The 65,820-nt window shown below is 40.9% G+C and overlaps 1 protein-coding gene and 1 long non-coding RNA gene across 2 annotated transcripts; one reads left to right on the top strand and one right to left on the bottom strand.

Annotated features, from left to right (window-relative positions):
• The first annotated feature begins 22,665 nt into the window (after positions 1-22,665).
• On the top strand, positions 22,666-27,344 carry glulb (glutamate-ammonia ligase (glutamine synthase) b). Its single transcript, XM_042111857.1, has 8 exons — positions 22,666-22,769; positions 23,871-24,052; positions 24,764-24,948; positions 25,100-25,261; positions 25,418-25,564; positions 25,667-25,794; positions 25,970-26,169; positions 26,296-27,344. The coding sequence occupies exons 3-8, from the start codon at positions 24,783-24,785 to the stop codon at positions 26,609-26,611; spliced, it is 1,119 nt and encodes a 372-aa protein (XP_041967791.1). The 5' UTR covers positions 22,666-22,769; positions 23,871-24,052; positions 24,764-24,782; the 3' UTR covers positions 26,612-27,344.
• Positions 27,345-32,341: 4,997 nt separating this feature from the next.
• LOC121724933 lies at positions 32,342-38,835 on the bottom strand. The gene is made up of 3 exons (XR_006035337.1): positions 38,779-38,835; positions 38,188-38,386; positions 32,342-32,604 (listed from the first exon to the last, which is right to left on the bottom strand). It is a non-coding gene; the product is annotated as an uncharacterized LOC121724933 (long non-coding RNA).
• Between the last annotated feature and the right edge of the window lie 26,985 nt (positions 38,836-65,820).

The raw sequence follows: 65,820 nt of genomic DNA, 5'->3' as shown, positions 1-65,820 counted from the left end.
TAAGAAATTAGACTAGTGTAGTTGCCACGATACCAAAATTATTGTTTCGATACCGATACCACATCAAGAATTGAGATTTCGATACTTCTTCGATAATTCTTAAAAAATGTATTTGATTTGGGGGCCCAGACCACCTTGACATCATCAGTAATATTGAATATGGTGTTATCATTCACACCAGTGGGCATCCTAGATTCTGCTTGACTCTTTCCACACACACAGAAAATTATGGCTTATTTCATATGTTTCTATTTCATATACCTTCGAATTCATATAAAGTGTACAGTTAATGTATCCTATAGTATTTTTAATCTGCATAATTACTATTAACCTGCTTAATTGCTAAACATATTTAGTCATTTGAATACTTAATATTTATTTTTAAACTATTACACCTAGGCAAATTTTAATGTGGTGTGTAGGCCTAGGTGTAATTGAGTGTTTGTCACTTTAAGAAATACGTGAGTAATTACTGTAGCCTTCAGTCTCATGGTTTTAGGCTAGTGAATAATAGTTGCACATAATGCATAAGGATATGTGGATGCAATTCATTGTTGTCTGTCATTAGATAAAATAAATGTAAATAAAAAACTATCAAGTTCATAGAAGGGATCATGTTCAATAATGATTTTAGCACTAATTACGAATGACATACATGACCTGAGCTAGCAGAATTAGTTAGCAAGGAGCTCTCTCCAGATGTAAAAGTTTGCAAAGGTTGCGCTGCCTATTTCTAAATGACATTTAAACCCAATAGTAGACCTACGTACATCTCATAGCCTAGGTAGGTTAGCAACACAAAGTTGAGAGGTGCAAGTGAGCAAATCAACTTGATATTAGCCTATTATTATGTGTTACCACAGAATCACTTAAGCTAAACTAGCAGCCATGTCTCGCTGTTTATGGCACGACAGCTGCGCATATGTGTGTGAGGAGAAAAGACGCACAGCCACAGGCTTGGGGAGGAGGCACTAGAAGCATGCCTTATGCACACAAACAAGAACACGGTCATTCTTTTGATACTAATAAAATTAGGTATTGTGACAACTGCTAATAGCTATTGCGACACTTTTGTAGTATCGGTGCACCGTGCAACACTAAATTCTCCGGATTATCCGGATTCTCTGGGGATAGGTCAACAACAACAACAAAAACTCTAATCGTGAATGAAATAAATAGCCCCGTAGAAGAGACTTTTGTGTTTTGTGTCCATTGTGTGCATTAACAGCAGCGCAAGAAAATCTGACGTGATCTGGGCATTTTGAAAAAACGCATGACCCTAGGCCTATATCGCGAGCCTATTATGAGGCGTTATGTCCTGGGATTCGGACGTGCTCAAAAAGAAAGAAAGAAAACTTCGGGATAGATTTTTATAGATGGTTATGAGGAGCAATGTGAGAAAGAAATTTGATGATCATTGATCGTTCTTTTGGGACGTTAAGCCTTCCATTTGTGTCAGTGAAGGAAATTGAAGAAACATGCAGGTGCAGGTAACCTAAAGATTCTAGTGATTATGAGGAACAATATGAGAGAAATTTGGTTATCACTGATTGTTGTTTTAGGACATTAAGCCACGTTAAGCTTTTTGCTAACAAGTCGCAAGTTGCTCTGGGGTAGCAAAAATCAAATTGTGCCGCCTTCACGTACCATTGATTATAATATCTACTCGAAGGTTGAAGACAAAAGTGCGTTCAGGAAAACGTCTGCGTCTCCTATTTCGTCGTCTCCCTGCGCCAGAATTTAACAGGTGATCTCCTTATATGGGCATAGATGGTAGCTTTTTTGTAGGCGAACTTCAGAGGTCTGTCAGAGCATCGTCATGTGTGGTGGTCACATCACATGGTTAGGCCTACTGTTTGCAAATGCGAACTTGAAAATATGTGCAATTAAAACAAATAAGCCAATGAAAATCATTTGAGAATTGTTGTACAACAGCTAGAGCTCTTACAGATCAGAGTAATTTATAAAACAAATAGGTCTGGATGAGCATTACATTAGTTCACTTAGAGAGCTCTCTGATGGATAAGCCTGAGTAAAATATGAGATATATAAATTGAACAAGTCTGAGTATTGTATAAGCCTTTGCTGAGATCTCTTTTGTAAATCAAAAAAGGACTAAACTGAGATGACTAGAATGAGAACGGTTCAAGCTTGTGAAGAGATCTCTTTTACAGAACTGATGGAGCCTAATCTGAGATTTACCAAAAAGATCTGAAATGAGAATTGCATGAGTTTACAGAGAGAGGTCTCTGGTGGATCAGCCTGAGTAAAATATGAGATGTATAAATTAGACAACACTGAGCATTATTTAAAATATTGATGAGATCTCATTTGTATATTAAAGGGAGTCTACACTGAGATAACTTAACTCTTTTGCTCCAGAGACAAACCTGAGAAGCGGGAGACAAAAGCAATAATCTCATTTTTATATCACTGTAGTCTCATTATTGTCTAGGAGAAACAATTGAGAAAGAGAGGAGCTCTCATTTTAACATTTTCTTTCCTCTGGGTTTGGCCCAATATCCATTGTATTGTGGCACGAAAGAAAGCCCTCTATTTTTTTTCCCCCGGCAAGGATTGACGTCTGTCAGGCTATCTGGAGAAATATTCTCCGCTAATTACCGATTTACGGCTCCCATTGACTTCCATTCAACACGTCATAACAATACTGATAATGAGCTCAATTCAGCTCAAACTAACGTTGCTGACTTATGCCAGAAACCATTTCACTTTGATAATAAACTACATTTTGGTACAAGATATATTGCCTATACAGCAAGAATAACATAATTTGGCTGATACAATGTGAAGAAATCTTATGCAAAGTGTTAGCTCCTAAGACTGTGCCCATTGTCGAATGTCAGAGTATATCAAAAACGTACCTTAGTGATACACCCCAATTTATAAATTGTTTAAAGTTTAAAAAGAAAAACACAATATATCAGATGGACTAGAAGAATAATTGGTAAGGAAGTACAAGATTATTCTTTCCTAATAAACATAATGGGCTACAATAAATATTTCATGGCCACCAGATGGCGGCATGGCACTGCACTTCAGGCCTTATCTGGATGTAAAGCAAGTAGCGAAATGGCGTCATCTGGTGACCATTCAGTGCAATAGCGCCATGAAATATTTAATTTAAATTACGGTATAAATGTTGTTTTTCTTTACTTATTATCCGTGTAATCCATCTGATATATTGTGTTTCCTTTTTAAACTTTGTTCCTTTATAAATTGTGATGTAATATGAAGGTTTAAAAAAAAAAAAAAAAAAAACATAGTCCAGTATTTCTTTTGAAATGAAGTTGTATGGACTGGACTATGTTTTTTTTTTTTTTTAAACGGCGACGAAATTGTGAATTTCCAGAGCACACTTGGCAATCGACTCCTACGGGCTTTCCCCTAAAGATGGCAGCAAAGATGGCAACATATTTCCGGAAAGGTACTGGCTTGATGAAATTCATTCTGGACTCTCTATCCGACCACATAAAGACCTCGGGATACTCCGGTTTGGCTTTAGGGACCCTCTACTCACTACCACGTAAGTGTAATGTTGTTTGGAACTGTAGAAGAGGTATAAAAATAGCGTTTTGTAGCCGAAATAATATGCTCTTCTCACTTCCACGCTAACAAGTTTTGACTAAAAACGGTAAAATCGAACTTTCTCAAAACATATCCGAATGACATGATTTTGATGTCAACTCAACGTATGTACTCCCAATCATCCGTAAATTGATCTAAAGTGCATTTTACTCCAGATAATTTCTTTAAGTTGGCAAAAGTTTGAACTAGCCAACTAGCTCTGCTGGTGGGAAAACGCATGGGACTTATGAGTTGTAGCGCTATCCTATTGCGTGCAGAGGGAATTTGAAAGACAACCGATTATCCTGCCCCTTGGACTGAGCACTGTGAATGGTGAGTCCCCAGACCCTACATTTTAATGTGGGTCTGGCTCGTCAGGCTAGTATATATCTTGTACCAAAATGTATTTTGAACTTTGCCCTCTATTTTTTCCCGGTTTTTCCAGCCGTGGTGAAGTTAGTGATATTAGTTTGATATTCAACAGATATTCGAATATTAAGTTTGGTTCATCAGCAGTTTCTGCTGTGCTTTCATTCAGACAACCACGGCACACCCCCTTGCTCCTAACTGCTTAGTTTTCAGCAAGGGACCATCAATAAATTACTTTCTGATTTACATTTTATTTTCAATACCTCGATAGCCATGTGATCTAATGACTCCAAACCAATGCAAAATATATGGGACTAATCAGTCAATCAATATCAATAATTATAATCAATAGTCATTGTATACACTCTATTTTATATTAATAAAAAAGGTGTACTCGCTTCCTGTCATTCTCCACTTAGGCATAAAAAGCCCCAAAAGCGAGTGGGAGAGAGAGTCAGGTGGGATCCGGAAGGGACCACTGGGCGGGAATCGAACCTGGGTCGCCGGCGTACGGTGCAAGTACCCCAGGTAGTCGCGCCACAGCCGGGCCTTCTATTAATATATTAAGGAAAACACATCAAACACAACAGTCCCAAGCCACAAACCTTGCAGAATAGTTATCCTATATGGGACATATATCAGGTACACCTTTTTTATACCAATTGTATGCACTCTATTTTATATTAATATTTGAAGGAAAATACATTATAAGGAACAGTCTCCTTTTTTCAATAACGCCTAAGCCATGTGACCTATTGACTCGAAACCAAAGCATGGTTGTTACTTACATCTTGTGATGCACTTTTGGACACATCATCAGTGATAGTACCTGGGGTCATAGGGGGTTTCGGGTCTTTCAACTTCAGATTCCCTTACCCAGTCGACCCGACCGGGAGTGATAAGTTACCTGCTTGTGTCCAAGAAGCGTTAGCCCATTGCTTGCCTGTCCTGATCCAGAGCCATCGAGAGGCTTTCTCTGCAGCCTCTGAAGCTGTACTGATCGCTCTTCTCTTGCGTGCCCCTGTGATTCCCAGGAGGCTGTCGGCCTTGCAGAGTGACTTTCCTGCAAACCCCTTACCCCAACCTCAATGGGCAAGCACTGTGCACGCCACCCCCGTCTCCAGCACACCTCCACCAGCTCCCCATATTTCTCCCTCTTTCTTTTTACTGGTTTCCTCCATCCTCTCCTCCCAGGGCACTGTTAGCTCCAACAAGATAACCTGCTTGGATGTTACTGAGAACAGAACCATGTCGGGTCTAAGGCTGGTCTCCACGATGTCTCAGGGGAATCTGAGTTGCTTCCCCAGGTCCACCCTTAGCTGTCATTCGCTGTTCCCAGCAGGCCTGTCTGAACTTTTGGTCGGGAAGGCGGGTGTTCCCCTACTCTTAATAATGAAATGTTGTGCCTTGATGGTTGTCGACCCCAGCCCTCACTTGAAACGCATCCTAGCCCAGGGGATTAACCTCTCTAAGCCCTGGAGGATCCATCTGCATCCTAGGACTGACAATGTTGTTACTGTCGTCCATGAATTGTCCAATATTGTTACATTGTCCATGAATGCCCTAATGGGGGACTGACAGATTCCGGACTTGGTTTTGGGGCCTCTGCATTCCAGCTCAGTGGATTTGACCAGCATGTTCATGACCAGGGAAAAGAGAATCACAGAAATGGTGCATCTAGTGATGATCCCATTTTCCAGACGATGCCGCTCAGATGTAACTTTGCCGGAAGTGAACCTCAGATTAAAGTTATAATAATAATCCATGATGAGGATCTTGATGCTGCCTGGGACATGATGTCTCCCCAATGCCACCTCCACTAGCGTGAGGGGTATGGAGCCATAAGTCCAGCCATAGTACAGCCAGGTTTCCTTTCCCTTTACAAGCCTCTCTGACCAGTTGTGTCACCACTCCACTGTGTTCAAGGCACCTGGGAACACCTGGTTCTTTAGGAGGTAGTCTGACAGCTAATGGGATAGGATATTGAAGAATATCTTCCCCTCGACGTTTAGCAGTGAGATGGTCCTAAACTATTCGATGGTGGTTAACTTTTCTTCCTTCGGAACCCACAACCCTTCTGCAGATCTCCATTGTTGGGAAACTTTCCCCCTCCTCTGGATGACCCTAAGGATCTTCCACGGACGGCACAAGAGCTTGGGGCACCTCTTGTACACCAGATATGGCACACCATTGGGTCCAGGTGCTGAGCTGTTTCTGGCAGCCTTGGCAATAGTTTGGATTCCTATCCAACTGGGTACTTTGGTGTTGAAGTCAGTGGTTAGTGTAGGTGGATTAATGAGGTGTCTGCATTCGCCAAGATCCTCTTCCCAGGCTGCATCGCTATAGATGTCATGCAGATAGGAGTCTATCTCCTCTTTTGAGCAAGTGAGGTGGCCACTGTGTCATCGCACACAGGTGTCAATCTGGATGATGCAAGGAAAATATACAACTACCGCCACTCAAGGGCCCGCAGGGTCTTTGGAAACAGCTTTGACATCTTGCCTGCACACTGGAACGCTGGAGGATTTTCCAGAAACCCATGGAGCCCCCCCCCCCCCAACAAAGTTGTTGCTCATGTGTTGCTCTTCACAACATGCTTACACATACAGATGCTGCGCAGACTCCAACTTGCAGATACATCCCGCCAAACTTCATAGATACACAAACACCATCAGGTGAACTTCAGCCACGTGAATGGACGAGGGTTGTTGCAGATGACACTAACCAGAATGTGGTAGCCAGAATGTCTACAGCATGTGCATCCCGTGCGGGAGGGAGGGAGGACCTCAAGACATTCTTTCAGACACAGCAAGGACTGTTCCCTGGCAGGAAACAGACATTCGCAGAGGTTGCCTGAACTGATCCGATCTTGTGTTGTGTGTAATACTGTAATACAGCTGCAATAAAATTGATTTCTACTAATACTGGTATCCTTGTGTCTTTAATTTCTTACACATCATTAGACAATCGTTAAGATTTAGTTCTTGACCCTACATAATCGTAGTAGGCTCAACTCACTTATAATACTGAGGTAATCTGTTTCAATACTTTGGCCTACATTTTTCAGTAATCATATGAATAGTATCCTCCAGTGCACCAGGATGTCTCACATTATACATGTTAGTACCTGTTCCTGCCATCAACATTCCAGAGTGTATGGCAGCAGTTATCATATGAATATTGTCCTCATGTGCACTTGGCTGTCTATTATTCTACACCACTGGCACACATTAGCACCTGTTCCTGGGTCAGCCATCAACATTCCAGAGTGTACGGCAACAGTTATCATATGAATAGTATCTGTATCTGGCAAATTTCACAGTTTCTAAGAAAGTCTATCGTCTTCGTGTAAACCGAGTTTTGAACAGAGAAAAAAGTTAGGCTACATGCTGGTTCTCCTATAACGTTACAGATCAATGCACCAAATCAGAGCAATTTTAGTGAAATAACGTTCCTGTGACAGACTATAAAATATTGAACAATAGGATAACGTTTCATCATCACCTTTATTGATGCCTGAAATGTTGACATTGCTGAAATACAGGGATGTAGCCTACCGAGAGGCAGCTGCAGACAACGACTGGGTTCAACTTGTCCCTTGCCTACCAGGTGGATGTAAACAAAGCTATAGAACCTAGAATACATCACATGAAAAACGTTAATAGAGACTATGCCTACATTTTGCGTGGGTCAGCTAGCATCCCAGAGTGTATGTCTGTAAGTATCTAGCTTAATATGTTATATGTTCTATTTTATGTTTTTATAACTTTAATGCCGTTTATGCCATTTATGCATTGTCACGCTAGTTTTTCAGCCACGTAATTTCACTCGTCTTTGACCACAAAAACAGCAGACAGCACTTACGTAAAACCACGATTTATTAACCCTTTAACTGCCTGCTCAACCGTTTGGTAGAGCACACTTTAAGACTTACCAACAAAATCCAACTGTTTTGAGTTTGAACATATGGAGCCATATCTACCACTTGAGTACTACATGTTAAGCACAAAATATTTGCTCAGTACCTCTGTAATATCGAAGGCCACACCTTCTCATCATACTTGATTTAAGAAATTAATTTTCGCGATTTCGGCCATATTTTGTGGAGTCATCTACCAAGTTTTCAAAAGTAAGACTTTTTTTCTTCATTATTATGTTAAAATGAAGTGGAATAACACATGTATTAACTTACATTAAAATATATATACATATTTTCATGGTCAAATAATTGTTTGAAAACATGCTCAACCAAACGGTTGATAAGTCTATGGTAAAAGTCAGGTCCGTATAGATAATACTAGAAAACATGACAAAGTTTATGAATTATAATCATATTAACCATTATATACTGTTTTCAAATGTATACTACCACTGTAAACACAGCATATATATGTTTAAAAAGCATGCATACGCATGAAATATATCAAATTTTAGTCAACATTTTAGTCCGTACCATGAAAGGGAAACTGATACATGACATGAGACATGTCCCACCCTCCTCATTAGTATGCAGCCAATGCATTATACATTGGATATTGGTAAATAGTGTATATGGCTAATACCGTTTTGGGCTATCATGTCATGAGGAGGGTGACAAATGTCAAAACCCATGTCACTTCACATCTTGAGGGTATATGCTTTCAGACAATGTATGGTTTAGGTGATTTAATTAGTTTTTCCTCCATGATACAGCCCAAAATGTATCAGCCATACGCTTAATTTACCAATACCCAATGTGTTATGCATAGCAGCATACTAATGAGGAGGGTGGGACATGTTTCATGTCATGTTAGATCACATCCTGAGAGTGTAAGCTTTCAGAAAATGTATGGTTTATATGGTTGAACCAGTTTTTCCTAAATGGCACAGACCTAAAGGTATCAGCCATATACCCGATTTACCAATACCCAATGTGTAATGGAATGGCAGCATACTAATGAGGAGGGTGGAACATGTCTCATGTCCTAAATGGCACAGACCCAAAGGTATCAGCCATATACCGATTTACCAATACCCAATGTGTTATGCATGGGCTACATACTAATGAGGAGGGTGGGACATGTCTCATGTCATGTTAGAGCACATCCTGAGGGTCTAAGCTTTCAGAAAATATATGATTTATATATAGTTATAAGGTGCATTAAAATGTGCATTCAAAGTTCATGGCGGGTGGCGGGTGCTGCTGGGTTTGCTCTAACATCGTCTGTAACAGGTAACACTCTCCATCAAGTCTGCAAGGACTTTGACATCTCTGTGCTCCTTCATGGAAGGATCATACAGATGCCTGTAGAGGTGCACTTGCTCAGAAAGCTGGCCCTCGAACTAGTCCATGCTTCCTGTTTCCGCTTTGTCGCACGCTGCTGGAAAAAAAAGTGTGGTGCACAACAGCTGGTCGCACACTTTAAATCCTGGCGCGCCAGCGAGATCTACGTCATTTTGACGTCACAATGTCACGCGACAGGTCCAGTAGGGGTTAAGTCATTTAGAGACCTCAGACCAGCCTCAGACGAGTCCAGGAAGTGACGTCAAACGCGTCAAAATGCCGGAAGTATGTACATAATTTACAACTGTACTTCACTTTATGGAGAATACAGCGGGAAAAAGTTGTTTATAACATGACAGCCGTTTTATCAACTAATTTTAGCTTCATGGCATGAACTTAGCTTGGCTTGCGAGTGCTAGCATTGTCCAAATGGGCATAAATAAAACCTGCTAGGCTAGCGAGTGCATTAAACCTGTATAACATATCACTTCCTTGAGTTGACAATAACATTGTACTTACAGACCGGGCACTGGTCGCAGACTGCCTCAATGGTAGCCTACTGCTCCAGGCTTCAACAGCAATGTTTTTGCAAAGCCTGTGGCATTGTTCCAAAAAATAAACTGAAGCCATTTGATCCTCAAGTCTGGGTTCTTGAGCAAAATGCATTGTTGAAGTTCTATTTGTGCATAGCGCACAATGTTGACATTCATCCATCCTTGCATATGAAAAGTGTCACAGAGCTAAACTAATTTTGTGGGCACGGTCTCAACTGGGCGAGCTCATGAATAGTAATGAGCTCAATCAATTCCACGTCAAACTGAAGAGCTTTTTCAATTGCCTGATTTCTTTGCGTATTTCTTTTCAGTGGCTAGAGCTGACAGAGGATTTTTCACATTCACAACAGAGCACAAACACATATGGACCTAACATATTTTAAAAAATACAAGTAAAAACAGTTTTGTGTGGCAGGGCACCTTTAAATAATTGATTGTGCCTGACTGTCCACATGATCTGCCAGCGTCAGCTGGGAGGATCTCGAAAAGACGACCCTGGACAGCTGAAGTGACTCACGGCAGATATAGCGGAATTTTGTCTGCATTGGCTATGGTTTACATTTCCTTCCTATTCATTAAAATGAACATGATGAGTGACGAAATAAATTACTATGATGTTTAATAAACCACTGTAGACATACATACAAGTCATCATTATATCACACAAATTAAGGGCCCTATCATGACAGTCAAAAGCGCATCGTCACTCGTCAAAAGTTTATTCAAATTTAGTAGGATGTCCAGTCCACATTGGGAGGGTTTTCGTTATCAATCGTTGAGCGCATGGCGCAACAAAGTGTTCCTAGGTTTTTTAATCAGTAATAATAATAATAATAATAATAAAGCTTTATTTGTATAGCACCTTTCATACACAGAATGCAGCTCAAAGTGCTTTACATTTGAAGCATGTAACACAATAATAGTCAGTCAGTCATTATCAATCACTTTTCTTTGCTGTTTATGATATACTCAGAAACATATCAAAAATATAGAAAATGACGTCATAAGACTGGCAGCCTTAACCCTCTTACCCCCCACAAGCACGCCATATGGCAACTGTGGCAAGGAAAAACTCCCATATTCCAGGAAGAAACCTTGAGCAGAACCTGACTTAATAGGGGGAGCCCATCTGCTTCTGGCTGGCTGCGCCCTCCAATAGTAGCAGATGTAGAATAATCTGAAAATGTAGTCTACAGGATAAGATGAGTTAACTAAAAGCTTTCCTGTACAGGTATGTTTTCAGATCTTTTTTAAAAATATTTACTGAACTCGCCTGCTTGATGTACAGAGGCAGGGTGTTCCATAGTTTGGGGGCATAATGGATAAACGCAGCTTCTCCACTTTGTTTGTGGAGCACTTTGGGTACAATTAAAAGATTAGAATTGGATGATCTAAGTTTCCTTTGTGGTTGATAAGATATTAAAAGCTCAGAGATATATGAAGGTGCTATGCCATTCAGAGCTTTGTAAGTAATTAACATAACCTTAAAATCAATTCTATAGGAAATAGGGAGCCAGTGCAGTTCAGCCAACACAGGGGTGATGTGCTCTCTCTTCTTAGTCTTAGTTAAAAGTCTAGCCGCAGAGTTCTGTATGAGTGCCAATTTCTTTAGATGTTTTTTGGGAAGACCAGTGAAAAGTGCATTGCAGTAGTCTAACCTGCTAGTGATAAAGGCGTGAATTAGTTTTTCTGCATCTTGTTGAGTTAAAAAGGGCCGCACTTTGGCAATGTTTCTCAAGTGGAAATAGGCTGTCTGAGTAACTTTACTGATATGGGGCTTAAAACTTAACTCTGCATCTAAGATGACACCGAGGCTTGTTACTTTTGGTTTGACCTGGTGTGCCAAGTTCCCCAGATTACTAAGAATAATATCTCGCTTTAGTTTTGGTCCAACCAGAAGTACCTCTGTTTTGTCATCATTTAGTTTCAAAAAGTTTTTGCTCATCCACTGATTAATGGAGGTTAGGCATGCAGTGAGGGAGCAAAGGCCATCTGGGTTAGTTGGCTCCACAGAAAGATACAATTGGGTATCATCTGCGTAGCTGTAGAAGTTTACATTATGCTGACTTATGACGTTTCCCAATGGAAGTATATATAGAGAAAATAGCAGGGGACCAAGGCAGCTCCCCTGGGCCACACCAAAAGGCAAGTCATGTTTTTCAGATACATGATCTCCTAGACTGATATAAAAATCTCTGCCAGTAATGTAGGTTTGAAACCAGTTTAGAGCATTATCAGAGAGACCCACCCACTTCGCAAGGCGGTGAATTAGGATGCTATGATCAATGGTGTCAAATGCCGCACTCAAATCCAGAAGAATAAGGATTGAGACTTTGTTTGAGTCGGTAGCTAGTCTGAGATCATTGACTATTTTTACTAGAGCCGTTTCTGTGCTGTGATTTGATCTAAAACCTGATTGGAATTTTTCAAGGATACTGTTTTCGTTGAGGAAGGTATTTAACTGATTACAAACAACTTTTTCAAGTACTTTGCTCAAAAATGATAGATTTGATATAGGCCTGTAGTTGCTCAGATTGGTATGGTCAAGATTTGACTTTTTAAGTAAAGGTTTCACAACAGCGGTTTTAAAAGCAGTTGGAAATATACCTGTTTCTAATGAGGTATTTATTACCTTGAGAAAAAAGGGAGCTACTGTAAGCCATCATATACTTTTTTGAGGAATGTAGTAGGGATTGGATCTAAAACACATGTTGAGGAGCCGGTTTGAGTTATAATTTTACCAAGCTCAGATTGAGTAATAGTGCTAAAGGACCTTAATTTTGGGGGGCTGTTTTTGGGTGTACTATCAAACATATTACTTGTGTTACCAATAGCCTCCCTTATAGAAATGACTTTGTTTTTGAAGAAGTCTGCAAATTCTTCGCATCTTAGAGAGGATGCCTGACTGAGTGTATCAAAAGGTGTTTGATGCAATAGCCTATCAATGGTAGAGAACAACACCCTAGAGTTTCCACTGTTTTCAGCAATTACCTTAGAGAAGTGGTTCCTCCTCTCATTCCGAATAGCTCTATTATAATTTGCAATTTTTTCTTTTAGAATGGCACGGTGAACCTGTAACTTAGTTTTTCTCCATGTTCTCTCAGCTTTCCTACATGATCTTTTTAGATCATGGATATTTTCGTTCATCCAAGGTGTCAGTTTGCTACAGGGCCTTTTTTTTTTTTTTTTTTTTTCAGTCACTCAAATAAGAAGGTATCCTTTTGATTTTTTGTACATTTTTGCACATTCCAATATAAGGAAGTAGCATGGGAAACTTTTTGTTTTTCTGTCTTATTTTCTAACTTTTTCCAAGCCTGATGTACATGTACAGCTGTTGCAAGAGGGTCTGGTGTCCCGTGTTATGATGCACTTCCTGCGACGGTCACTCGTCTCTAAATCACTCGTCTCTAAATGAAACTCCCTTTCAACAGGTCGGGAATGTTGAGTGTAAATGGGCCTTAAGGGTGTAAACCCTGACAGAAAATCCGGAGATGGAGTCCCTAAGGCAGCTTGACACCATAACGTCATTCTGGCAAATCCTGCCACACCCTGGTGCCAAGCTGTATCGGCTCTCGTTGTTCCCTTGGGTCCACCAACTAGGTGGAGAGGGGGGGTCTGCCTGGGGAATAGCTGATCTTCCATATCACCCTGCCCAGGCCTCGTAGTTCCACTGGAGAGGACACTCCGGCAACCTTGCAAGGGGCCGGATGCTATGCCACCGTCTCCTGAAGACGAATGGATACCAATAATACAATTGGTATAAAAAAAATGTGCCTGATTAGTCCCATATAGGAGAAATATTCTGCATTATTTTGGAGTTACTAGGTCTGTATTGAAAAAAGGAGACCATTCCTAATAGGAAATAATGTATTTTCCTTAAAATATTAATATAAAATAGAGTGTGCATGCAATTGGTAGAAAATTAGGTGTACCTGATTAGCCCTAGGAGAACTATTCTGCATTGGTTTGGAGTCACTAGGTCACATGGCTTGGGAGGTATGGAAAAAGTTAGGAGCAGGGGGATGTCCCATTGTCTGCCAAGACTGAGTGAAAGCACAGCCGACACTGCTGATGAACCGAAATTAATAATAATTATCTGTTGAATTTCCAACATCACACTAACTTCACCACGGTTTAGTACCCATATTTTAATTTTACTGAACGAGCTTTAAAGCTACTCTCAGATTATTAGATTATTCCATTCAGATTGCACTATTATGGAATACTATAATACTTACTGTGCCCCTGAGAGATCAATGCTTTCCCTCAGTTTAGAACATTAGCGTACTTCAGAACAAACTGCAATACAACTGGTTCAGAGCAAGTTATACTGTGGAGAAACATCAAGGGCTGGTTGCTCATAATGGATTCATCAGATTGTTGGTCCTGAATGCTGTCTGATTACTGTTTTAGCCAAAATTGTGCAAAGTAAAGAGGCATCATACAGGCCCCTCTGATTGGACAGACAGTCTCTCAGTCAACCCCCGGGCAAGAGGTCAATTACTAAAAGTCTATAAGTCTTGGAAAATGATGGACTGATACTTTCGTGTGATATAGGCCTATCAAAGTCAAAGTCAAATTCTGCTTTATTGTCAATTTCTTCACATGCCAAGACATACAAAGAGATCGAAATTACGTTTCCCACTATCCCATGGTGGGGACAAGACATATTTCAAAGTCAAAGTCAAAGTCAAAGTCAGCTTTATTGTCAATTTCTTCACATGTTCCAGACATACAAAGAGATCGAAATTACGTTTCTCACTATCCCACGGTGAAGACAAGACATATTTTACCAATTTAAGTCCACAGACAACATAACATTCAAGTAAACAAAAAAGTAAGTAAATAAGTAAATAAGAGGGCACATATAATAATGAAAAAATAAGAGCAGCAAAATTTGGTTGAAATTATGCATAGACAGTCAATAAAATACTAGTGCAAAGTCAGGCCAATAAAAGGCTTGGGTAGTTCTGTTTGGGTAGTTCTGTAAGTAAGAAAGAAAGTGGCATAGTGGTGCAAGTTATGTAAGAGCAGCAGAAGTGTTGTGTTTTCAGGACAACAACAACAAGTTGTAAAGTGTACAAGTGTGCAAGTGTGCAAGTGGAGTAGTGCAGGCGGCCATTGTGGGTCCAATGTCCAGGATGTTATGTAGCTGAGGGTGGAGGGGGGAGAGGGGGGAGAGGAGGGAGAGAGTTCAGCATCCTTACAGCTTGGTGTATGAAGCTGTTGGTGAGTCTGGTAGTGCGGGAGCGCAGGCTTCTGTACCTCTTCCCAGAGGGCAGTAGATCAAACAGATTGTGAGCGGGGTGACTTGCATCACTCACAATTTTGGTCGCCTTGCGGGTGAGGTGGGTGGTGTAAATGTCCTTCAGAGAGGGGAGTGAAGCACCAATAATCCTTCCAGCTGTGTTCACTATGCGCTGCAGGGCTTTCCTGTTGTATTCAGTGCAGCTTCCGCCCCACACAGCGGTACAGCTGGAAGCTGCACTGAATACTGCACTATTTTACCAATTAGGTCCACAGACAAACATAACATTCAGTAAACAATAAAAAGTAAATAAGAAAGCACATACAATGAAGAAATAAGAGCAGCAAAATTAGGTTGAAATTGTGCAATTGTGCATAGACAGTCAATATAATAGTGCAAAAGTCAGGCCAATAAATGGCTGAGGTAGTTCTGTTTGACCTAAGTAAGCAAGTGGCATAGTGGTGCAAGTTATGTAAGTGCAGCAGAAGTGTGTTGTGTTTTCAGGACAACAGGACAACAACAACAAATTGCAAAGTGTGCAGTGTACAAGTGGAGTAGTGCAAGACAGCCATTGTAGGTCCAAAGTCCAGGATGTTATGTAGCTGAGGGTGAAGGGGGGAGAGGGGGGAGAGAGTTCAGCATCCTAACAGCCTGGTGTACGAAGCTGTTGGTGAGTCTGGTGGTGCGGGAGCGCAGGCTTCTGTACCTCTTCCCAGAGGGCAGTAGATCAAATAAATTGTGAGCGGGGTGACTTGCATCACTCACAATTGTGGTCGCCTTGCGGGTGAGATGGGTGGTGTAAATGTCTTTCAGGGAGGGGAGTGAAGCACCATTAATCCTTCCAGCTGTGTTCACTATGCGCTGCAGGGCTTTCCTGTATTCAGTAGTATTACTATACTATACTGTCTATACTGTATATGATTCAGTGACCTCTAAATCAGACCACCAAAAACACTTTCCTAGGCTAAATAATGCTTAACTATGTGTTTGTACAACTTTAACATTGTGGAACACTTACATGCAAAAACACACTGGCTCTATTTAAAGACTCAACAACCATTTCCATTGATTCAAAGGGCCAAAATGTAAAAATAGACACCAATTAGCAACAAATCAGTCTGAAATAAGCCTGAGAAATGTATTAAATGACACATTAACCATCAGCACTGGTGCTCCCCAAGGCTGTGTTTTGAGTCCGCTGCTGTACAACATCTACACACATGACTGCAAAGCCAACAGTAGTCAACAGTTTGCAGATGACTTAACATGTCTGCAGATGACTAATCTTGGGCCTGATTAGTAACAACAATGAACAGCTCTACTTGGATCAGGTTGATGGTGGCACAGTGGTGTCAATCTAACAGCTTGACACTGAATGTCAATAAAACCAAGGAAATGGTAGTGGATTACACAAGGCAGCAGCAGAACTACAGTTACACCCCACTAATGATCAGCGGGCAACCTGTAGAGAGAGTCACAAGTTTTAAATACCTTGGTGTCCACATTACTGAAGACTTAACATGGACTGTTAACACTCAATATGTTCTAAAGAAGTCCAGACAACGACTCTACTCCCTTCGTCAGCTAAGAAAATTCAAAGTTTCTACATCCATCATGAAGGCCTTCTACACTTCAGCAGTTGAGAGTGTTCTAACTGTTAGCATCATCACCTGGTATGGGAACTCCACAGTTAGAGATTGTAGTACTCTGCAGAGAGTAGTGCGCTCAACTGAACGTACTATAAGAACTCAACTCCCTGCTCTACAAGATATCTATTCCAGAAGAGTACTCCTAAGAGCCCAAAAGATTCTGAAGGACTCTTCTCATCCTAACAATGGATTATTCCTACCGCTGAAATCAAGAAGACGCCTATGTAGTCACAAAGCCAGAACTGAGAGACTCAGGAGAAGTTTTTATCCCCAGGCCATCCGAACTCTGAACTCACATTATACTGGCTTTGCACACATTCACTACTCAGCACTCTCAAACATTTCCCAACCCTGAACTCAGACTATACTGACTTTGCACTCATTCACTCCTCAGCACTCATGACCCCCCCTGCCCCCCCCTCCCACACACACACCTACATAACTTTTAGCACTTTTACATCCCTCTCCCTATGCTACAGACCTTTTATTTATTTTCTAATTTCATCACACGTCAAAACACACACACACACACATATCTGACTTTCTCCAACTTTATTTATTATTTTTGATTTCTCCTCCACAAAAAACACACACACTTACATCATCACTGTCATCACCTCACATACATACCAGTGTTTCCCATACATTGACTTATTTGTGGCGGCCCACCACAATATCAACACTGACCACCACACAATGATTTTCCAGATTGTACTAAATTGTGCTTAAATCTTGTTCATCATAACCACGCTATGCTAATTTGTTAAAAACTGTTGAATTTAAGTTAATTCTGCAAACCTACCCCCACAAATAGAATTCAGTTCTGTGGGAAACACTGCATACAGCACACGGCTTGCTACAGAAAGTCTCCTCTACATACTTGCTGTACACTGCCCCCCCCCATCCCAATCCTCCCCCATCTTTTTTATGCAGCCCTTGCCACTTAATCTACTAAACCCCTCTTCTACTGCACTTTTTACCCCCCCCCCCCCCCCATAAATGCACAAATAGGCTGACACCAGACATAATTTCACTGCACTTCTTACATCCAGTAACTATATGCATGTGACAATAAACTTCCTTGTATCCTTGTAACTCTTTTGTAAAAGAATGTTCCTCAACAATGCAATATTCCTTCCCTATTGCTATCCCTGTAATGTTTTTATTTTGTCTTATGGCTATTGCAAGAACTTCAATGTAGATAGTAAAGAGGAGTGGAGAGAGAGGGTCTCCTTGTCTTGTACCTCTTTGAATTGGGAACCGTCTTGATAGTGTACCATTTGTTTTTACTAAAGAAACAGGGCTGGTGTACATTGCTTTTATCCATCGACAGAACTCATCATCTAATCCAAAGCTCCTCATTGTAGCAAACATAAAAGGCCAACTAACTAAATCAAAAGCTTTTTCAGCATCTAAAGTCATCAGAAGGAGTTCTTCATTCTCTTTTTGATTCGCATAATCAATTATGTTCAGTGTTCGTCTTACATTATCTGTCAGGAGGCGTCCTGGAATAAAACCGCACTGATCAGTATTTATTATGTCTGCAATAGTATGTTTTAACCTATTAGCTAAAATTGATGTAATTATTTTATGGTCTGTATTTAATAATGATATCGGCCTATAGGATGCACGTTTTGTGAGGTCTTTCCCTTCCTTAGGTATCAAGGTGATGATGGATGATGTCCACGTTTGTGCCCATTTTCCAGTAGCTAATGCATAATTGTAAGCTCTTACAAGTAGAGGGCTGACTTGGTATTGAAATGCTTTATAAAATTCGTTTGTAAAACCATCATCTCCTGGAGACTTTCCTTGTTTTAAACTTTGTATTTGCTCATTTATCTCTTCAATTGTAATTGTCTTTATTAATTCAAGATTATTTATTTGTGTTACTTTTGGTATTTCAAGATTCTTTAAATAAGTCTGCATAAATTCTTTATCTCCATTTGTCTCTGATTTATAAAGTTTTTCATAATACTTAGCAAATTCTTCCGCGATCCCATCCTTATCAGTTACCATTCCAGTTTGATCTGTATTTAGTTGTGTTATATGTGCCCTCTTCTGTTGTTTCTTCAGTTTATAAGCTAAGATTTTCAGAGACTTTGGCCCACCATCTTTCTTGTTGTGTAAACTGCATTAACTTCTCCATCTCAAACATACGTAATTTGTCTAATTTTACTCGCTTCTCTTTCAATTCCAACCTGTCCTTCTTACTATCTGTTATACTGTGTCTATTCTCTAATATTTTAATTTCTTCTGTTTCTCCAGTTTCTCCAGTGCAACTCTTGCCTTTTTTCTTGATGAGGAGTAAGAAATGATAATACCTCTTATTACTGCCTTTGCTCCTTCCCATAATATGATCGGGTCTATATCCTTTGTGTCATTTAATTCCACATATTGTTTTAGTTCCTTTTTAATTTTTTCTATGAATATTGGTTCTTGTAAAAGTGAGTTGTTTAATTTCCACAAAGACTTACCTTTATTAGCGTGTAGTTTCAATATCAGGGAAATGGCAGCATGATCTGACATGTTTATGGAGCTAATTTGACATGATTTAACTAAAGTTACATTGTTTTTATACATAAAAAAATAATCTAATCTATTGTAAACTGAGTGTCTTCCCGAGTAGCAGGTGTATTCTTTTTTGTTCAGATGGAGCTCTCTCCAAACATCTACAAGCCCCAACTCTGAACATGCTTTCCTCAATAAACTAGCATTCTTTTCTGCTTTATGTTGCCTGTTGCTTGTTGAGTCTAGTTTAGAATTCATAACTAAGTTTAAGTCCCCTGCCAAAATTACAATTCCCTTAGTCTTTGTAACTAGTAAATCTATTAATGTGATCATGAATTCAAGACCCATGTCTGGGGGATAGTATACATTTAGAAAAGAGAACTCTATCCCTTCTATTTTCCCCACTACTAAAACATAACGTCCCTCTTTGTCCGTAAAGCAGTCTTCCATTTCAAAGGCTATGTGACCTTTAATTATTATTGCTACCCCCCTTTGCTTTGTGTTGTAAGTACTAAAATATACTTTACTATTTGTTATTTTCTTTAGTTTCTCATGTTCCTCTTCTTCCAAATGAGTTTCCTGCAAGTAGATTGTGTCTGCATTCTCCTTTTGCATTTCTAACAAAATCTTCTTCCTCTTAATGACACTGTGTAGTCCGTTCACATTTAGTGACACTATTTTCAGATCATACATGATATAGCTTAGATGTTGAAATACAATTTCCAGTTTTCTCTACAGTATACTTTTTACCACTGTCTTCTATTTTTTTACTCAATGAAAAGCTAGAATTGGAACACAAAGTACTTTGTTTAACACTATTAGTATATAACAGACAGGGCCCTAAAATGTGGTGTTGATATACGTGTCTGTGTGTATGTGTGCAAGTGTGTGTGTAAGGATGTGAAGGATGAGCAAGTGCCAGTGTGCATGTAAATGTGAGTAAGCCATTAATAATCGAGCAAAAAAGGAAAAGGAAGATTGTGACAAAACAAATAAACAAATAAAATTAGCACTTTACGCAGATGACATAATACTTTACTTGACCTTGCCAGAAAATTCAATACAACATTTGATGGGAGTGATTGAAGAATAGTAAAACCTCAGGATATAGAATAAATAAAAGTAAATGTGAAGCTTTAACTATTGGAATGCAAATGAATCAATGGTTAAAAGATAGCTATAACATTAAATGGGAAACAAAAAACATAAAATATTTAGGTATTTATATAAGTAATGATTTGAATGATTTATATAAAAACAACTATGCTTCTTTGGAATTAAAGATAAGACAAGACCTAAATAGGTGGAAATTAATTCCTGATGGAATATACAGTAGAGTTGAGACAATTAAGATGATGGTACTCCCACAATTACTTTTTTTATTTCAAGCACTACCAATCACACTCCCACCAACATTCTTCACTACATGGACTAAGATGATTGCAAATTTCATTTGGAATGATAAAAAACATAGAATCAACTTTAAGCTATTAACACAGCCAAAAGAGAAAGGAGGTTTAGGGATTCCACATATACAAAACTATTTTTTTGCGACACAAATGTTAACAATAATGAAATGGATGAGCAGTAGTACTGAAACCAGATGGATTCATATCGAGAAAGAGCTGACAAATGGAGTAATTGGAACTCTGCCTTTTCTAGGAAAAGAGGCACAAAAACAATACATACAGTCATTCTGCATTGGAAATACCATAAGGAATTGGAAACAAATGAGCAAACGTTTAAAATTTCAGACTGAAAGTATACAACTTAGACAAATGACACAAGATCCAGACTTCATAGCGCATAAAACAGATAACATTTTAGAATCATGGGCCAATAAAGGACTAATATTATTTGCACAGCTTTTTGAAAAAAATACAGTTGACACATTTGAAGCTCTATCGGCAAGATTTAGCTTACAGCAAAAACATTTCTTTAAATATTTACAAGTTAGAAGTTATATTAAACAAAATGCAGAAAAGGAAATCAGAAATGAGGTATTAACTTTTTTATTAGAAACCAGAAACAAAAGTAGTTATGGACTCGCAAGTGCTTATAAGATATTGCAAAAAATGACAAACGTAGAATATAAAGCAAAAGAAAAATGGGGAAAAGAGCTATCTGTAAACATATCAGATGAGGCCTGGAGCGACTCTTTAAAAGAAAACTTTAAAACAACTCAGTCAAAACACTGGAAAGAGTTTGCATGGAAAATAAGCCAGAGGTACTTCACTACACCTGACCAATGTGGAAAACAAATTTTAGGAACAGCATGTTGGAGAGGATGTGGTGAAGGTAAGGCAAATCACACTCACATTTTTTTCTCATGTCCGGTAATAAGGTCCTTTTGGGAAGAGGTAGGAAGAGCTATTTCACACATCTTTGATTTAAAAGAACCCCTCACATTAGAAAACTTTTTAGGCATTGGCATAAAATCTAAGATTAAAACAAAGTACTGCAAACTTTTTAATATCCTGAGACTAACGGCACTTAAGCAACTCACAAGGCTATGGAAACAACCAAAACAACCTGTAATACTTACATGGTACAATACAATAGAAAAAGTTTTGGAAATGGAGAAAATGATATTAAAAACTAGAAACTGTTCAGAAATATCGAATAAAACGTATCCAGAACTTATACTTAACAAAATAAATAACTACTTTGAAAATATATGTGTATAACAGACCTGCCTCTACAATGACACTCATACAGGCGCACACTCATGCACACATTCATACACTTATATACATACATACATACATGAACACAGGTAAGCCAGTTCACTTATGTTTATTATTTAATTACTTATGTCTTGTATTTATGTCTTTGTCATTTGTTGGGGATGTTTGTTTTTGTTGTTGTGATGTTCCTCCTTTTTCTTTTTTTCTTTTTTTTTTTTCTGTCAATGTAATGTCTGTCAATGATTGTCCGTCAATGTTATGTTTTTTGTGTTTTGTTTCTGTTGGTGATTGTTTATTTTTTGAAGGACAAAATATAAAAATGTTAAATAGTAGTGCAGTAGAAGACCTGACATAATGATTTGATTGTACATGAAAGCACTACATTTAAATAAAGTAATAAAAAAAAACAAAAAAAACAATGCAATATTCTAAAATTCCATGTTAAGTTAGATGGGGTCAGATATTCTTTAGAATGCTTATTCTATAACATTGTAATTACAGTTGTGTCAGTATTTGCTGAAGGATAATAAAACATACACACATACACAAAACAACATATTTCCACCAAATGGACTTTTACTATGGTGTTTAGATCACCAATTGAAATATAAAAATGTGAAAATAAATTCTGTTGCAATTAGTTTTGGGTCAGACCTTACTTTGCCTGGACTATATGGCTATGGAAGGCTATCGTTGGTTATCTAAGAGTTCTAAACGAACGCACAATCAGTTGTCTGTGACGCTACTGTTTACTCTATGATTGCACATTGTTTTGCACATTATGAAGTTCTTTCAAACTGTTGAAGCAGACCAAGTCAAATCTCTTGATGATGTGAGTCAGAAGTCAGAAATCTGCCATAGGCTATATTTGTTACTCATTCGATACGGATATGCGTTATTTGTCCAGTGAGTATGAGTATTTTTGAGTTGTTTTTTTCCACAGGCCATGCAGCCAGCCTACAACAACGGTAACTCAAGAGGCAAGACAATGATATTATGCATTATCTTCCTATTTCTCTTATGTAGTGTAATTTCCATAGGCTAGTTAAAACCCCTAAGGCCTATTATTATTTCCATGAGAGCATGTGGAAATTTGGCGTGCCTCCTATTAAGATGTTTAGTCTGTTTATGTTTCTAATCACTTGTGTTGTAGCTACACTTTTGGGAGCCCAAGATACAAATGGAAATGTGCTTTCACAGATGCTAATACGGAACGACAAATCACTAGGCTACTACATCAACTCCATTAGAATGAGAGGCTTATCCCTTTCTTGACCATAACTTAATCCGCACGCAAGGAAAGAATCCCTATCGTCTGTCTGCACTTCTTAATGTCAACGCGGGGTGGCGTAGCGTACAATGATCTTATTCTGTAGTCAACAACCAAATGTATTGTACTGTGTTTCCCACAGAATTGAATTCTATTTGTGGTGATAGGTTTGCAGAATTAACTTGAATGCAACTTGAATGTTTTTAACAGATTAGTGCAGCGTGGTTATGATGCAGATTTAAGCACAATTTAGCCACTAGACTTTTATGTCAACAATTTCAGGATTGTTAATGTTTTCTTTAAACGTGCATGTAAGTTTGTTGAGAGACAAGGAGAGGCTGTGCAAAGGTGTACATAGCCCTTCAATGAACGAATGATATCCAATTGAAATAGTAGAACATGGAAAATCATTGTGTAGTGGTCAGTGTTGATATTGTGGTGGACCGCCACAAATAAGTCAATGTATGGGAAACAGTGTTGCAAATAAATGGGAAATCACAGGGGTAGTTACGTTTAATCCAGGTGACGCATTATAATATATTCCCAGACGAACAACGACCGTTAGAGAAATATAGTTCAAATGTAGTTAAATCTGTTGTCATATGTCCCTTAATATTGTCCATCCTTACTTGAGCTTTATTGGAGACTAAATGCACTACACTGGTGGAACGAACGACCTCTTATTTTTTGGGTGTAGGCTATCCAATGATTTCAGCCCATGCGCTTTCCATCTCCAGACCATGAAGAGATCACGTTTCTGAGTAGCCAATCAGAAGCGGAGAGATCCGACAATGCACTTTAAAAGTTCGACTGCATGAGGCCAGCGGAGAAAGAATGAGAGAAAAACAAGCAGGGTCTACCCGAAATACCCACTGGAGACTGTACCAGTTGTATTGTCCTATTTTCATCATTTTTAAAGGTAATGTATGTATTTACATGGTTTATTTTATGTCATTGGGTTGCTGCTGTTAACAGGTGATGCCATGATTGCTGTTTCAAGTCTTGCAGTCGGTTTCTTTGATGCTTTTATCAGGGTGTATCTTGTTTTTTTACCTATTTCTAAGTAGGCCTAACTACGACGATTTTAATATTTAGAATTTACTTAATTTTATGCTAAAAAGGAGATTGGTTCTGTTGACATGGTATGGTTTATTTTAGTTTAGCCTACCAGCTGGCAATCGCTACATAGTAACCATGTCCACGCGTTCGATTCGGAAGTCTTCTGTGGTCAGCATGTAGCCATAATAAAGGTTATTGAAGTGGTTGATGTTTTTTTTTAAAGAGAAATCACGAGAAGGATCATAACGTGATATTCATCCGGGATTTTTATTTTGTGTTCGTTGTCATGAGTGAAGGCGCATCATTTCGATGTGTGTCTTGTAGAGATGGCAACGCTAGCTAACTATTGTTCTTCCTTCGGCTATTGCATAACGTGGTTCTTGGCAACCCTCCCCCCACTGCCCCCTCTTAACACTTTTTGTTAACACTCGAAATTGTGATCTCTACTCGTGTGATTTCATTCATTGTTAGAATCAGTCAGTAATGTACTCGAATGTGTATCTTTGTGGTATCTTTTTCTAAAGACAAACGCATTAACGTATTCGGGTATTTTTGTTTGTTTTCTTCTTAGGTACACTATAGCAAGCAAGATGGCCACTTCTGCGAGTGCCAAGTTAAGTAAAGCTGTTAAACAGCAATATCTGGAGCTTCCTCAGGGAGACAAGGTTCAAGCTATGTACATCTGGATTGATGGAACTGGAGAGGGCTTGCGTTGCAAAACCAGAACCCTGGATTCTGAACCTAAAAGCATTGAAGGTTGGTGTCCATTTGTACAAATAAATAGCTATCAGCTATCATAAGTCAGATGTTTGTTCTTGGCAAGATCCCCTTACTGCAGTAGCCTAGCCTTGCGTGGTGGCATATGAAGGCAGTGTCTAAGCAACGTAATTTTTTTGGTTTTCTTTAGATCTCCCTGAATGGAATTTTGATGGCTCCAGTACTTACCAGTCTGAAGGCTCCAATAGCGACATGTACCTAATCCCATCAGCCATGTTTAGAGATCCTTTCAGGAAGGACCCCAACAAACTGGTCCTTTGTGAAGTTCTGAAGTACAACCGCAAGCCTGCTGGTGAGAATTCTGGACTGGTTTATTTATTTCATCTTAATAATTTGACTAATATGATAAGCTGTTGTCTACCACTATCTCTTTCTCTATATATAGATAGATAGATAGATGTTTTATTATTATTAGTATTATTTATGTAATTTTTTTTGTCCCCAACAGAAACAAATCTGCGCCTCTCTTGTAACAAGGTCATGGAGATGGTACGTAACCAGGTCCCGTGGTTCGGCATGGAACAAGAGTATACCATCTTGGGGACGGATGGGCATCCCTTTGGCTGGCCATCCAATGGTTTCCCTGGTCCCCAAGGTGAGTGCTGCTAAAGAGTGTGGCTCGGGCTGCGACCAGAGATGAGAGTCGTTCACTGTGCTCTCTGCTGGCCCTGTAGTTCTAAGTCTGTTTTTTCATCAGGACCGTACTACTGCGGTGTCGGAGCTGACAAGGCATACGGTCGAGACATTGTGGAGGCCCACTACAGGGCATGCCTCTATGCTGGCGTAGAGATCTGTGGCACCAATGCAGAAGTGATGCCTGCTCAGGTATGTCCTCATTTTGGTGACAGCTTGACTACATTAACAAAGGAATAAATCTAACTATACAATGGATTTTAGTTCAATTGAAGGGTACTGGTTATGTGAAATAAATGGTTCTTTAGTATCGAATACAAATGGTGGTTTTCCCTTTTGTATTAATGGTTTCTCTGTTGGTTCACAGTGGGAGTTCCAGGTGGGGCCCTGCGAGGGCATAAACATGGGTGACCACCTATGGGCCGCCCGCTTCATTCTGCACAGGGTATGTGAAGACTTTGGGGTGGTGGCCTCATTTGACCCTAAGCCCATCCCCGGAAACTGGAATGGCGCTGGCTGCCACACCAACTTCAGCACCAAGGAGATGCGTGAAGAAGGTGGATTAAGGTAAATTACTGTTAAGCATAGCTTTCCTGAAATCATGCTTTCATAGAGGCAGCAAGGCTTGGCGTGAATGCCATCTTGGTTCAGTTTCTCCATTTAATTTGGGATTGCTTGTCTCTCTGCCTGCAGATTTATTGAGGAGTCTATTGAGAAGCTCGGTAGAAGGCACAACTACCACATCCGCGCCTACGACCCCAAGGGGGGCCTGGACAACGCCAGGCGCCTGACCGGCTACCACGAGACTTCCAACATCCACGAGTTCTCTGCCGGCGTGGCCAACCGAGGCGCTAGCATCCGCATCCCGCGCACGGTCGGCCAGGAGAAGAAGGGCTACTTTGAAGACCGCCGCCCTTCGGCCAACTGCGACCCCTATGCTGTCACCGAGGCACTGATCCGCACATGTTTACTCAGCGAAGAGGGAGACGAGCCGACCGAGTACAAGTGAACTGTTGGGTCCGACCTTCTAATCCACCCTCACCCTCCTGTTTCTCTTGGCAGCTCCGAGCAGCTGTAGTGGTCTGGAGGAGTTTTTAGTACTGTACTGTCTGTGGTCTTATTGAGAAAAAAACCCTTGTATTCATGTTGACTGGTCAATCCAATACAAGGTATAACCTAGATGGATTTTTGTTTTTGTCAGAAGAGGTGTGTGAATTTCATTCAAATGTGCACATTGGGTCATATTCACCCATATTTTTTTTTAGCCTGTTCACTGCCATTACTGTCCTGTTTTAAAATTGTTGCTATGGACCTAACTTCTCTACACTTGGTTGGATTCCCCTTGTGTAGATCGTATGAAATGTAAAAGTGTCTGACATTTCTAAACTTCTGTGAATTAGCATGTAATGTCTTTCTAACATAGTTTTAACTAAGCCAGATCTGTTGATCTGTTCCTTTTTAAAACGAGTGCTGATATCTTGTGGTTCATCTTGGATCAAAAGTCTGATTCTTGACGTGCGGTACTATTCTGTGTGGGGTCCAACATGCATTGAGTGTTTTTGTACGCATGGACGGGTCCCTGTGTCTGCCTTTCCTCTTGTTCTCTTAGATGAAGGGTTTTTATTTGTATTGTTAAAGGCCAGTTGTGGCTACAGTTTTAACTTCTCCAAATGGATGAACTTGTTTCTTATCGTGATATTAAAAAAAAAAAAAAAAAAGAACACACACTAATTTTACCTTAATACTGTCTCTGGATTGTTCTTTGGGAATATTGCCCTTAAGTTACTTGAACAACCCTACATTATCAAAATTGTCCTTGACTACTGACCATCACGCACAAGGTCTGAACAGATTTTTCCCAGATGAGCTCACCATTTAATAGAAAATATAAGTTGCAATTGGATACCAACTGATTCAAATGTCTCCAGCTTTGATATAGCCAGCCAACACTGACCACTGCTGTGGCTGGCTCATTGTTGGGTGAATGTCACGAGACTGAATTAGATTAAGGTACTTGTTGGCCGAGAACAGCGAGTTCAAACACTGGCAACATTTTCACGTGCTCAGACATAAGAATTTGGAGAACACAGAATACTTTGTTATTATATGGAAGGCCAATAGGCGGGTCACTTTAACAAGCTAGTAGTACGAGTATCCGTAATCTAAAAGGTGCAAAAAAAAAAAAAACACTGATGGAGGATTAGTGTTATCTTGCTGATAATTGGGAATATTTATCTGTGTGACTGGGCCTACAGAGATATTTTCTTCAACAGCCACAGATACATTATCTAACAGTTAGCATGTGATTCTGTGTTACGTTCTGTTATCTTAATGAGGTGATAAAAAAGGCACGATTATCGCGTTTTAGCATCTCTCATCTCATGGTCATGGTTCATAGACTAACAATCAACTTAGTGACCTTTTCGTTATCTTCATCAAGAAAACACTTTTAGCATTTTGTATATCCAATTAACCTGTTGAGGAGTACGGTCACAAATATGTGATCAGATGCAGCTCGGCCCCTGGGAGTACGATCACAAATATGTGATTAGAACATTTACGGAAAAGGTTCTATAACATGACTCATTTTAAGAACACTGATACTATAGAACGTTTGCGTAGGATTCTAGAAGGAGCCAGGAAAATAATTCACTCTCTGGGGAACGGCATTGTCTTAAAGAATTCACTCCTCAACAGGTTAATATGCAAAATACTTTAATAATTCATTAAAACACTGATTACCTCTGACAAATAGTTATCAAACTGTAAATAACGTCACATCTGCGTACACAGCATTAAATGCTCATCACGGGCCACTCTAATGTAGGTCATCTTGCTGAAGTATCATTGATCTGGTACTAATCTAGTTCCCGGCTCTACGTTATCAGACTAAGGACGGTCAGTGTACAACTAAGCAGACAGATGGGGTGTTAAGACTATCCTCTCAGAGAACATTGTGGTCTCTTATTCACAGGAGAAATACAGTACACTCATGGGAAACATTTAGCTGCCTGCTGAGAGAGAGCGTACTATGCAGTGCATGTCTCCATTTCCCCCAAAAAAATCCAATGGATATATCTGTGAATGCATATTTGGTGGTTTGAGAGGTTAAACCACTATGCATTAAGACCTCATAGCACATATTGATTTTTGTACAGTACAAAGAAAAGCTCCACTTAAATGTGGTCTGTTTTCGTCAGTGTTATTTTAAGGCTTGCGTAATGTTCTTGGAATGGACAGCCCTAAATGTTGCATTTGTTGTCTGTTCGTTTAATACTAACATCACATCATGCTAAAGGCGTAAGCTTTCATTTGTCTTCAAATCCTCTTTGATGAGTTAGTTGCAAATATTAAATACTTTTATCTCTCTCTCTCTACACACACAAAGCTATTACAGAGCAATTTGTCATGTTCCATGACCTGCTCAGTTAGTTCCTTAGGGGAGGGGAGAAAAGTTTCCAGCTGGTTTTGTTTTTGTACCTTTCACCCATATTTCCCAAGTCTGAAGTGGGGAGGAACATCTCTGCCTTGTGCTGGTGCTATGCCACGGGCTGTGCTATTCACAGGATATCCTTTCAGTGAACTAGCAGGATTTTTGCCAGTCATCAGAAAAACAAGTGCAACCTCTGTACCCAGCCTTGGGCCAGGGTTGTCCTACCTGCCATTGGGTTCAAGTACTCGATTACAGAAAAGAGGCTGACCACTCAGTCAAATATTTGAGGACTTCTCTGTTTACTTTAACTATTGAAAAAGAACTGTTTTGCAGAATAGCCGCATTAAAGTCCCGGTGGCTTTGCAATAACAGATTATTCTAGGATTACATAGATTATTTCAAGGCATAAATGAAAATGAGTTTACAAAATTCTGTTGTTCAGATACTTGTTGCGTATTAACACTTGTTCAGATACATTAATGTGCTACTATTTCCATCTCTGCTCCTGCATTCAAAACATCATATTGTCATTCACAAATAGCACAGGCTAAATGAGACATGAAAACTGCTGAACAATATCAGGGTCAGGGGTACTTGCTGAACTTTTCTCTTGTTGCTGTAAATAGCATACTTCCACGTGCAGCTTAGGTGTAGGGGGGTCACCGGTGGAATGTGTGGACAGGGGAACGGCACAACAGGGCAAGACTGATACTCTGGGCAAACAGTGCTGGTCTTGCGTGAGCAGCTGCCCTCTTAGCCAACCTGTACCAGCAGCCTATTAGCCTAAAATTAGCCTTCCACCCTAACTCAGCACATATGGCCCCCTGCCTGAAACGAAAAAGGCCCTGGTGTTATGAGTTTAGGTAAACAGGTCTTTGTTTACACTTGTTGAGGTTGTGTAGCTAGGTTGGAAGAACAGTGATAGCAGTGCGTGCAACTCACAGGCTGTCCAAATAAACAGCATCCAAGTGAAGAGAGAGATGCATCCAAAGCAAAGCACTCAGAAGAGACACACAGTGTCCCGCAAACAGGACCACATGTGGATTAACTGCCTCTAACACAACAAAAGCACCAGACAGCTGTAGGCCACTTAAGTCTTGGTGGCCGCGCACACATAAAAAAAAATAAAGGCGAGGGATTTGTAGTTTCAGAGAAGGCAAGCCCAAGCAATGCACCACTAACCAAAAAACAAACAAAACAAACCAATGGCTGCTTAAAGCGGCCATGTTGATTGGGGAAACACAGGCCCGTCTGGAAGATGACTGGAAAATTCCCTGTACATGTTTATTTAAATGTGTGGGTGGCGGTGCGGCACGTGAGCCACAGGCTGGAATAAAGAAGGGAGGAAAGCGGCCTGATGAGATCAAATTTGACAGAGACAGAGAGGCTTGTCTGTGGGAGAACTTGTGAAAATGTCGACTGCCAACACTTCACCAACACGTCGCATCATGCAGCAAAGCAGCACATTATTTAGAGTAGAGAAAGGAAGACTTTAAAAAGAGGGTGGATGGGGGAGCGAGGGAAGGAGAGCGAAATAAAGAAAAAAAGAGGAGGGGGGAGATGCAGGCTTAAAGATGTGAATTCACACGCCAGTGGCACCACTGATCATTTCATTCATGAGAACTCCCTCAAACCGGATCCGGCTTGTTTCACCTTATATAACCTCCCCCTCCCTCCTCCCTCACTGTGTCCGCTCCCCACTTCTCCTCTCCCCATCCGCGTCTCCATCCCTTCTTCACGCAAGCACAAACCGCAGCACTCAAATGCGCGTGCAGCCAGGGTCAATGCCTGGGCTCTTCTCCTAGTACTCGCTGGCCATTACGTAATGGCCCTGTTAGTACTGTAATTTACACACGGCCAAGGCATATGCTCAATGATGTGTGAACGGCCTGAGGCCCTCCATCACCACCCCCATCGCCCCCACACCACCACTATTATCCAGTACCTGTTCACGTACAGCAAGAGCCTTCCTCAAGATGGGCTTCCCTGCCCTTGTAACTGCCTTACGGTGAAGGAGAGGTGAGTTTTATGGTCGATCATTCCCCTCATTAAGATTCAAATCTCAGCCACTGACCCACTTCTGCTACCTCATCCTCCCTCCCTCCTTCACTCTCTCTCTCTCTCTCTCCCTGCCTCCCTGCCCTCTGGACTGCTTTGGAGAATCCACGGACGGGTGCAGGAGACAGACTGCCTGAGCCGGGGAGCGGAGAGCTGTGCCATATGTTGCTGGAAAGAAGCAGTAACACAGCTCAGCCTGGACAGACACCCACCCCCTCCACCCCCCTCTCCGTTGTAATGGGTACATGGTGGCTGTACATTACGGAGCCGGTGATTAGCAGAGCGGGTACCATGTGACAGTCATTAGGAGCCATGTTCCCTTCCTCTCTGTCCTCCTCATCCTCTTCTCCTCGCGTCTGAGAAGCGGAGCCAGAGCCAGAGATCTCCTCTTGGCACGTTAGTCACGGCGGAGGAGCCTGGTCTGGCCAAGTCATGTGCACATCACACGCATCGCCAGTGCTGCAAGGAACGTGCCCCCGCACCCAAGCAAATTCCCCCTCTCTCTACAGCAACTGCTACGGATATGGCTGCTGCAGAGTCTCAGCCTGCATGCATGGCGTGACATCCATCTAAACAATAGCATGGAAGCATGCAGACACCAAACTCGCTCCTCTAGAATCTGAAACAATATTTGTAAATGTGGAGCACAAAGTGAAAGGGTGTGAAAAACGGGAGAGGGGAGAGACTTAGAGATCAAGGAGTGGGGAGCTGGGCGTGAGGAAATACTACTAAGCTGAAGAGGAAGGTGGGGGGGGGGGGGGTTAGGCGGAGACATGGGTGCCGCGTTGCCATGGCAGCCAGGGTAAGCCCAGACAATGTGTGTGTTGTGCCGAAGAAGAAGGGGGAAGGGGTGTGCGTGGTTATGTAACCAATCGAGGTCATGCCTGCATTCCCCTACACATAAAGCTGACGGGCCCTGATGATCAGCTCTCGGCTTTATTCTGAGAATAAAGTGAAATAGGGAAAAAAAGAGAAGAAATACGCAGAAGAGGACAGTGATTGCTGAAAACAGATTGAGCCAGATCGAGCATTTGAGCGCAATCAATTTGGAGGAGAAAATAAAGAGGAAAAAACTACAAAATGCCTGCTGGCGTCCCACATCTTAGGGCTCTCACGGCTGTGCTAGAAATTCAATTACACTTGTAGACACGCAAAGACCAGAAAGAAAAAAATAGATAGAGAGAGAAGAGAGAGAGAGAGAGAGCAAGAGACATTGAAATAAGATCTGTTTAATCTACATTGGATCCTTATGGCTTCTTTAAACAAATGAAGTGCCTTCGGCTGCCTAGGGTGTCCTGTTATCCAATCAAGTAAAGAGAACATGCTGATTGGCTAAAAGAACAGGGAGGCTTTGTGAGTGTTTAGATCCTCTCTTCCTTCTCGGTCCACATGCAGGAACCATGGCGGGGATCCTGCAAGGGCCACGTGCGGACGTGCGCAACACAAGCGGGACTTGTTTCTGTGAAAACATCCATGGCTGGCCTGGGACAGCAGCTGAGAAAGCACAGGGGCTGCTGGGGAAAAAGGCAGAGGAGAGAGAGAGAGAGAGAGAGAGAGAGAGAGAGAGAGCAGGCGTGGGGATGGTTGAGAACAGGTTATGAGACAGCAACAGCACAGCACAGCACAGCACAACAAAACACGCCTTTGCCCCGCCATCCTAGAGGCCTGCACTTGGCTACAATGGATTGGGCCCCAAGCCACGTCCCTAAAAGGAACGGCCTGTTCCAGCCCTTGTAAACAGACAGATTGTGTGCGTGTTTGTGTGTGAGCGTGAGTCTGGGTGTCTCAGATTACGTCTGGAGTATTAGGGCATGGCCTGCCTGTACTGCAACAAAGAACACAGGCTTATAGTAAGAAAGGAATTCTTGCACTTTCTGTGTGTCTTTGGAATTTATTGGGTATGAGAGCGTCATGCAATGCTTTCCTTGGTACCACAATATCTTTTATATGCCACTATAAAGCAACTGGATTACTTCGTGGAATTGTGTAAAGATATGGGGAGGAAGACAGGGATCAGCTGGAGGTCAGCCGGTTTGGAGGACTGGGTTGCTGACCAAAGCAAAAGAAAAATAGAAAGGCCTTTGAACAGTTGCCGTCACTGAGCATACATACAGAACACACACACATTGGGGAGAAGTTGACATATATACATACACATACACACACCAATGCACACAAACAAACATATGCTTTAGGTGAAAAGTTGAAAGTAAGCTGTCTCTTGTCTATACATGACTAAACTTGAAAGTTTGTACAGTACATCAGCATAACATGTTATTGTTTAGCTCTGAGCTCTCATTATGTCTATGAGAAACAGATTGTTTTTACTTTTGTAAAAGGTATCTGTAGTGCTTGGCAACATGGACTGTGGTGAGTGGCAACTGATAATACCGTTTGTTTTCCTCTTTCCAATGGCATTGCATGCCATGCCAGCACTTGTACCACCATAACATGTCAACATTTGGCAACAATTGGCAGAGTCTTCAACTGAAATAGGGTAATAAATGAAATAGCGGTAATAGCTAGAAAAATGTATTTCATTTGAAATATTAAATCCATTTAAAAAATTTCTGATTTTAACAATCACATTTTATGAAAGTACTCATTAAATAACAACATAAAAAGAATAATTTGCACTGACAAAACAAGCCAGATACTGTCAGTGGTCATTTTCATGGAGGTTTGTTACCTACAAGCAACAATGTGCAACAAAGGAAACTAAGTTTTACTAAATTAATTTTCAGTTCAGTTTTTACACTTTAAAATCACTCTAAAAAGATTGTCATCATTCAAAACATTGTTATAAAGTACTGCCATATGTAGACAGAGTTGGTGTTTGCTCAGCCCCCTGACTTTCAGGGGGTAAGGTGAGTGCATTACAAAGGTGCTTGGGAGCAGAAAGGACCCACCCTGAGCCGCAACAGCACACATAACCATGCAGTCCTGTGCTGGGCCTGTAGGCCTTTGTCAATGGCTCTCCCAGGGTCGAAACGAAATCAATGGTTCCGTGTCATCCTTGTGGGGCTACATGCCCACCAAGTTTCAATCATTGACACAAAATTACTGGAAAAAAAAATCTGAAAGAAAAAAAACTCTGACTAAGCCACTTCGCTTGCGCGGCGGTCATAATAAAAGCCGAGTCCCAAATAAACGCCTGTCTCTACACGCCTGGTGTGGCTACAAGTTTGGATAAAAAAAGGCCAGTCTCAAATAGAGGCCCGGTCTGCTTTTTAGTTTTAGGTTGTATTTAATCTCCTAACCCGCCAGGTCATCTGTTCAAGCCAGTTCTATGGTGCAGATTGGGCACGCTAAAGGCATTACAGTTTTTGGCCATTGCTTAAACACTTTTTGCAAAACTTCGGCTCATTGTGTCAAAACTTTACACACAAGCACACAAGACACAACACTGGGATATAAACCATTCACATCTATGAATTGAAACTCTGCTATCAAAACCTAACAATCCTTTGTCAAAATGTCACTTTGATGACAAAATGATACACACTTGCATCATATGAATACACTTTCAGATTAGCAGCAACACACAAGTGTACTTTATATAAAACACTGCAGTCTTTAATGCTGCTTTTATTCAGTTTATCAGTTAGCATTCTGTGAAGCTCAATGCAACACTGCAGTTTTTCTTTTTTTTTTTCAACAAAGGTTTTTGAAAAAAAACAAAAATGAAAGTACTGAAAGGTTACAAATGACATCAACTTAATACTGTACATCACAGTACTATAGTACAGTACAGTAAATGCAGTAACGCAAAAATAAACCAAAAATAAACCAAAAATACACTATTGTAAAACAGGCTTAGATGTGGTGGACTCACTGCCCAGCTTCCCTCATTGTCAGGCCATGATTTATCACATGATCCACCAAAGTTTCTCTAATATCTGAGATATTGTTCTGTGCATAGCCTCTTCGACCACCTCCTACTCGTCTCTCTCTTTGTCTTCCTCTACCTCTTGCTCTCCCTGCCTCCATGCTTGCAAAGTTCTCAAAATGGCTCAACTGAGGCCTATTTGTGGCTGGCTGATTGGTATTCAGTTTTGTAAGTAAGTATTTTCAGGTGTGTGTTTTCAATCACCCAATGTGTTTTGTGTTTTGAAGAGATGTGTTGTCACAATGGTACCCATGAGATATCATTTATGAACAAAGTGTTTTATATATGAAATAGTGTGTAGTGTGCAGGAGCAAGTGTGTTGCAGAATTGCCTCTAAAGTGCAAAGCAGCACTTTTGTTTAAGGTATGGTTACACTTTGTTTAAGGTATAGTAACAAAAGCTTTTGCTTTGTTCTTTGCAGGTTAAAAGTCTCACATACTTTAGACGTCACAAACAGAAGTTGCCTAAATGATTGACACAGAACTCCTGAACCTGTTGATCCCAGTTGTACCTTCCCAGACTGCTAGACTAACAACATCACCAACTTCTGATTGACATATTTGGGATCCATGCCAGTATTTTCTGTGCCTAATTTCTGCAACATGACACACAGGTTGATATTTTGTCTTCATCTTGGGAAAAAGGCTGTTACACGAGGACAAAGCTGACCAAGAGAATGTGTGTGTGTCTGTGTTTGTGTGTTTGCTTGTCTTTGTATCTATGTGTGTGTGTGTGTGTGTTGGTGGGTGGGGTTAATGAAGGTCCCAGTGTGTGTGAAATATGCAGTATGCACATGTTATCAGCATCGTATCAACTTTAAAAGAGCCAGTTCGTCTACCGGATGCCCTCGTCTACCGGCTGCCCTTGTAAGCCCTCGGCTCTGCTAAGAAGCTTTCACACTCTCTGCACGGGGCTGCCTCTTTAGGTGCACACACTCTGCGCAGGTGAGAAGTGCTGACATCATGGGTCAAAGGTCAGGATCAGAAGGGTTAAAAGAGCCAGTTCAGATGTTCACCAGATCACACCACCATGATTGTTTTGTTTGCATGCCTGTTGTTACAGTCCTTATTTCTCAGTGATTTGCCCCAACCTGACATGATTCACTGTTGACGATAGGAGGTGGAGGGAGGAAGACTTCAAAGTGTGATGTAGGTAGGGAGGTATGCAGAAAGATAATGCACACAGAAGCAGCTTGGAGTCATCACTGAACCCTGTGACCCAAACCACACCCAGCTGTAAAACTTTGGGCACGCACTCACCTACTGCCCTGTGTGTTTATCACAGTCCTTACCTAATGTAAGATTATAGCAGGAGGGTCAAGGAGAAAAACCTCAACACCGCTGCAGTTCATGTGATGTGATTACATAGTGCATATGCTAAAGTGAAAATGCCTTCTTGTCATGCTTTGATACACTGTAAACTGCGATAGTGAACAGCTCAGGATTGACACAAATGCAGAGGGCCTGTGCTCTACAAGGGTTAATGGCTAATATAAAGCTATGGCCCTAACAACCTGAGAGAGGTTTATATGGATGCTGTCTGTAAATTGTCAGCTGTCCAATTGTGAGAAGTGAGTCACACTGAAAAGAGAGAGTTTCAGGGAAGACCTCTGCAGCAATCCCTTCTGAAGTCTCTCACACTGACAGAATTATGATTGTAAACAGCTGGATAGATCCCACCTGAATCCCCTGTAGAGGTACATACAGTTTGGGGGGTGTGGGGGGGTGGTACATTTGGGTTCACACTGACCTCAACCTATCCTACCCTTACTCCTCTGCAATGAGCTGAGAACTTGGGGGGGGGGGGGGGGGGGGCTTTGCTCTTTTCCTGTTTTGAAGATCTCCAGAGTGGTGTTACGTTCCACACTAAACCAGGGCAAAGGTTTCTAACTGCACATATGCTGAGCACAGACAGTGTGTGTCTGTGTAAACTCTGCATTCTGGAGGAACTGGGCCAAATAGGGGAAATAACACTGCAGTTCCATAAGCAGATTCAGAGAAACCTGCAAAACCCTGTTTCATTATTGCTGTCCTCGTTTATTTGCATCCAGTATTATCAATAACTCTTTACCTTTAAACAATGGTTGCTGTGGTGCCATAGGCAAAAACATAATGTTTACATTAGCAATTTATTTAATAGTTTTTTTTTATCTAATGCACAATGTATGATCTTTTAACTATTTAATTCTACATATTTTGCTTTCTTAACTTTTTGCTTGTATTTATGTAAAGCACATTGAGTTATGAACTGTGTTAGGCCTACATGAATAAACTTAAACTTAAAACAAAAGGGCTCTAAAAATTTAATCAAAAGAAAAAGGAACGTTTCAAGCCAACAGGGTCAGGTCCAAATGTTGATTTTTCTTTTTCTTTTAATTATATTTTGGGAGCTACTTGGGTGTGCAGACATTCTCTTTTGTTTTACCTTACAGCATACTTTGTCCTGCATCTAGTCTAAAGATAGGTGGGATGTGCACAGATAAAAATAAACTTGCCACACCGTGCCTCATTGTGGTAGCTTAGTTAGCATGCATTTGCATTTGTTTTTGTTTTACATTTACATTGTTTCGATTTATTTCTTAACTGATTTTCCCTAACACTCCTTTTCCTATAAGTAGTAAAAATGTATATAAAAAAGGTAGGGAATAGAGTGTACAATCCACTAATCAGTGTCTGCACGTGCTTAACTCTAAATGCACAGCATATATTGTTGACACCCCTAGCCATGTGATGACCTCATTTTGCCGCCATGTATGCCATTTCTATACAGTCAACAACCTTGCGTTCCAACTCACTGACTGATAGATGTGTTTGCTAAATACGGTGCATGTGAAAGTGCTCTCCCAATGTCACTTGTGAGCTGTATTGGAATATTGACCTCAAACCAGAAAACCTTTCATTGGGGGCACCTTTTGTGCTTCAAACAGCCACTAGCCTGAATGAAATCACCACAGACCATGCTTAGTATTACATGCCTTTTGTGCACTGACATGAGATGTACATGTGGTTTTGTAACCACTGTTATGCAACAATGTTATAGATGAATGAATGAATACGAATGAATGAAATCATGCATGAGTGAATGAGTTAATTCTGTATGTTCTGTAATAAATGAACAAGGGACTGTGTAAATCAATCTGTGAAATAACACATGTTTGCTATTTCATAATTTGTTTGGTGTGGGACTTTTGCATGGCTGCACTCACCACAAAAGCATGTTGACAGGTATGTCCCCCATATTTTGCCTTCACACAGATGGACAACACTCATGTCCACAGTAGTTTTCCTGTTTGCGTTCAATAATGTGATGTCCGGTGGCTAACCCCCAACCAGGGCTCGAAATTAACGATGTCCCGACGTCCCGGGGACCATAAAAAATGCTTCCGGGACACAATAGAATGATGTCTGGGACAGTAGAAAAAATGGCAAAGCAAATTTCAAAATAGGTACTTTTTTCTTAAACTGTTCACATGGGAATCTAAACGTATCTTTCTCGTCTGGATAAAATGATACAACATTTGACCTGGCGTAACGGACAGCTGGCAAAAGCAGCGTCAGCCAGCTGATCTGTAAATAAGTGGTTTTGTAGCCTACACGCAGCCTTACAACACTGTTTAGGCTACTGCTCTTCAAATCATGGTAGGCTACAATGTTATTTTTGGTACAAATATAGTAAGATACCCAAATGGGCTGGGTGCTTGCGTTTCCTTAGGAATCCGCCATTTAATTGGTTAAATGAATATTAAGTGACGGCGGTAGGCCTAATGGGTCACTTTCCGATATAGAGGTTAACTTACCTAACTAGCAAACAAAAAACAAATGGCATTTGTTTTCATGACAGACGAGATGACAGTCCTCTCTGACTAAAACGCTGCGTGTTTTCTGTCAGTGACAGACAAACGTCACAATATCATGCTGAGCTAAATAGCCTACTGCAACTGCGATTTGACAAAACGATAGTGTTGCAAGGTAGCCTATAACAATGATAACAGTTATTTAAGTTTGCATTTGACATTTCGCTGTGGCAGTTCTAAGGCTAGGGGTGTCCAAACCGCGGCCCGCCACGCACTTTAATCCGGCCCGCCGAGCATTTATTAGTTTATCATAGATCCGGCCCGCCACGCACTTTAATCTGGCCTGCCGAGCATTTACAGTAGGTTATCATAGACCGCTCGCTATGTTTTCCATCAATAGACGACGTTGTGGCAACTGCAAACTGCTTTACACTCTTCTTAGAGAACGTTTACAATGTCAAAACAGCTTGTTACATCGGGATAGTTGCAGCAGATCTAACTCCGTTTTGCTACTTTATTTAATTGGGAACGCATTTGAGTGTGCACAAGAGGGTGAGAGCACGGCAGGAGAGTAGCCTATCTGACAGCTTCGTGGTAATTTCCCACGTTAATTGTTTTCACTGAGATCTGTGGCCATGACATCACACCAAACTGACATTGAAATTAAAGACACGTGAAAATAGATTATTGACGTAATGTTTTACAACCCTGTCAGTCAAAACGATCGATGGACAATGAGAACGTCTAGTGCAACCTCAAAAAAGAGCCAAAAGCGCAATCTCTGAAAATGAGTGTTGTGTGAAACAGCAGATGATTAATGTTAATAAAATGGTGTTTAATAAATTGTTCAGATCTGACATGGTGGACCAGAACGAGTTAATTAAGTGATGCAAGTTACTGATTATTATGCTGTTTATTATGTACAATGGGAAAAAAACAAGAACTTGAATTCCGGGACAGTGCCAAGTAGAATTCGGGACACTGAGAAAAAAAGTTAATTTGAGCCCTGCCCCCAACCCCCCGTTTAAGCACCCCTAAACACCCCCCTCCCCCACATGTCCCCCCACTTTGGAATTTTCCACAGCAGTCTTGAAGTCTTTAGAAGATGGCCAAGGCACCCCAAAGCAACATGAGCCAATCTGTACCCTCTATGCACAAAGGCATTCCTTCATCCACTTCCCCAGAACTGGAGAGGAATAGCAATGCCAAACGCTATTTCCATGTCATCTGCCAATTGAGTTATTTAAATTGAACACATACAGTGATCACTATCTAAAACAGACCAAGCTGGTTTTTCACAGAGTAAATAATTTTCAGACTGTATACCAGGAACTGTATGTGACGTCATGCAAAGATATACACTAACCAGATGCAAATGTATTCCCTGAGGCAAATCAAATTACTGTAAAGTCTAAGACAAATAATACATTGGTTCAGATAAAGCTCATGGAAATATTTGTGGTCAGATTCAGATTCTGATCAGTTGCAAAAAGTAAGTTGTTGTTGTTGTTATTGCTGCTGCTGCTGTATTATGCTTGTGTGTATGTCTGTGTATGTGTGACTGTGTGTATGGATATGTTTATAAATGTGTATGTGTGTGTGTGTGTGTGTTTGCCCAGAGAGGACCTCAGAGAGGCCCATGCTGTTAGTGGCCTCTCTGAGGTCATGTCATTGTTCTGCCTTCTCTGTAGCCTCTCAGTAGCCAAAAGTGGACAATGTCTCTTTGTTAGGCCTCTTTGTGCCTGCCCAAGACTGGGAACTAATTGTGAGACACTGACAGCTCTTGACCAGGCAAATATTTATTAACTTTATCACCCTTCTGAGGATACTTGTCTTGGCCATATGTTAAGCAGGCTTGAGACAAACAGCTCAGTTTATTGTGAGGAAATTAGGAGTGTACTTTATTGGAAATGGGAATGGTTGTGAGATGTTGTTGTTTTTTGTGGGTTTTTGTTTTGGTTCAACCAAGTTCAGGCAGGCGCTGATCTTGTTAGAGGTGACCTCTCTCAGAAAATCCCTTTGTGTTGATCTAGTTCCTCCTCCTGCATTTGAAACACATCCTCCCTTCTTTAAGCTCCTTGTCTCTGGGACGGAGTGGCACCAGACAGGATTTACTGGTAGGGCCCAGAGCCAGAGCCACCTGGGCCGGAGCTCCGCCGGGACCGGATCGGGTGCGTTCCAGAGCCTGCAGGCTTATTGGGGGCCTATTCAAACAGAAAAGCATGCTGACTCAGCTCACCTGAAAAGTGACTCTCCTGACAACCTTCGCCCAATCAACAGCTGCCTACATGGCATGCAGGGACATGTCCTCGGTTCACACCAATGAGCGAAAAGCTTTTTGCCATGGACAGCTCGACAAAACACCGCCACTTGAGACTCATGACGCTCTCTTTTCTGAAGAGAAGGTTCTGGGGGTTAAATGTGTTTTGCAGGTCAGCAACCTGACCTGTGGAATGTAGAGGTACCCCTAGTCAGCTCACCGGTCCGCCTGTGGGTTGGCTAGTGGGAATAAAGACCAGTAGTTTTCCATGGAGATAGAAGTTTAGCTTTTCCCACAGAATTACTGTAAACTCACTCCCAGACCAATAGTTCGAAACAGCTCACCAGGAACAGCTCACTGGGAGTGGTCGGTTGGCAAATGGGTATAAATACCAGAAGGTTTCCATGGAAATGGAAGCTTAGTTTTTCTCAATCATATCACTCTCAGAACAATAGTTCTAAACAGCATTACAGTAATCTAAGTCTCCATGGGGCTTTTTTCCAATACTATAACGGCAAATCCCAAAGTATAGTCTTCCAAAATACTAAACACAATTGATTCTGTACATGCACATTTCTAAGTTAAGTCTGGCACACAGGTTAATCTTCCGACATTTGGCAACCTACGTTTTGTAGTTGGATTAATAGTGCGTCATTGTAATAATAATTGATTGTGTTGCGTAATACAATATTTCACACATGTGTGTTGTATTTCCATAAAAGTAAAGCCCAGAGCAGTGTGACATGTTACCAGAATGAATCACTTCCCCAGTTATTTTCCGAATGAAAAAAATGTCTATTGTTTTTGTCTCAGAATGTATTAGTTTGTTATAAATTAAAAATTGTTCCATTACTTTACAGGAGACTGTGGAATTGCTGGCACACCGCAGACTGGGGACCTCAACTCTCAATGTAGAATTACTATGACATTTTATTTTGTGTTTAAGTGTAGATTATTTTATGTATGTTGGTATATGTTAAGGCAACATAAACTACACATACTCTCTACAATCCAAAAACAATCAACATCAGCATAACCTGTTGTAACAAAATGTGCCATATAATTTTGCATTTCACATAACTAGAATTGTTGGCACTGTTGTGAATTTTTAGACAGATACACACCCAAGAACACTCATGTTGACTTTTTAGTTTCATCTGGATGCGGACATGCCCACAAAGTAAAGCCTTAAAGAGAACAGGATGTCTATATCACATCATGGCTTTCTATTGTTTGCTTTTATCTCTCTCTCTCTCTCTCTCTCTCTCTCTCTCTCTCTCTCTATCTCTCTCTCTCTCTCACACACTGGAGCTAAGGCAGAACCAGGTGACGCCAGCAATTATGGGATACATGGCAGAGGTGGCTTACGCACACCAGGTGTGTCAGGAGATATATCTATTTCCAGGTGGAGAAAGCCTTTCTGTCATCAGGGTAGATAAGAGCTCCATGCACACACCTCATGTTAGCACGATGCATTAGAGCAGTGGTCCCCAAACTACGGCCCGCCACCTCATTTTAGGTGGCCCCCCAAAACATGTCCGTGATATATAGGATCCGGCCCGCACGGGAGTACGACATCGTCAAACTATAACCTCCGTAATTTCCCCCATTCATTCTCTATGGCGGGTCTTAACAGTACACATGTAATACTCTTTTTGTCCACTGGTGGTTGTTTTGGCGCTGTTTCGCGTTTGCCATCGAAAAACGGAATAAAATGTAAAGTAGGCCTACCTGCTGCAAACAATGTAAGAGGCCTCTGCTGACTGCATCAGTGCTCAAAGTATTCTAAAAATGTATCAATTAATTGTTTACAACTAACTAACTTCTATTCAAGTCATAATTCTGGAACTTTCTGGAACTGGAAATGTGCATACAGAGTTCCCAAAGTTCTCATCAGGTGAGTGAAAGTTAGAATGGTGGTCATTTCAGATGTTTCTGCCACCACTTCATAAAACTCATAGTTTGAGAACTTTAAATTATTTGTAGGATATTGCTTGTTCACAACTTGAGCAAAGTTCAGAGTTCAAAATATACTTTTGGAACTCCCTGCTTATAGTTTTGAGTGTTATTATTATTATTTCATTTGAGCTACATTTTACACTGATATGGCATGATGGCAATATAAACACAGATAACAATGGTATTAAATTGCAATAGCCTATAGATTAAATGTAATGGAATATTCAACTAAGGTAGACTGCCTTTGTTCACAGCGCTAAGCTGTTTATGGTTACTAATATACTCCGAGTCTCTGGCCCTCTCTTAGAGCCAGGCATAGTGAGCTGGCCCTCGGAAGAAAAAGTTTGGGGACCACTGCATTAGAGCCTTTGGCCAACAACACCAAGCCTGTACTTAGGTAAACTAGCTGAGCATCCAAAGAATAGTGGGTTAAATGTGGTTGTAATTACAGCAGTAAAAGTGGCACACATTCTACAAACACTCATTAACAAATTAGATAATGCAATACTGAGACAATACTGCAATGGAGTTGGAAATCAGGGTATATGCACCATAGCCATGAGCCATAGCTTATTTCAGTTGTTTCCTTGCCTGTGCTGTGTATGAGTCAGTTAGACAGTATGTGTTGTTAGATAAGGGTGCCTGACTTTGAATTTGAGCTGTCAGGTGTCTCCTCAGGTTGGATCTCTGAGACCCAAACATTGCCATTCATACAGGGAGATAGATGGAGAGCACTCTGCTTCTCTCAGGTTCTCAGGAATAGCAGACCAGCTGGTCTCTACAGTACTCCCACATAGCAACTGATGTGAAACTGTGTGTGTGTGTGTGAGAGAAAGAGAGAGAGAGAGAGAGAGAGAGAAAGAGAGAGAGGAGGGAGTATGTGTGTGTGTGTGTGTGTGCGTATGCTTGTGCACATGTAAGCATCTGGTTATATGGCTATCAAAGCTAAAACAAATTACTTTTTTTCTGTTTATCTTGGTGATGGAGACAAGACAAAGATTGATGAATGTTTAGATTAATTCTAATCCTATTATTTTGAAAGAATTGCTATGACGGGGAGTGCAGAATGTATGGTGGTTCTTTGGTTAAGCTAGTAAGTTCACTCATAGAGGTGGTGTGACCCAGCTGTAATCATAATCTTAATTCAGTGATTGGTACTTATCTATCTTTAGATTCTCTGATGAGCAAAGACAGATATAAACTCATAAAGACATGTCATATCCCTCATGGTCACAAACGGAACACTTCAGTTACATGCACAGTGTAATGCACCCTTGGTAATGCTCAAAAAACGAACACAATGTGCAGCCTGATAAAAGTTATATGATAGTGTAGTACACTATCATAATTGCACCATTGTGTTCTTCTTTTAATTGTTCTGTATAAACTATTAACTGGCTGGCCATGCCCTGTTGAAGAAATTGTTGGTTATATAATGTTCATAAACTCAACATGGATTGTGTCAAAACTGCTGAGAAGGAAATGTCTTTCCTTTCTATGCAGTCAGTGGTTCACGGCATGCTGGATTCGTACAGGATTTATGATGTCTGACGATGATAAAGGCTAGGCTCTGACCTGGCCTATATTCAGACTAGCCCAGCCCCCCTCCAATACAGTAACCTCACGTTACACATTTTGTTTAACCAGTTAGTGAAAAGCAGGCCAGTTAAGTACATTTGGAGAAACATGGTTAAGCAATCATGTTACATTTTCAGCTAATGAGCTTAAACAACAGCTGGGCGAGAAGGAGCGAGGCATGCAAAGGGACTAATATATCAGACCATTCAAAGTCTATATTGTTTGTCAACAAATGACAATGTCTGTCATAAATGGTGGCATCTGTTTCACTCGAAGATTAAAACAGAAAATCCCCCACAAAAGACAAAAATATTTTTGTTTTATAATAAAAAAGGATACACTTCTTATGTAACTGTGGATTAATAACTGATAGACAGTTTTATCACACGGAGAGGAAGACATTGACATGGACATTGTCTATCCTTTCTGATAAAGACCTTGAGCCTGGCTGTCTTTTGAAAAGTGATGAAGCGCAATACAGTATGCATGTCATTTCATCTTCACCAATCTTGTTTAGAAACACATGATTACAGGTTTGCAATGGTCTGGCTACTTAATTGATAAGAAAATCAAATGGTGAAATCAATTCCTGACATGCCATTTTATCTACAAATCTCTCTACCATAACTATAATCATATGAACATAAATCTGTGCATATTGTGACCAAATCTGTAGCAAATATTCAAAAACCTTTGTGTGGCTATTTTATATTGTGATCTTGTAAACTAATGCATTCAGAGTATCCTGAAGTGAGTGGGGTGATGGGGGCATGATGATGCCATTTGGATAGAGATAGAGGGTGGCATGGGAGTGAGTAAAGGACCAAAAACTTAAAAACCAAAAACTGGGCCCCAGCCGTGGCACAACTGGCACCGTACGCCGGCGACCCAGGTTCGATTCCCGCCCCGTGGCCCTTTCAGGATCCCAACCTGACTCTCTCTCCCACTCACTTTCTGTCACTCTCCACTATCCTATTGCATTAAAGGCATAAAAAGCTAAAAAAAATGACTTATGACTTATGTAGTGGAAAAGTGTCATAGCTTAGTCTAGGGCTGTGTTTCTCAGTGGAGGGGACCACTGGTGGTCCGCAAGCTATCCCAAGTGGTCTGTGAGAAGACGTGGTAAAATATAATAGTTGTTTGCAATATTGAACCAACCAGCAGGGGCGGACTGGGACCAAAAATCGGCCCTGGCATATTTGGCCCAAGCGGCCCTCAAATCGGTCGGGCACACCTAATTAAATACACAATCTTTGCATTACCCTTAAATATGTATGTTTCAACTGTCATGGAGCACTGAAAGTGATGTAGGCCTCATTGGCTATCACCATGGCTATCACTCTGACCAATCAGAGGTAGCCATAGAGCACATGATCTCCATATTCAAGTAGGCTATACAAGCAATTATTAAAGAAGAGTTTCTGCTTGAATTCAAAGTATCATTTCAAATGATTCAATAGGCTACATTTAAACTATACAATGCTCTATTGGCAGCAGCACCAAACAATTACTGAAGACGTTTTGTAGCCTACATTTCCGTCAGTCTATAGTCTTTTAGCCCATCTTTACCATGATAACATTTCCAAGATGGAACCCTTTCGACACTCTACTTTGAGAGACCAACCACCACTCATGCCATCGATGTTGAATTTTGGGTGTCTGACGTAGGCTAAACTGATCAATCTGACCAACAATTAACGTCGATTTGATACTCTTTTGCTGTCCGGGTTTGCAAATCCTTCATTAGCCTACCATATAATCACATTATCGCAATTAATATTTCATAATAATCATCATCGTCAGCATGGCATGTCACACATAGCCTACCTGCTCCACCACTGAGTTCTTATCATGTAGCCTCAACTAGGCTTTCTCCACCACCTGCTCACTGTCCATCTCCTCTGTATGCTTGCTTACATCCTCGTTCAAACTCAACGAACTTCAACATGTTGCTGACATATGCTAGCCTACTTGCAATATTGTATTTTTGAAGCTTCTACATTGGTGTTACTTTTGCACAATTGTCACTACCGGCACCCGCCGCAATTTCGTGTAGGCAACTTCGATTAACTTTTGATGCGCTCACAGAATCCTGGCTCTGAGCCAAAATGGGAGGGGTGGGGCCTGACAGGAGCTGTTATTGGAGCAGTCGAGTGTCAATATGGAAATGTAACCAATGGGCCGCTGATTATCCTTCTTTGGGCCGATCATTGGCCAAAATGATTAAATTATATATAGCCTATTCTATCGGCCCAAAAGGTGCGTCGGCCCACTGTATGCCAGATGGCCAGTCCGCCCATGCCAACTAGTATGTAAATCCAAAACAGTTCTGCTACACTTATGTACCGGTAAGCTACATCAATTTAAATCATATGAATCCTCTGACACAATAAGCAAGATGCAAAGGCAATAAGCAAGGTGGTTGAGTGATACACTGTTGAAGTAGGTCTACTGTTTTTTTAGCTAGGTGGTCTGTGATTTTTTTTTTATTGGTTAAGTAGTCCTTGGTCTGAAATAGTTTGAGAAACATTGGTCTAGGGTGCAGTTGTTTTGGTTTGAACTAATCTCTGCTCATTTAATTGCAGTGAGTGACAAAAACTTTCAATATCATGTTGTGAAAAATGAGATCTCTCCTTTTCCCCTACCCACTCTCCTATGAAACTTTTGAAAGGTGCCTTGGGCCACTTCTGCAAAGATAAAATAGGGTGTTGAGATGGCTCCGTTTGGACGCAAATATTCTTGAAACGATGCCAGGGAAGACAGGGGAAAAAAGATTGTTTTGGTATGTGTGGACATGGGCTTAGTTTCATGTTTATTGCTGTGTATGTGTGTATGTCTTGTATATGTGGGCAGCTTTGTAGTAGTGAAGATTTTAACTGTGCAAGGTTAATGGTACAGACCCCCCCCCCCCCCCCATAATGGTTTACCCCAATCAAGTCCTTGGGTTAATTGACTGGCCTATTTAAAGGCAAGCTCATTTTCATGTTAGGGACACATTAGACTGGAGATCCAGGGACAAGTTTAGAGTTTGATGTTTGGAAGTAAATAAATTGAAGTTTATAATGTTAAACTTACTTGCTGTGAGGCAAGGGGATAAAGTATGGTCCAGAGTTATGCAAGGTTACCTTGTTTGGATCGGGTGCCTAGAAAGCCTGTGAATCTGTTGCCTGGTTTAATGGCGAGAGATGTTCAGATGTTAGAGTATACATACTGAAGATCCCTGAATTTTTATGTTTGAATTCCTCCTGTGCTTCCTCCTGTTTTGTGGACAATAAATGACAGAACTGTCGTCTCCTGCCACCTCCTTCCCTCAACACCACCTTATCCAGTGGCGCACATCCCTAAACATGGGGTGGCCGCCTCGGTCCCTCACACATGTCTGCACCCTTTCAAAATCTTAAATGGTTTGCAATTACCTAGCAGGCAATATTTTTGTCAGGCAATATTTTCCCTTTTATAAAATGTTGTATAGCAACACTGGATTACAGATTGGCCTGCTTTAGAAATTCGCTGAGCATTGATTTCGCAAATTCACAAGCAGAGGGGTTAGCTTGGAATACGAACGTTTAGAGTACATTTCTTTTCGTGTTCATCAGAAATGACAATGTGTAGATTCTGCTTATGGATAGAACATTTCTTTTTTGGTGTTTTAAATTATATTTTTGGTCCTTTAGCCTTTCTTTGATAGGACAGTGAATAATTGACAAAAAATGAGTTTGGGGAATGGGTACTAGAGATCACTGAATCACTAAGCTCACATGCGATACAGGACACTGTATAAGTACAGTATAAGTATACTCTTTTGATCCCGTGAGGGAAATTTGGTCTCTGCATTTATCCCAATCCGTGAATTAGTGAAACACACTCAGCACACAGTGAACACACAGTGAGGTGAAGCATACACTAATCCCGACGCAATGCGCTGCCTACAGTGGTGCTCGGGGAGCAGTGAGGGGTTAGGTGCCTCGCTCAAGGGCACTTCAGCCGTCCCTACTGGTCGGGGTTCGAGCCGGCAACCCTCCGGTTACAAAAGCGCTAACCAGTCCGCCACTCCGAAGCGCTAACCAGTACGCCACGGCTGCCCACTGATGCCACTCATGGGCGCCAAACTCACATGCGGTACAGGACACTGATGCCACTCATGGGCGCCAAGCTCACATGCGATACAGGACACTGATGCCACTCATGGAAACCAAGCTCACTTGCGGTACAGGACACTGATGCCACCGCTGTGTTATCGCTGCCCTCAAAAAGAGAAATTCTCCATTAACATTATTGATTCAATTCTATTTTATTTATTTATTGCGCCTCACAGACCCCAAATCCTGAATAGTGGAACCCATCTGTCTAAGGAGAAATGTGTCTTCCATTCTTTCAGCTACCACCATCTAGCAGTCTGGATCTAAAAACAGATCATGTAATTTGTTCATAATGTCATCCACTAATTTGGTATGATCATATCAACATAGATTCTGATTGATGCTGTTGGAAAGTTGGGTGGGACAAAGTTCAAACATCTGACGCCTTGCAGGGTGTCACCTCTCGAGATCTCTCCACCTTGCCATGCCTATTTTGCATCACTCCAACTGTGGGATATCTTTGGAGTTCAGTTTTCCAACACTAACTTGCTTTGTTTACTTGCACCAAATACAATTCTTTTATCTTCAAGCTCAGTGAACCTTAGTGCGTTATGTAAGTCATCCTCCCACCCTCTCTCTCTCTCTCTCTCTCTGCACAGCACAGCATGGCCAGATAAGATGTCGAGGCGAGCCTTCTGTGCCGAGCCTTCATGAAAGCTGGGCCGCAGTTTTCCCATGCATTGCTGCCACTTACCAGCCAGATTAAGAGGGATCCACACGGGACTCACAATGACCGCTGTTGTGACAGTACCAGAAAGGCAGAGCGCCAGGCCAACAGTGAGGCCCTCCGATGCCCACAGTGCAGCCACACAGCGCGGAGCTTACAGGGCGCTTCATGGTAATCAGACCCAACAGCCATTATGGTGGACACTGAGGAGTGGCTTTCTTCCCCCTTCCCCTTCCAGCCCCCCTTTTAATTGTCAGTTCATTTGTGCAGTGCGAAACACAGCTTCTGAAAACCTCAGCAAAAGGGAAACACAAAGAGCTTGGTTCAGGTCTAAGCATGCAAAACTGGCACACACACACACACACATACACACACATACACACACACACACACACACACACACACACGCACACACATTCTCTCTCACTCCATCTCTCTCTCTCTCACACACACACACACACACACACACACACACACACACACACACACACATACATACATACACACACTGGCTGGTCATGCTTCTTGAGTACTTCCTCCTAATCTTGACCTGAACAACTGAGCTTATTCAGTGGTTTAGTTCAACGGTGACTACAAAGTTATGCAACACAGGGTTCTTTCTAGCCTCCATGTCCGTAAAGGTCAAGTTCTCACTGTCCGTCTCTAGCTCTGATAAAAAAGGATCACATGCTTGTTTGCTGTAGCCTTACAGTACGGATAACGAGAGGCAAAAGTAAACGATCACGATAAGAATCTACTTTCGTCAGTTATTAATCTAATAGCAACCTCAATGTTTCAGATTTGTTTCTCCTGACAACATTTTTCTTTTTATAACACTTGACCTCATGACACATTCCTCTGTCGACGTTAAAATTGAAGTTTGTGATTAAATTCCAAACATTATGATGCTCTGCATTGCTCATTTTTGACCTTTCTGTCCCTGCAGTCCTGTCTAAATAACAAAAAAATAATGACCCAGTTTTGGTTGGTAGAGGGACAGGGGTGGGGTGTAGACAAGGGGGGACATATTGTACAGAACCCTGCCTGTGGCCACACTCCCCCTATACCCTATATTGCTGTTGCACAGAGTACTGTGGTGGAAATTTCCAGGAGGCTGTATGTTCTCAATTAAGTCCCAGTCTCCTTGACTGCAAAATTGAAAAACCAGCCCCAGAATGACTCGGCAGTTTTTTCGCTCACCGCACTACACTGCTATGCCCGCTTCAGTCACGGTGCAAGGCCAGGTTACAAGCATTGAAGAGGGTTACTTATGTACAAGCTTTAGTCTTGTGCGGTTTTGTGAGGCCTCCAGTTGAGCTGTCTGTGTTTACCAAATTCGGCTTTCATTTGGTGCAAATTCATTGTCAGAACTAGGCCTAGTCCAAATGTTTTCTTGAATTTCCCCTGGAGATCAATAAAGTATCTATCTATCTATCTATCTATCTATCTATCTATCTATCTAATAGTTTCAGCGACTACCTGTGACGCAATGTGCATCGTACATTCTGTTCACTTTCAAGAGTTTCTCATGGAGTTAAGCAACTAAGTATTCCATTATACTCACAGGGTGAGTCACAGTGGTGGTGTGTATTTTGAAATGGGAGCTGACGTTTTTGAAGTTGAAAAAAACTTTGGCAGGCCTAACGTTAATCACCAAAGCATACTCTACTTCAAAAACGTGTCCCCTGTTTTACAGGACTCCATAGCAAACGCTTGATTATGGTACGGATAAAGTTAACATCCGTCTTAAGCCAGAGAGGCGCACAGTGCAATACGTGCGCTGAAGTGGCTCATTTACATCAGCTTACAGCGGCCGATACACAAAATCCCTCACCTGTTTGGCCACCCTATTTCAGTCTCGGAAAATCTCATGCGGACACACAAAGCTTGACCTGAGGATTTATTGTTAATGGATTGGGTTTCTTCTGCCGACCAATTAGCAACTTTCCAAACTGATTATGACATTTGATCTTTTCTCAGAAAAAGCAGTAGTTAGACTTCGAAACCGCCCCCCAAAATATCCAGTCAGCATAGCCTGGATTTGTCCCCTGCATGTATACGATGGTATCTTTATCTGTTCACGATAATGAGCATCCCAGACATGCTTCAGTCACACAATGTAGGCATGTACATTGGCAATGTAGTCACATATCTTGCAAAATGCATATAGTTTTCCACTTCACTGAAGCACAAAGGTGGTTAGTAATACAGTATAACAGATACTGTATGCCAACACACACAGGAAACAACTCATTTCCATTTGTCTATTAGTAATGTGATTATCTGAAGGATAAGTATTAATTATACAGTGTGTTACAGCCAGCATAAGGACAAACTATCAATTCAGTTCATATCAATGACCAATTTTCATTTGTTCACTGTTATCTTTAAGATGTGCACAAGAATGCTCTCCAACTATTTAAGATTATAGTACATTCTTATTCAACCACACAGTGAAGTCAATGCTCTCACGACTATTTAAGATTATATAGCACATTCTTATTCAACCACACAGTGAAGTCAATGCTTTATCCAAATCCCAACATGTAGGACATTTATTGGTGCAAAGTACATCATGAAGCATAATAATAGCACAATGTGATTTGTGTTGTGTTCCTTGCAGTTTGTTTACTGTATTAATCCAGTTCATTGTTTTCATATCGTAGTGCATCAAATAAGCATCTTTCTTATGATGGCTTCCAGCCCTGCAGGCCACACATAAAGCGTTACTTGCAAAACAATGTGTCATATAAGCTTTAAGCACACAAACAAAAGTGGTTAGCTCAGTCCTCTTATGCCTTTATGCAATTTTATTCATAAAACCTGATTTTTACCAGATGCACTGCCACTTTCTATTTCTCTCATTCCCATGTCTTATGGTGATTTAGAATCACTTATTACATTGTGAATGCTGATAGATTTTGGCCGAAGAAACCATCACCAATGGTGCCAGGCCTAGTATTGGTCAGCGAGTCTCCAGATTTTGGAACCATTTTGCGACACGCAGGTCCCCTGTTGTGCCTGTCATCAATAGATCATCACATGCGTGTGAAAGGTCAGTGTCCTTCAGAGTTGAAAGTAACCAGCATCCAGCTGCAAAATGAACCGTGTCCACTTCCCAAGCCCCCGCTTTCGCACAGCTGGGTCTGAAGAGCCAGCGTGGGTCTCAACAATGAGGATATCAGTAAGGAACTGGAATAAAAAGAGGCACGTAAATGGCCACGTCTGGAGTCAGCAAAACAGCGACCTCCTCAACAGGAGCTCAAAGAATCTCCCCCACATACAAAAACACACATGCGCACTCACACAATGTTGGTTCAGCTTGGACAGTCTGGTCTTTGCGGTCTGGGAGAATGGTCTGCTTACAGGACAAAGGTTGAGGGTCGGGTCATGCTACTTTTTTACGCAGGTTAACGTTGACCAACAGGGCTGTTAATGCATAGGGCTATGTTTACATTTTGTCTGACAAGACAGTAATGGAGCCCTGACTCTGTAGGAGAGCCTAGACAGGATGCGGAGAAGTGAAACAGAGACACTTCACAAATAGACATGCTGTCATATGAGGTCCTGTTGATGAAGCTTGGCACAGCACTTTCCAGTGTCTTTCCAGTCTCGTCCAGTCTCGTCCAGTCTGTCTTTTTTACCAGGCTGGGCATTTCCCACAACAGCCACAATGCGTTTGATTTGGTTTTTGCAGGTCAGATTTCAAAGGTTGATGATTTCAATTATAACAAACTTATGTAACCTGTCTCTCTCCATCAGTCAAACATGGTCCCAGTCCTGTGCCAGTTTAAGTGTGTGTGTGTGTGTGTGTGTCTGGGTACTGTTGAAGGCACCGTCTTCATAGACCTGCACCATTTGCATGTAATTTTATCGTGTTACGTAACTTCCAAAAAGGAGGCCTGCTTTTACTGTAAACCCCCATAGACTTGGAGGCAGGGGGAGAGCCCTGGCATGATATCCTAACCCTCATCCACCTCTAGTCCCCAGAGACTCCAAGTCTAAGACCAAGCCCGCTCCGGTTCATTGTGTCAGTTTTCGTCCATTACAAAACAGCCTCTAGGCGCGGGGATCAGCCAGACATTGGAGGCCTCTCCAGTTACCAGATCAGATGTCAGGCTTTAGTCAATGTTCTGTACCTCCTCAAAAGGGGCCACTATTCATTAAGAACTACCCAGGGAAAGGAGCATAGAAATTAAACAAGCTCAGGACAGGTACAACTGGAAAATTAAATCCATTGCTATTACACAGATGACAGTGAGTCTTTAGCACTTACTTGATGAGCGACTCATTGTTCCCCCCTCCTGCACAAAAGCAGGTAACTTTAAGTTCAGGCCGTTCCCATGTAGATCATTGTACCCAAACACAGTGTAGTGGCAGTGGCACAACCGTGCATATGAGAGGCCTCAACGCTAAACAATGTGCAACTCTGGGACAGACAGTGCTTTGTGTGACTTAATGAGCGGTCAGTGCAGGCTCAGCCAAGCTTGAAGTGCCCCGCAGAGAGAGAACAAGACTGGCAGCCGGGAGGTGTGGGGGCAGGGAAGGTCTAGGTCAATGACTGACCAAGAGGAAGGAAGAAGACTAAACATGATCAACTGAGGGTACTCTCACTCTCACACAATGTGTGTGTGTGTGTGTGTGTGTGTGTGTGTGCGTGTGTGTGTGTGTGTGTGCGAGTCCATGTCTATGTTATACATTTGAGTGAATGTATGTGCATGTGTACAAAAGAGAAAGAGAGAAAACGAGCACGCAAACAAGCAAGTGAGAGTATATGTGTGTGAGCCTGTGGTGTGTGTGTGTGTCTCTCTCTCACTCTACCTGTGTTTGTCTGGATATGTGAGTGTGTGAATGGCCGTTCACACGAACGATAACTATAACAATAATGACAAAAAAGTATATGAATGACAATGTCCACACATAAATATTCATCATATTCATCAACACAAGGAGAGACTTTCCTTATCGTTGGTCAGTGTTTACAGCTATTACCTTTGGAGCTATTGTTCCTGGTGTGAACGACTCTTTATAGTTTAGTGAATGGGGGAAATTGTGTGTGTGTGTGTGTGTGAAACCTGTCTTTTTTTCTGGATTTCTCACGTTTTTTTCTTTAGCGTCTTTTCATTTTAATATTTTCCCATAAATATCCTGTATTTTAGTACTGTCATAACATTAGCCCTACCACTGGACCTGTCAGTCTCTGTAGTGCTATCCTGTTGCTACCCTTTGTCCTTGCTTGCCAAAGCATAAAAGCATTCGATTTGCTTGTTTCAAGGTGCATATGCCACTTAAGAGTAATGTACTGTAATTTCAAGGGCATCTTCCGGTCTCTCTCAAAACTACTCCGATTAACGTCATTTTGGTCCCCAACGAAAGTTTACACTCGTTATCAGCCCAAAAATAAATAGGATTCTATTTGACTGGAGTTGTCCTTTAAGATAACTGCATGGTTGTTGTGAGGACACATCTTGATGCCAATCATTACAGTAAGCAAAGACACGTCAGACCTAGCGCCACACCTCATTTAGTTATTGCAGCAGTTTTGTAGTCTGTAAATTCTTGCTGTCAGCAGAGGGTGTGTGTGTGTGCGTGTGTTTGTGATTCCGTGTGTTTCATATGAGAGTTTATGCACACTGGTTGCCTGGTCATATCATAGTACAGCTTAGCTATTCCTCTTTCACTAATAATCACATAATCTTATTCTTCTTGTAATGCTATGAGGGTGCATTCATAGATCTTACACATGACGTAAGCAAGTTCCCCTGGAAGAAAGCTGGATTAAGACATCAGTACCTTGTGCACTGTGGGGCAACAATCAGTGGGTTGGTGAAACAGGCCTAGGCATGGCTAAGCTGCTCAGTGCCTGTGAGCTTACGCCGGAGTGCCTTGCTGAACCAAACACTGACGCCTGACCCTGGGATCTGAGCACGCAGAGAAATCTGTGATAAAGCCAGATCACAACAGCATGAAAGAAATCAATTTTCTTTAAGATTACCCTGACGTAAAAAACACACGCACACATATACAGAGACACAAAAACTCAATTATGTTCAATCCTTGACCAAACTCGTTTGACATCACAAGGTGGAATCCAATAAATTAAAAACCAAAAATCTTGCTCAAAGTCTGTGGTATCAGACTGTCTGTGACGCAATTACTTAGGCAAGACTGCAATCAGCCATATAAGTCAATCCTACTCCCCCAAACAGCCTTGTGGAATGGCCTCAGTCATCATATCTCCAAGCTTGCTTTGCAAGCACGTCACCTCATCTATTTACTCATCAGTGGTGTTAAGCAGTGTCAATGACTGACACAAAGCATCACTTGAGGGTTGCATTAAGGCTGCTGGGCCAATGACGTAATCAGTAGAGTACATATGGTAAGCTATGGGGGTGCACAATCAGCTGAACTTATCTGGAAATCAGATCACTGCAGAGTGAGAAGCTAAGATCATTGTGCTGATTGTATTTGTGCAAAAGGGTTATGCTTATTTCATTCATTCATTCATTCATTTTATTTTATTTTTTTGGGGGGGGGGTCTTATGTAAGAGATGACCCAATTGATCAGAAAATGTGATTATATATGCTGGAGAGCTGTGTTTATGAAAAATATGTGTCGGAGACGTATGCATTTAATGGAGTAATCTGTATAAAACCTGATATTAGGAACATGCACACATTGCATAATGAGATGTGCAGGAAGGGAATACATGTGTGAAGAATACAGTGCGACGAGGAGCCCAGCCCTGGCAATCCTGCACAGAGAGAGTGGAGACGAGGAGCCCAGCCCTGGCAATCCTGCGCCAACCAGCGAAATCTTGTCTCAGACTGGATCCTGACTAAACGCCCTGCAGCCCGAGTTGTATAACAAGCGGGGCACATGAATATGTCCTCGACCGCTCTCTCTCTCTCCCTTTCTCTCTCTTTCTCTCTTTATTTTAAACACTTTTCATCTGCATCCTTACAGTCTAAAAAATAGCTGAGTAACAACAGTGCAATGCTGCAGCAGCATTTTTATAGGCCATTGTCATTATAAAAGCAGCCTATGATTGGGACTGGACTGGTTAGATAACAAGTGGGACAAGTGGAGAAGATTACACCCTCAGCTGATCCCCCCCCCACACACATGCTGAGTGTGCTGAGACATGATACACCAATGCATGACATGCATGACCCACCCAATGTTGTAGTGATGCATTGTCATGGGAATGGCAGTCAGAAGGAATGGCCATGAGAGCCTCAAGAGAGAAGTTGCGTTGTTCTTTATTCCAACAGGTGAAAGTGCACAGGCGTGACATCCACATGACCGGCCTGCTGGCCATGTAACGAGTTTATCGAAGTGATGGGGCTCTGAGAGACACTCTGAACGTCACTGCCAAATCCCGATGACCAAGGGCAGAACATTTGTCCAAGGACTCCAGACAGCAGGGCCTGTGAATGTAACAGAACACCCAGGAATGAAACCTGATGGTGTTCTCATCGAGCCGGGCCAGCTGACTGACAGAAGAATTGTGGTGCACTGCTCGTGTGTGAGATCCACTGTGCCCTCTCTTGTGCCGCCCCGCTCAGCTCCTCTCGGCCTCTTGCCCGCTTCCGGCCTGGTAATGGACGCCTCCTTACACATCTATTCCCCAATTGCTTGAGCATGGCAGCAGCAGTGGTGCCCGCACCCCCTGGCAGCCGGTGCCGGGCATCTTATGTAAGTGCTGGCTCTGGACAAATTCCCACAAAGGGGCCCCCTTTCTCTCTCGCTCTCTCTCTCTGTCTGCTTTAGCCATAGGAGCTGCCCAGAGGGGAAATGCTTCTTTTGTGGAGGGGATGAGAGGAGAGGAGAGGAGAGGGGAGAGACTGGTACACGGGAACATTGGTACAGGCAGTGCCACTTCAGCACGCGGTAATTTCCATTTATTGTGGCATGGCGTCACACCATGGAATGTAATGTGGCCCAGGCTTCAGATGTCTCAATCCAAGAAGACACACCTTATGACTGATGCCAATGATGAGTACACAGAGCCGATAACACTGCACCGCGACATCTATGAAATGAGGTTGTATTTCTTTATATCTGCTATATGAGCTGCACATCTTATAAGCCTGCCATGTCCCGGATGTGTCTGGCAAAGACAAAGAGGGGTGTTGTGACAGCCAAAACCACTTTCATCCATTTCTCCCTTCATTCATGTGACAAACAGGCTATTTTTCTCTCCTGCATCTTCTACATACTCAGAAAACTAGACTCCATTTTGCTTTTAAAGGCATGACATCAATATCAGAAATTCCAGAAGCACTGCAGCCTTTCATCCTGTGCTTTGGAAGTAAAACCTAGTCAGTCCAGAGAAAAGTGCTTCCTTATGCAACTGTGCAGGTTTGAATGATAACAGGTGAAACGGGGCCCTCTGTAGACCGAAACTGGTACTGCACCTTGTTTACCAGCCCCCGTCTGGGGCTACAGGCTCAAACCCCCCCTTATGGTGGCGGGAGAAACAGAACATTCTGTACCATCAGTGCATGCATCTACACGCCTCAAAACTAGGTGAACTGAACCCAGATGGTTTTTTGTTTTTAAATGAGAAGGCCAGTAGAACAAGCAAAGGAAACATCACTGATCATTAAGTGGAATGTGATTATATTTATATGTATTTGGCTCACAATGTGGGATATACTGTAGCATTTGACTGCAGCAATTTGCCCCACCACAATGTCTGGTGATTCGGCTCGTTTGTAGTTATCTTTCCTGACATACCACATCTTCAGCACAGTTTCCATAGAAACAGCATCAGTGTGTCAGTGTTCATGGAGATAGGGTGAACACTCCAGTCATGTAGTTGAAATACTATCTAAGGCTGCCATCTAATGGCCAACATGTAGTGGCCACAATAAGTATTTGCTGAATGTTGGCCGTATGAATCCATCCAATGTCTTTCTGATCATTTATGACTAATAGAGTAGCAAACAATCAAACTAATGAATATATGTGATGATAACATTTATACAACAAATGGTGGTATTCTGTGCAGTAAGCCCAGTACTGATTAAAGAATGAATAGGTTGGATTGGTTACTGACAAAACAGTCAGGTAAGGTATTCACCAACCTCCATGCACTTTATGCAGTTTTAGATAAAAGTCTAAACTAAATTAAAAGAAAATGGCAAATGTTTCATGGCCAGACGAAAAAATGCTATAGAAATAAGCATACTGTATAATAATTAATCGAAAGGGAGTTGGAAAGCCTAAATGGTTTGGAGACATAGGGCTAGCAATGGTCTCCATAGCTCTTGTAGTTTGGCAGTATCCCAAGCAGGGATGGGCACAAATACATCAAAATGTATTTCCAAATACCCACCTTAAAAATGTATCAAAATAAGCTACAAAATACAGCAGCCAGAAAATGTATCAAAATAAAATACTGTATTTTTGTATTTTTAAAATATTACAAAATACTTCTTTCTAAAAGCCTTTTTTGTCTGTCCCTTCACTTGTACACTACCCGGAAAAACATCTTAAAGCAAGAGACTCCTTCCATAATCAGTCAACAGATTAGATATGCTGACCCCTCATGTTAGACATCCCAATATAAACCTCTGCCAGGGTCGGCGCCAGAGAGCAACGGGTGGGGGGGACCTCAACCTCACTTTCATTAGTTATTTTTCAAAAATTGCCATATAATAAAGAGCATCCTTTGAGCTAGTGTTTAATAGACTAGCACACAGCGTTTAATAGAATAGTTGCATAGGCTACAATGCAAGTAAATAGGCTATAACAAACTCACCAATAGGCTACAGTTGAGTGCAAAATCTCATCATCTGTGTCTTTCTATTCATTTGATTTGATTTCTCATCCTTTCTCATTCATTCAATTGAAATGTTCTTTAAAGTACAGAACTAATTCTAACACATTTCCGAAGTGGCTAGGCAGAGGCACCAAATGTGATGGAAAGTTTAAGAGTGAACAGGACACTCTGCATGGCTTTTTAGTATTTTATGCTGCTCTGACAGTCCACTTTTATTGACTGTTAGTGTACTGTTTTTTGAGTTTGGAGATGTACTGTTTTGCAGCAAAAGGCTTTGAATGCCGACTCCACAACTGTTGCACTTCCCAGCCAGTTGGTGAAATAGATTGCCTACTATGAATCAGTAACAATAACTCAAAGACAAATGGATGACTAGACATGTAAACTACATAGCATTTTAACCTTTGAAGTTATTTATCACCATCACTACCACACTTAAGGTGAGTTTCATCACAGTTGAATAATTTTGTATACACCTGAAACTCGTGTGTGCACAACCTCTATCAATGTAAATACAAAAAAAAGTAAAAATAAAAAATCAGGTTGTCACATTAATACCATCCAGCCAGTTAAATCAATTATAAGCCAATTACTATGACATTATCAATCATTTCTTATTTAAAATGTGCAAAATTGGAAATGTCTTGTCAAGTTACTATAGCACTGAAATATTTCACAGGTCAGAGACAACTTTAAAGTCTGAAAAAAAAAAACTGTAAAACAGAAAAAAGAAAGGAAAATAGCAAACTCAAGTGTCGCGATATAAGCTTGTGAACTCAAGTCCTTGTGCTGCCCTTGTGTGAGCAAAGGAGTGTGTGTAAACTTAGCTAGTCGTGTCTCCTCAGTTGATGCCTTTAAGCACAACTAACTTCTCAAACAGTGTTGCATTCAGACGACACCTATGGGGCCTGTTAATCAGTCCAGCAAAGGAAAATAAATGCTCTACTGGAGCAGAGGGGCTTGACCATGCATGCGAGGGTGCCACAGACAGACAGAGACAGAGATTTTGTGTTTTATAGATAGTTAGATAGATGTCATCACAGTGTTTCACAGAAAGTATTTTACAGTATTTTGAAAATACAAAAATGCACAACACTGAAGTATTTTGATACAAAATATGAAGGCATTTTCATCATATCAATAAAATACAAATTACAAAATAGTATTTTGTATTTGAAATACATGTATTAGAAATACTGCCCATCCCTGACCCCAAGTGGATGCACACTTCACAGTGACCATACATATCTATCACCATTAAATCATTTATCACATATTATTTCATTGATCTCTTGTTTCACCATTCTACTTATATGTGTACCACTAAACCTTAACAAGGAGTTTAATTATTTCCACCTGAAAGCCAAGAGCACACTCTGCAATACATGAGAAGTCCCTGCATTCATAGGGGGCAGGATTGTAGGTGAACCTGTAACAAAAAAGACGTCAATTTTGTAGTGTTCAGAAGTTCATTGCTAAAGGAAAGAATGTATTTTTTAAAACATGGTTTTAGTTTATATGGACCTTTAACGTCTTCCAGAGGGTAGAAGCTGAAACAAGTTGGTTTGGATGAGAGGGGTCATTGATTATTTTGATTGCATGGTTTAAGGTGCGCTCAGAGTAGGCTACAGAGAGTTGACTGGAGGGTGGTCACAACCAATTATGTCAGAAGCTTCGGTGACAACCCTCTCTAATTCCTTTTGGTGCAACTGTCTGAGCTCCCATATACCAGATAGTGATGGATGAAGTGATGATGCCTTCTATGATAACTTCATAGAAATACACCAACAGGTGTTTGCTCACATGAAACTTCTTCGATTGCCTCAGGAGTCTCTGTTATGTCTTTTTGATTATGTGAGTGGTGTTTATTTCCCATTTCATATTCTTGCTGATGTACAAGACAAGTCATTTAAAGGCGCTATATGTAAGACATTTCTTGTAGAATCATATAATGATCATAATATGATCATCATCAAAGTCAAAGTCAAAGTCTGCTTTATTGTCAATTTCTTCACATGTCAAGACATACAAAGAGATCGAAATTGCGTTTCCTACTATCCCACGGTGGAGACAAGACATATTTTACAAATTAGGTCCACAGACAAACATAACATTCAAGTAAACAATATAAAAGGTAAAAATAAGAAGGCACATACAATGAAGAAATAAGAACAGCAAAACTTGGAAGAAATTGTGCAATTGTGCATACAGTAGACAGTCAATATAATAGTGCAAAAGTCAGGCCAATAAATGGCTGAGGTAGTTTTGTTTGACCTAAGTATGCAAGTGGCATAGTGGTGCAAGTTATGTAAGAGCAGCAGAAGTGTGTTCAGAAGTGTTCAGGACAACAGGACAACAACAACAAGTTGCAAGTGTGCAAGTGTACAAGTGGAGTAGTGCAAGTGGAGTAGTGCAAGGCAGCCATTGTGGGTCTAAAAGTCCAGGATGTTATGTAGCTGAGGGTGGAGGGGGGAGAGAGTTCAGGATCCTAACAGCCTGGTGTATGAAGCTGTTGGTGAGTCTGGTGGCGCGGGAGCGCAGGCTTCTGTACCTCTTCCCAGAGGGCAGTAGATCAAACAAATTGTGAGCGGGGTGACTTGCATCACTCACAATTGTGGTCGCCTTGCGGGTGAGGTGGGAGGTGTAAATGTCCTTCAGGGAGGGGAGTGAAGCACCAATAATCCTTCCAGCTGTGTTCACTATGCGCTGCAGGGCTTTCCTGTTGTATTCAGTGCAGTGATGATCATCATCATCATCATCATCAGTTTTTCAGATCATCATCAGCAGTGATGATCATCATCATCATCCGTTTTTTATTCAGGGAGAAATTGACTGAGCATCAAGCTCTTACAGCAATGCCCTGAGTTACAAAACATACAACAACAATAATCAAAACTAGAAAATTAGATGAAATTAACAGTGCATGAAAATATAAACATACTGTATATTAACATAAAATGCCAAACAAACTTTTATTTGAAAAACAGTTGGCAGGAGTCATAGTTGATAACAACTGACAGTTGAAATGGCTGAACAGTTAAATAGTTGAGTAGTTTAAATAGTTAAATTATTTAATAGTGAATTATTGTAGTGAGGGCATTTATTTTGAAACAGATGTGGGCAGAGGAAATAGTAGTCTTAAGAGAGCCAGATTGTATGCTTAAAGCCCAAGACAGAGTATATAGTTTAAAAGTTGAATGTAGATAGTGTAATGGATGTTGATAGACAGAAAGTTGAATGGATGTTGATAGACAGATTGTTTAATGGATGTTGATGGATAGTTTAATGGGTGGATGAGTGAATGGTTTGAAGAGGATGAATGGATAGAAAGTTGGATGGAATGTGCCTTATATCCTTGTAGAATGGAGAGACACAGAGAGAGTTGGCCTAGTTAAGCAGAAAGCAGTTGATACAGGTGCAATCAGTTTAACTGGCCCTTTGATGGGTCCTAATAGTGAGCAGCTGGAAGTTGATACAGGTGCAAATCAAGTTAATTAGTCCATTGTGATGTCATACTGCTAATGCAAAGTCTATAGGGAAAAATAAGCTTGTTTTTTATTAATATCTCAAAAAGTATAAAGTTTACAAACGTGACAAATACATTCCCCAGTGTCCTTTTCAAGACCTACGTTACAAAGTTTGAACGAAGTTTCTACGTTAAACGGTTAAAGCTGAATTAGACGCAGAAATTTGGTGGGAAGAATAATAATAACTAGAAAAGCATTTCCTGAAGGAAATACAGTGCATGAAAATGCAAAAAATATGATGTCAAATATCATACAGAGTAAAAACAAACTATATTGGTTGCTAGGTAGATGAGGTTTAATATAGTTGGAATGACTGAACAGTTAAATAGGTGGATAGTTTATATAGTTAAATGATTTGCTTGGTAGATAAGGTTTAATATAGTTGGAATGATTGAATGGTTAAATAGGTGGATAATTTAAATAGTTAAATTATTTAGGTAGATAATTGACGATAACTGACAGTTGGAATGGCCCTAATGTTTGCTAGCAGTTATGCTACTATGTTATCAAAGATAATAATGTTAACCAAGTTTTTTTGCTAAAAATATTAATTAGCATGCTAACATGCTAACTATGCTAGCATGCTAACTATGTTACTTAGCTAAGTTAGCTAATTATTTTTAACAGTTTTGCTAACTATGCTAACTAGCATGCTAACATGCTAGCATGCTAACTATGTTAACCATGTTACTTAGCTAACTTAGCTAATCATTTTTAGCAGTTTTGCTAAAAATGCTAACTAACATGTTAGCATGCTAACTATGCTAAACATGTGACTTAGCTAACTTAGCTAATCATTTTAAGCAGTTTTGCAAAAAATGTTAACTAGCATGCTAACATGCTAACTATGCTAACCATGTGACTTAGCTAACTTAGCTAATCATTTTTAGCAGTTTTGCTAAAAATGCTAACTAGCATGCTAACATGCTAGCATGCTAACTATGCTAACCATCTTACTTAGCTAAGTTAGCTAACTAGCTACAGTGAGTCATAGTTGATGATAAGTAACAGTTACAATGGCTGAACAGTTAAAAAGTTCAGTAGTTTAAAGGGTTAAATTGTTTAACAGTGAAATATTGTAGTGAGGACTTTTATTTTGAAACAGTTTTAGGCAGAGGAAGCAGTTGAACAGGATGTGTAGTCTTAATAGGGCCAGTTTGTATGCTTAAAGCCTGAGACTGGCAGTTGGTCCAGGTGGCCCGAACACCCATAGACATAATATACATAGACGCCGCATTGGCTGCTGGAAACAAGAAATGCGGCCGCCATCTTGGACCGGTCATACTCCTCATTGCGTTGCAGCAGAAAACACAAGATGACAGCACTGTGCAGCATGTTCCTGCTCAAATCGGCGGACCATACTCGGGGGATTTACTTTTCACAAGTAAGATTTAACATTACCGTACTATTGGTTGTATTTTGTATTTTCGAACAATGTGGCCTGTATCATAGCTACATGTATGACCTTTGCAGCAAAAAAAAATGCGTGAAAATCTGTTCGGTATTCAGTGAGATATGATTAATTAAGTGTGCTGACAGCTCATTGCACCGGCCAAACAGATTACACTGAGTGGAGTGGATGACCGGTCCAAGATGGCGGCTCCAAATCTCGTCAGCGCTAGTAGGGAGCAGCGGTCGATGCGGCGTCTATGTATATTATGTCTATGCGAACACCTGCCATAGGATTCTAATTGCTTAACGGCCGTATTGTGATGTCATAATCATAATGTTAAGTCAATGGGGAAATTTTGATTCGTTTTTAATTAATAGTTTAAAAAGTATAAAAGTTACAAAGGTGAAAAATACAAAGCCCACATGTCATAAGTAAGACCTACGTAACATAGTTTGAATGAAGTTTCTACGTTAAACGGTTGAAGCTGCATTAAGTGCGTTAGAAGAAGAATAAGAAGAAGAAGAAGCCTAGGAAGAACAGTACAGTGCATTTCCATGCACTGTAATAAGAATAAAATGCCTAGGAAGAACAGTACAGTGCATTTTCATGCACTGTAATAAGAAGAAGCCTAGGAAGAACAGTACAGTGCATTTTCATGCACTGTAATAAAATGCCTAGGAAGAACAGTACAGTGCATTTTCATGCACTGTAATAAGAAGAAGCCTAGGAAGAACAGTACAGTGCATTTTCATGCACTGTAATAAGAATAAGAAGAAGCCTAGGAAGAACAGTACAGTGCATTTTCATGCACTGTAACTAGAAAACGCAATTCCAGGGAATTACCAGTGCATGAAAATGCAAAACATATGGCGTGAAATATATTGTTAAAACAGATGATGTGCTAATTGGCAACCAACATGATGAGGTTTAATACAGTTGAAATGACTGAACTAAGTAGATGAGGTTTAATATAGTTGGAATGACTGAACTAGGTAGATGAGGTTTAATATAGTTGGAATGACTGAACAGATAGGTGGATAGTTTAAAAGGTTAAATTATTTGCTAGGTAGACGAGGTTTAATATAGTTGGAATGACTGGACAGTTAAATAGGTGGATAGTTTAAATGGTTAAATTATCTGCTAGGTAGATGAGATTTAATATAGTTGGAATGACTGAACTAGGTAGATGAGGTTTAATATAGTTGGAATGACTGAACAGTTAAATAGGTGGATAGTGTAAAAGGTTAAATTATTTGCTAGGTAGATGAGGTTTAATAGTTGGAATGACTGAACTAGGTAGATGAGGTTTAATATAGCCTGGCCACCTGGCCTAGGATTCTAATTGCTTAACGGCAGTCTTAATAGAGCCATATCGTATGCTTAAAGCCTGAGACAGAGTATATAGTTTTAAAAATGTAGATAGTGTAATGGATGTTGATAGACAGAAAGTTGAATGGATGTTGATAGGCAGATTGGTTAATGGATGTTGATGGATAGTTTAATGGGTGGATGAGTGAATGGCTTGAAGAGGATGAATGGATAGAAAGTTGGTTGAAATGTGCCTTATATCCTTGTAGAATGGAGAGACACAGAGAGCTAGAGAGCAGAGAGTAGACCTTCTCATCCTAACAATGGATTATTCCTACCGCTGAAATCAAGAAGACGCCTATGTAGTCACAAAGCCAGAACTGAGAGACTCAGGAGAAGTTTTTATCCCCAGGCCATCCGAAC

Source organism: Alosa sapidissima, chromosome 12 (genome assembly GCF_018492685.1).
Source record: "Alosa sapidissima isolate fAloSap1 chromosome 12, fAloSap1.pri, whole genome shotgun sequence".
In the NCBI taxonomy this organism is placed as follows: Eukaryota; Metazoa; Chordata; class Actinopteri; order Clupeiformes; family Clupeidae; genus Alosa; species Alosa sapidissima.
Note: the sequence above shows the minus strand (reverse complement) of the source record. Positions and strands in the feature narration are given on the sequence as shown.

Bases quoted from the DNA above. Each gene is read 5' to 3' on its own strand.
- glulb (XM_042111857.1), top strand. From the start codon at position 24,783: ATGGCCACTTCTGCGAGTGCCAAGTTAAGTAAAGCTGTTAAACAGCAA. The intron at 25,262-25,417 runs GTGAGAATTCTG...TGTCCCCAACAG, and splicing joins GTACAACCGCAAGCCTGCTG to AAACAAATCTGCGCCTCTCT. The intron at 25,565-25,666 runs GTGAGTGCTGCT...TTTTTTCATCAG, and splicing joins TGGTTTCCCTGGTCCCCAAG to GACCGTACTACTGCGGTGTC.